The 72,089-nt window shown below is 39.0% G+C and overlaps 1 protein-coding gene across 1 annotated transcript; it reads left to right on the forward strand.

Moving 5' to 3' along the window:
• The first annotated feature begins 8,857 nt into the window (after positions 1-8,857).
• Positions 8,858-51,584, forward strand: SORT1 (sortilin 1). The gene is made up of 20 exons (XM_070939668.1): positions 8,858-9,066; positions 25,302-25,361; positions 27,438-27,511; positions 29,729-29,831; positions 31,553-31,717; positions 33,369-33,442; positions 35,046-35,095; positions 36,280-36,410; positions 37,957-38,101; positions 38,614-38,769; positions 39,944-40,050; positions 40,630-40,732; positions 40,971-41,136; positions 42,257-42,447; positions 43,558-43,747; positions 47,645-47,761; positions 49,437-49,545; positions 50,020-50,126; positions 51,067-51,178; positions 51,417-51,584. The coding sequence occupies exons 1-20, from the start codon at positions 8,863-8,865 to the stop codon at positions 51,429-51,431; spliced, it is 2,379 nt and encodes a 792-aa protein (XP_070795769.1). The 5' UTR covers positions 8,858-8,862; the 3' UTR covers positions 51,432-51,584.
• Positions 51,585-72,089: the final 20,505 nt, after the last annotated feature.

Here is a 72,089-nt window from a genome sequence, read left to right on the forward strand (position 1 = left end):
GAATCACACAGAGCTTCAAGGCTGAGGTGTCCAGTGAACATGCTAGTAAATGACAGCTGGTTTCCCAGTTCTGTAATCTATAATTCTCCACTGAATGTGAGGTCACTGTTACTTCAGTATTGAATAAGGATTTTTACAAAGAGAGATATACTGTAATTATATATTAAGCAGATTAATATTGATTTATATTAATATTTATTATGTTCCAATGACATTCTTTCTATTAGTTGATGCATGCCACCTAGATTATTGTCCCACTTTCTCCTTAAATAAAAGAAGCAAAAGGAGAGGAAGACACTATTCTTTTTTATGAAGTGGATAGTTATCTAGTAGATGGTCAATGTCAAAAGTTGGTTAATTTTTATTGGCCTGCCTTTTAAATTAATTTTAATTTAATGCTTTGAACTTCTTAAAAATCAAACAGTCCAAGAGAAGTAGAAGTTGCAGCATGAAACACAAACCTTTAGGCAGGATAAAATATTCCCAAAAGATTCCAAAATATGGTTTGTTTAATTTTTTTTCCAGCCCTTTGAAAGCGTAAGGGCTGCCTCAATTGCTGTTTGCTACCATCTGGTGGCATGTTGGTAAAATAGTCATTGTGGTTATGCTGTATGCCCTCATCTAGAAATACTCAAACCTAGGTATTGTGTTTGGTGTCCATTCAATATGTCTGGGAATTACTTAAGGCCAGCTGTTCACAAAGTGAAAATAGATATACCTGAAGCACAGACCACATGAACGAGACCTTATTCTACCGTGTTTCCCCAAAAATAAGACCCTGTCTTATATTTTTTTGAATCCTGAAATAAGCGCTTGGCTTTATTGCCATGCGCTCAAATGCCCGATTGTGCTTATTATCAGGGGATGTCCTATTTTGGGGGAAACAGGGTAGGGGAAAAATATATATTATTAAAATACATCTGAGCCAGTTTGGTCTAGTGCCGTGATGGCGAACCTATGGCACGCGTGCCACAGGTGGCACATGGAGCCATATCGGTGGGCGCACGAGCTCAGCTCCAACACACATGTGCACGCTGGCCAGCTGATTTTCGGGCCTTCTGCGCCCACTGGAAGTCGGCAAACAGGCCATTTCCGGCCTCTGGAGGGCCTCTGGCGGTGTGTGGGGAAGGCTGTTTTCACCCTCCCCAGGCTCCTAGAAAGGCTCTGGAGCCTGGGGAGGGCAAAAAAATGGCCCACCAGGCCATCGCATGCCAAAAGCGGGAGAAGCGCAGGGGGGTAACGCACACATGCGCGGGGGTGGGGCACATAAAATTATGGGTGTGGGCATACCTGCGCATGACCCCCCGTGCTTCCCCCACTTTTGGCACGCGATGGCAAAAAGGTTAGCCATCACTGGTCTAGTGTCTAAGGAATCAGCCTAGAACCTAGAAGGCTGTGAGTTCTAATCTAGCCTTAGGCATAAAGCCCACTGGGTGACCTTGGGCCAGCCTCCAGTCACTTTCACAGCTCTGAGAAGGAGGTAATGACAAGCTACTTCCAAAATCTTGCCAGGAAAACTGCAGTGACCAGTCCAGACATCACCAGGAGTAAACACTAATTTCAAGGCATTAAAAAAATTAAAAAGTAAGTTTGTCTTTTAGTCTCTTAACTCCTTAACACATTTTCCAGCCATTTGCCTCAATTCTAGGTACAGTAATTAGAAGCAAGGAGGTTTTGATGACCAACTGGAACATAATTGAAACTGTTTTAGGTGTACAGTTATGCTTTAGAAAGTGCTCTTAAACTCTGAATAAAAATGGGCAACCTTTTGCCAGTCCAACATTATACTACAAGGAGGATGAGACAATGATGTAATGCCACCCAAGTGATAACAGTTTTAGAGAGTTGGGTGGGGGGAGAGAAGATACTCTTGAATTATGCATAGAAGGAACTAGGATGCTTATACATTTTTACATAAAATTTGTAGGCTATTTAATGCCACTTCTTAATATAGTGAAAAATCCAAAATCCATGACTGATGTATTATTGCTGACCTTTGGCAGCATGTTCCAAAATCTGGTGTTCTGGGATTATTTCTAGAAGTTAGTAGCTTTAATGAACAATAAATAGAAAAGTTGCTTGAGCATTGAACATTCTTGGAATTCTGGGAGTTGAAGTTCATATCCACCTATTGGGGAATATTAATATAAAGCATAAGTTAAATAAAGAACCTGGATAAAAAGGGACCTACTCTCCATTCTACAATGGGACTGTGTGTTTGGAAAATGCAGTAAAAGGAAGGGACTGGTTCTTCCAGAACACAAAATGTTTCCTTTTTTTGTAACTAGTTTCCTCCCCACCCCCCCTTCTTAGTTTGCACAAAAAGAATCCTCCTGGCACTTAAGACAAAGGGTTTTTTATATTTTGCTTTAAGCACAGTTGTTAGTACCAGCCACAATGTGACTGTCTCATGATTTCTCTAAAGGCCTTCTTCCATAGTTTAATCTATGAAGAAGTCGCACATAACTTTCGTTGATGGAAGCCACCCAAAAAGTAAGATCTTTAGTCTTAGTCCAGGAGACACCAGAAATTAAATAAATATCTCTGTTATCTTAGCTTTAGGACTCAATCTTCTTCATTTCAAATACATTTTGTGCGAGTTTATGGTACTTCTTATGTTCTTACACCTGTTCACCATTTCAGGAAGATTGGACTTGGTGATACTTCATGTGGATCAAATTATATATCCCATCATAATGCTTTGTGAGTCAATGAAATTGTTCTTTGTTTTTCTAACCCAATTACTGATTACTTAGCTATTTCATTTATTATTCAGTAATAGGTATATTACTTCCTCTACCTGCTGGATCCATATTGTGCTAATATGTCCTAATAGAATAGAGATGTTTTTTTAAAAAAAGGATATGGGGCTTCTTTTTCACAATTTATTTAATGAGCTGAATATTGGTCGTCAAAGTAGATGCTGAGACAATAGTTAGGATTTTACATTGCATGTAGCCATTGTCCATTTAACTTTGTTCATTGAACAATTTGCTGGCTTTGCACATAAATATAAACTATGGCTTATGAGCCTCAGATCATGGTTTAATTAATAAAGAAGGTTTATAAACTTAGCATAACATATAATATGCTAAGGTCAAAATAAATGAACGAAGTTCAAATATATAATTATCTGCCAATCTTTTCAATAATTTATTAGCTGTAGAAATTTAAAGAGAGTTTAATTATGTAAAAACAAATTAATATCTCTCATTTCTATTTAGACATGAACATTTCATGATTCAAAAGTTTTTTGGTTTTTTTTTTGCTGATTTCTGCTTTGTACAAATAATTTCAATTTCTATCTAGCAGATGATCACTGCTTTAGCCAATGTTCAGCTGGAACATGGCATGGAAAAATTAAGAGTTTTGTTTACCAATTAATAGCCAGTATTGCTGCATATGGGATGCGGTGGCTCAGTGGATAAGACACTGAGCTTGTCAATCGAAAGGTCGACAGTTCAGCAATTCGAATCCCTAGTGCCGTAATAGTGAATTCCCATTACTTGTCCCAGCTTCTGCCAACCTAGCAGTTCGAAAGCACGTAAAAAATGTAAGTAGAAAAATAGGGACCACCTTTGGTGGGAAGGTAACAGCGTTCCGTGCGCCTTTGGCGTTTAGTCATGCTGGCCACATGACCATGGAGATGTCTTCGGACAGCGCTAGCTCTTTAGCTTTGAAACGGAGATGAGCACCGTCCCCTAGAGTCAGGAATGACTAGCACATATGTGCAAGGGGAACCTTTACCTTTACTTTTTATTGCTGCATATATTATGAAATGCATGAGCAAGGTTTGTTATATCAAATTATCCTGGTTAATTAGTTTTGTCTTAAATCAAATATACAATTTGCAGTTGCGATACAAGAATCCAAGTTAATGTGCCTGGTGCAGCATTCTGTAATTTAGTGACCATTAGATATGTTGGAGTTTCATACTGTAACTTTCAAAATGCCCACCCAGTAGTCAAATAATAATCCCAACACCTCTACAGAATGCCAATTGGAAAAAAATTCTTAAGGTTTATTGACTGCTACAAATCTTAATATTTGTAGGTTCACCATTTGCAAAGCTGATTTTTAAGGTATCTGGTGGCTTGAAGTTCATTTGGCTTGATGGCCCAAGTGGAACTCTACAGTGGATTGGAGTTATGGAAGTTGAAGTCCAAACTATTTAGAGGACACTAAGTTGCAGACATTTGCAACAAAACAATCAAGCTCAAAGAGCAGCAAGTACTTCACAGGTCAAACCTGAGCTACAATATTCTCTTCTATTAGTAACACTAAGTTGTGTTTTTGTTTATTATTCTTGTTTATTAGAAAAAAAATTCCTTGCTCTTAACCATGTTTGAATATGTTGCTTTTCTCTCTGCATGATACCTACGGTATACATGATTGCAAAAACTTGTGGTTCTTGTTGCATGACATTGTCTTTTTTTTCCATGCTTCCTTGCCAAGTTTCATGTTGCAATTTCTCTATATGCCAATTTAGTTTCCTGTTCACTTTTTCATGCACCTGCACATTACAGCATTGTTCAAAGTATAAATAATCATACTCATAAACTCATTTCTAACACACTAAACTGGCTATGTAATCATGGTCCTCTGTTATAATTAAAGAACTTGGCCACTTATGATTTGTGGGCTGTCCTTATTTCCATTTTTGTCTGTTTGATTTTCTATCTTGCTAATTCATCAGGATCCTCAAGTTTGGTCTGAAAAAATACACTAACATTTGGGCTGCATCTACATTTCACACATATAGCATTGATATAGGATGCAATATTCCCTTTTCCTTAAAAATGTTAATAAAGAATGATAGGCCCAATACTCTTCAATATCTTCATAAACTAATTAGATGATAGTTTAGAGAAACTCATCAAATTTTCAGATGACATCAAGCTGGCAAGAATAGCCAACACTTCAGATCAGTGGTCCCTACCTTTCTGGCACCAGGGACCAGTTTCATGGAAATCAATTTTTTCACAGACGTGGGGAGGGGGGAAGGTTTTGCATGCAACCTAGATCCTGCACAGGCACAGATGAAGCTTTACTTGTTTGCCTGCTGCTTTCGTGGTCCAGTTCCTAACAGGCCATGATGGATATGGCACAAGATGAAGAAGTTGTTAAATTATCAGCAGGATCATGGATGGTTGCATCTGATATGTAAAGTTCTTAAAAGACACAGGAAGTAATATGTCCCAGACTGTCATTTCATATTCAAAATTAATGAAAACCTTTTGAGTTCTCTGCAATTCATGCGAGATCAAACAAAGAAGGAAGTGAGACCGGAAGAGAAAGAAAGGTGGCAACATGTGAAATTACATGTAAATTGTTTGTAGAGACAAATTACAGAGGTCTTTGCATTAATCTGTAACAATTGCTGCACATTTTAGGTCACTCCCAACAAGGGCCTAATCCTTTTTCTTGGTAAAAAAAAACACCTGGAATTAATCATTTTGTTAATCTGAACTGAACTGGGACATGTACCAATCAAACTGAATTTAAAGTACTCCAAACAGTTTTATATATAACTGTATAAATCAACTGTGTTGATGTAAACTAGATTGTGTTTTAGCTTATTTTTAAATTATTTTTATATATTAGTGTTCATTTTCTCTTATTTCCATAACTATTCATTACTCCCAAAGTGCATTATATGATGTGTACATGATGAGTTGATCTAACGTGAGTTGAATATAACTCCTGATGAATTCATGGGCATGCCCACATACAAAAGTGGTTTATCACTGCCTTCTTCAGGGTTCCACCCAACCACACTAATTATTTCCATAGTTTACAGTAAATGTTTCTCAACCTCAGCAATTTCAAACTGCATGGATTTCAATATTCAGCATGCTAGCTGGAGAATGATATAGGGTCTCCTGCTTTTGAGCCAGGGGCTGGACTAGAAGATCCAAGGTCCCTTCCAATTCTATCATTCTGTTATTCTTATTCTGAATTATGGAAGTGGAAGTCCACAAACTTAAAGTCGCTGAGATTGAGAAACACTAGTTTAGTGACTAACACTGCTTTGGTCACACTGATGGATGATCTCTGGCGAGGCCGAGATGGGGGTAATTCCTCCATCTTAGTGCTACTTGACCTCTCAGCGGCTTTCGATACCATTGACCATGGTATCCTTCTGGGACGACTAAGGGAGCTGGGAGTGGGAGGCACCGTGTTACGGTGGTTCTCCTCCTACCTCTCTGGTCAGTCACAGTTGGTGTTGGTAGGACGACAGAGGTCGACCCCTAGGTTCCTCATCTGCGGGGTGCCTCAGGGCTCGGTCCTCTCTCCCCTCCTATTTAACATCTACATGAAGCCGCTGGGTGAGATCATCCAATGATACGGGGTGAGGTATCAGCAATACGCTGATGATACCCAGCTGTATATCTCTACCCTGCGTCAATTCAGTGATGCGGTGGATGTGATGTGCTGGTGCCTGGAGGCTGTGAGGATCTGGATGGGAGTCAACAGGCTCAGACTTAACCCAGACAAGACCGAATGGCTGTGGGTATTGCCTCCTAAAGACTATGTTGACTGTCCATCCTTGGTTCTGGGGGCGGGGAGAAATTGTCCCCCTCAGAACGGGCTCGCAATTTGGGTGTCCTCCTAGACTCACAGCTAAGATTAGAGCAACATCTGATAGCTGTGGCTAGGGGGACCTTTGCACAGGTTCGCCTAGGTGCACCAATTGCGACCCTACTTGGATCGGGAGGCTCTCCTCACAGTCACTCATGCCCTTGTCACCTCATGGTTAGATTATTGCAACGTGCTCTACATGGGGCTACCCTTGAAAAGTGTTCGGAGACTACAGTTGGTCCAGAACGCAGCCGCGCGAGCTGTCGTGGGTGCACCTAGGTACACCCACATTACACCAATTCTCCACGAGCTGCACTGGCTCCCTATTGGTCTCTGGTCACAATTCAATGTGTTGGTTATTACCTTTAAAGTCCTACATGGCTCAGGGCCAGGTTATCTTCGAGACCGCCTTCTACTGCATAGCGCCCAGCGACCGGTAAGATCCCACAGAGTTGGTCTCCTCTGGGTCCCATCAGCTAAACAATGCCAGCTGGCGGGCCCACGGGGGAGGGCCTTCTCTGTGGCTGCCCCAGCTCTCTGGAACTAGTTACCTCCTGAGGTCCGGACCATCCCCACCCTATTGGCCTTCTGAAAAGCGGTGAAGACCTGGCTTTTCCAGCAGGCCTGGGCCGTTGATCTCACTCTTGCAATCCGGCGAGATCCGGCCATGAATGGTATGAATGAGTTTTAATGTTTTTAATGTTTTTAATTTTTAAATATTTTTATTAGGATTTTAAATGTATTGTGAGCCGCCCTGAGTCTTCGGAGGGGGGCGGCATATAAATTGAATTAAATTGAAATTGAAAATTGAATAGAGATTCTTGGAGGTGTCCCATCCACTACTTACCAGGACTATCCTGCTTAATTTCTGTCATAATGTACCATAGTTACCCTTTAATACAAGCCTTACGACCACAATTGAGTCCAAATTTTTTTTTGTTAAGTGAGACATTTGTTAAAACCATTTAGCTGTGTTAAAAATGCCCCATTTTAAAACCTTCCTTGCCAGTTGTTAAGTGTATCACTGCAATTGTTAAGTTAGTAACACGGTTGTTAAGTGAATCTGGCTTCCCTATTGACATAGTTTGTCAGAAGGTCACAAAAGGTGATCACACGTTCCCAGTACACTGAAACAGTCATAAATATGAGTCGATTGCCAAGGTCTGAATTTTGATCGCATGACCATAGGGATGCTGCAATGGTCATAAATGTGAAAAACGGTCATAAGTCACTTTTTCAATGCTGTTGTAGCTTTGAAGAATCACTAAACGAACTGTTGTAAATCAAGGATTATCTATAATCTTGTCATATATTAAATGATTCTCTAAATTTATATTAATTTATATTGATATTGTTTCTTGATTGCTTATTTGTACCCTATGATTATCATTAAGTGTTGCACCTTATGATTCTTGGTGAATGTATCTTTTCTTTTATGTACACTGAGAGCATATGCACCAAGACAAATTCCTTGTGTGTCCAATCACACTTGGCCAATAAAAAATTCTATTCTATTCTATTCTATTCTATTCTATTCTATTCTATTCTATTCTATTCTATTCTATTCTATTCTATTCTATTCTATTCTAAAGATCTGCAGAAAAGACTGAGGAACTAGGCTGGACTAGAAGACCTCCAAGGTCCCTTCCAGCTTTATTCTGATTCTGATTCCTATCTTGGCCAGCTTTAAACCTCTACTTCGCCAATGAGAAAACGCTTGATAGGAGAGAGCGCCCCGTCCTACTATTCGTTCCGACCGCACACAATGGATGAAAGCCGGCTTTACCCTTTATTTTAAAAAAAGGACAAAAACAAAACTTGTCGGCTTCGTCTCCTAGCAACAGGAGTAAAGCCTTCTCGTGAAGCCTTAAATTACACGGAAAATGTGAAAGAAGAAAACACTTGCAGGAAATCAACCAATGAGCAAAGCGCTTTTCAAAGTGGGGTGATATTGACCAGCCGGATCATTTAAAGAGAGGAGGCTGTTAATAGGAGTAGCCAATGGCCGCTGGCCGGTGGGATAAAGTGTCCACTGTGCCGAGATTGGCAGTTCAGCGAGCCGCTTAAAAAACAGAAGCGGGGATAGCTGAGCGAATGGGAAAAAAGCTCCAGGAGAGGTTGGCCGGCGGTTGAAAGTCGGGCAGATTGACGTGCGCGGCAGCCAATGGCTTTCGCATACCTGTATTGGCGCATCCCAATGAGGCGTTCGTGGCTCGGGCGGCAGGTGAGCCAGTTCCCCGAGCGCGGAGCGGAGTTTGGTGGTTGGGACCGCGGAGAGAGATGTTGTTGTCGCCGTCCTTGGTGCGCGCAGGGCTGCTGCCGCTGCTGGTCCTGGCGGCTCCGCTCTACGGCCGAGAGATCCGGTTCGGGGCGAAGGCTCTGCGGGTCCGGCGGGGGTTACGCGGCGGGGCTGAGCTGGAGACGGGATGCGGCCCGCAGGACGAGGGTTTCGGCAAGGAGGTGCTTGGCAACAACACTCACAAGGTGAGAGCAGGGAGTGGCCTTCCTGGCCGGGGCGAGAGACCAGGCTTGGGGCACTGATGGGTACAGCTAGCGCCGCCTAGGCTCGTGATGCAGAGCGGAGGGCTTTGGCTTTGGAAAACCGAACTTCCCGCTGGAGCGAGCGAGCGAGCGAGAGAATCAAGGCAGGGTCCGGCGCGATCTCTCTGCAACACGCGAGGGTCGCTTTGGTGCCTTTAAAGTGGCTCCTCTGAACATGGGCAGAGTGCTTTTTTTTTTTTTTCCTTTTGAGAACCAACACAACAGCCGTATAACCTTCTTGGTTTTCGCCCTGTTTATCTTGGACTGTAGCATGACACTCGAGCAGATCGTTTTCTTTTGTCATTGGGCAACATGACACCTAGTGTGTGTTTGGGTGTAGGGGATGTGGATGGTGATGCATACGTGGTAAAACAGCCACACCTTTTTAGATGACAAGAGAGCTGAAAGATCCGGTAGGTAGGTTAGAAGGAGTTAGGCATAAAAGTGATTTTATCTCTTTTCCCCTTTCTCCTGAGCTAAAGGCTAGGCTGGTATTCGCTGCCGTGATTAGAGAAATAGTGTGAGAAAAAGATGCACTTGACAGAATGAGACCCGTTTGGAGCTTCTGAAAATAGGGAACAATTTAGCTGGGATGCAAACATTGATGACATTCATAAAATGTAAAGGTTACCTTTAGAACATACTAAATTCTTAACCAGTCTCTGCTTTGGGTGTTAAAAAGTAATGCATACTGATTCTGAGATTAGCATTTGTATGATGGGGGCATCCTACAATAGCAGGGCTAGAAATTACTAGCTTGATTAAAATAAAAAAGTCAATTCCTATGGAGCGAGGAGTCATCAGTTATGCGATTAAATCTTAAATTATTGTATTCAGGTCCTTAATCCTATCACTACACCAGTCTTCCTCAATGCCCTATTGTTCTGATGCTATCTGGAAATGTGAAGGTTCAATGCATTTGGTGGGTACCCTCTTAGGGGGGAAAAATGTTCTATCAAGATAATATGACAGTTGGACACGGGAATGGCCCTTGACAGAAAGTAAACTGTTGAAAGCCTGAGAATAGGACTTGGTTATCCTGTTCCTGAATGCAAAAGGTATAAGACTATTCTATTTTTTATATATATCAAGCAGCGCTGCTAGGCATTTGTAACATATGATTGAAATGGAATGAAATAGTCACGTGTATCAAATACTGAACACTCAAATGTGCAAACATTGGTCTCAAGTAAGGAAAATCCGAAAACCTCAAGGGAGTTTTCTAGTTACGTTTTCCTCATTTTTTTAACCCTATCCAGTTAAATATATTCGGTTTTCATTATTTTTATTTAGTATGGTTTTGTTACATGTTTCCTCTTTTTAAAAACAATTTCTAGATGCATTCTCATTTTTAAAAAAACTTACGGTAAATATTTGCTTCCTATTTTTTTCTACTTTTCTTTGCTAAGCCTATTTTTCTTCCTTTCAAGCAGATTGCTAATTCAATTCGTCATTTATTCCCAGTATTTTTTTACTTTGATACTTGTGATATGTATAATATGATCTAACTTGATGACTTTCTTGGTGTATTTTAATGTTAGGTAACTTGAATCTATGCATTCACATGTCTGCATTGCCTCTCCCCATTTCCTTGTTTGTGTTTGTTTTGCTTAAAACAGAAAATCCCAAAGTACGCCTACATTTTATTTCTAATTTATGGAAGGCACTTAGTGATAATAACCTTATATTATTTCTAAATGTACATAACAAAGTCCAAAAATAGTTCTTAAGAAAAGAAAGAAAACCAGTTTGCATGCTAAACTTCTTCTCCATCTGTCAGTATTCTGCAAAAGCTCTTTCCTGTGGTAATAGTTTTAATTTCTGTTGTGTTATTTTTGGAATTACATTGTTGCTCACTTTTAAAATAAAATTCAGAAATGAAAAGAATAGTGAAAATCCTCTGAATTGAGCTTTATGAGTTTCATAAATATATATCTACCTTTAACAAATTACTGTTCCCATTCCTGATTACTGTTACATTTATTCTTTATTGTCCATATGGCTGATGCTGGGTTTTTTTTATTATTGTTACGGTGTATATGACAAAATAGAAAGAGCAGTTGTTTTTTCTGCCAGAGATTACTACAAGTTCTCATATGGTATTTTACTAAATTTAAGACTGAAAGCTCTGTTAAATGCAGATTGGCTCAGTTGGAATCTGGTTCAAAAATGACAGTTCAACATGAAACTATATTCAGAACTAAGTCAGAGAATCGGAACAGAAAAGAATGAAACAGGCACGTATAATAACCTCATCAACTCTGGTTCACTAATGGGGGCTCAGATGATCCACAGTTATTTACTAGGAGTTTTAGACTGTCACACATATGCAATATTCTGATTTACCAGGAAAAAAACCCTCCAACGTACAATTCAATAATCAATACCATTGACTATGGATACAGAGAGGAATATGTTGATTAGAATCATACTCATTTGCATAAGAAAATTTTCAACCCCCCCTCACATTTCTGCTTCTTATAATAATTATTTTTCCTATAAAAGTGTTTAAATATTAATATGTACATCACTTTCAAAATCCGCTAAGGTACAATATTGGCTCTAAAGCAGTTATGACAAAGCACATTGAGGCAAATTATAGTCAGATAAATCAATACCAATATTATCTATCATATATTTAATGGTAATAATACACCAGATATTACACAAAATACAAAAGCAGCACAATTTCTACTGAGAAAGAACACAATAAACAGCATGTCAGAAGAACATTATTTTCTTTCCACGATCTGCAGCTGTGTTTAATATGTATAATGATCATATCAAGTGGAAAGTTTATCATAGTTTACTAAGGGAAACCTATGTATTTTCTTCTTGTTGTGGTCTGTTCATTTTAATTAAACTAGTTTACAGTATGTATTTCTAGCTTAGTTTCTCAATTGAAATCCTGAGAGGAAAAGTTGTGATCTTAAGCTCATACTCTTTTTAGTTAGGACAAGTATCAACTGTGTTAGGTAACAGTTGGTATGCATTTGTATATGTACTTCTAATAACATTATTGTACATGGTTGAGTTAAAGAAACAATATATTGCAACAGAAATAATTCTAATGAGTTAATGAAATATTTTTAAAATATTAAGAAAATGCTATATATAGTAAACCTAAAATCTTATCTATCTTAATTATCTTCTGCAATGTTTAAATTTAAAATTAAATTTTGCAGTTTATGTATTGCAGAACTTTCAGTTTTTGAATACTTATTAATCCATCTGCAGCTAAACACTTACCTGAAAAAAATATTTATAATTCAGAAAAATCATATAATTATGTCCAATGGATAAAAAATATATATTTTGGGATATGTGAAAAAAGAGTATCCAGTATCAGGGAATCTGTGTCCTTATGTATAATTTGATGACAATTTACTTTTTCACTTTTCCTCCCCCTCTTGTCCATGAATTGTATTTTTTAAAAATTTGTGTTTTGTAACAAATCAATGTTTATATATCTATTAAGAGTATCATATCTCAATTTGTATCTTTGTGTATTCATTTGTATGAATTATAAAGGGGTTGCCTCCCTTCCCCCAAGGTCTGACTTTTCTAGTTATTTTTTTAGGAGCTCGAAGTAGGAAGTCAGGTGAAATATTCATTTCATACTCTTGCTGGCCAAGGCGGAGATCTGGCCTTAATAGAAAGGGAAAACCTGACCAACTGGTAAGACAATGGGCCTGCAGTTAGTATGTTTTCTTTAGGCTATTTGTGGCATAGGTTTCACAGTATGGGAATTATGTTAAGGTTAATTTGCCAACTTGTTTAAAGTTTCTTTTCCCTTTTTTCCTGCTTTAGGGGGCTTTATTCAAAATATCTAACTATCCATTAAAATGTGTGTCACTGGTACTATAGATATTTTTCTTAATATGAAGATAATTTAAAGCAAGATTTGGCTGATCTTAGAAAAACTTAGCTGGATCAGACCTGGTGAATATTTAACAAGAGTCTATTAAGAAATCTTAAGAGTTATAAGCTTTGTCTGAGAAGTTGGAAAACATTCTGAAAGAAAACAGCTGCAAACCACATCCACATATTGCCAAGAAAGCTTTGTTGAGTGGTCACCAGTAATAGAGATTGAGTTGAAGTAGTCTCTATCCGATCTGCCTGTATTAGATTGCAATTCCCATTGTCTTTTACCATTATCCATACTGGGAAATCTGAGTTTGATATTTGGAGACCTACATCTGCCTTCTTTTATCTTCTCCTTTCATCTATTCCTGCTTTTCCCCTGTTTGCCCTAAAATGTCATTGTTATTAAAGTGCCAGCTTTAAGTAGAGCTTTGGAAGTTGGAAATCATTTCTTGTTATGTGATGTATCTCAGATATTCAGCTTTCAGTTATGATAAGCTTCTAAAAGCTATTTATTTATTTTTGCTGGAATGGAAAGGAATTGAGATCTGGTTTAATTCCATCTGCTGCTGAACTGTGAAATACTTGGATACTTCGCTCGCCAGCCCTTTGCCTTCAGCTTACACAAGGTTATTTTTCATCTGTTTCAATGCAAAGCTTCTATGATAAAAGAACCTCACAAGAGCTTGGACGTCTCAGCACGTGAAAGAATGTGGAATTGTTTGCTTGTAGTGTCTGTTCGGTTGTTATCTGTAATAGAATAGACAGTGCCTGTTGGAGACTAGAAAGCTAACAATGGCTTTCACAATGTTCTTACAGACTTTTTGCACATTTAAAAAGAAATAGTTAAAATTATATCTGAACCTCATGCTGCTGTCTCACACCCATTGTATCAGCTAACTAGGACTCTTCTTCCAAATATAAATAGTTATTTAAAATTTAAAAGTGCAGCCAAAAATTGTCTTTTAAAAAATATGTATTTTGTGAGTGTTGTGGCTTCTGGAACTCTCTCAGGAGATGCCATTCTTTGTTTCTCATTAATCATCCTCTAAAAATTGAGGATTCTTTTTAGCAGTGCCACCTTTACTATTTTATTATTTTACATATTTTTATTACTGCTGTTGTGTTTTATGTTTTTGTTATGGCTTGTTGTGAGATGTCAGAGGGTAGTTGGAAATCATTTCTGCACCAATGATTTATAACATTACATGTGGTGATATTGTTTGCAATAAATATACTCTTGAGAAGAATGAATTACAATGCTAATACTGTAGTTATATGTAGGAGTTCTTTATATTTAGACGTGTAGGCAACCCTGAAAAAAAAAATCAAAGCTGTTTTGTGTGTCTATCTCAAGCCGTACTTTAATCTTAGGTCATCATGATATCACTTTTAGTAAGGAGGGCAGTGTATAATTTCTGGCTCAGTAAACTGGTGAGACCAGTTTTTCAGGGTTTGAATAAGTTTCTAAGAGTGCTAAACTTTCCCTGCCTTTTTTCTTGGACAAGAAAGGTTTGAATGGTTAGATACTGTGTTTTTATTTAGGTACTTCGCTATGGAAGATGGTAAGAAGAACTACATATTTCAGAAAGTATATATTACATTGAAAAGGGATGAAGCCTTGATAGGGGATGAAGTTTCAGGGATTTAATACATAATAAGTATGTAATCCTTACAACCTTTCCTCTCTGCAAAATACACATTGCGTTGCACTACCACAGTTTGGTAACTAGTATCATTGGTTCTTGAGGCTTCAGAAATACTCCTGGAATAAGTGATGCTGAAGAGGTTGTTTCCCTATTTTTCTGTTAGGTTATTTCTTGAGTGCCACAGTGTTGGAATTAAATTACTAATAATTTCTCCTCTGATATGTGTTCCTTGCTGTTTCCATTCTGGCCCTAATGAGAAGCTATCTTGGAAGAATTCTGGTAAGTCATCAATAGTGAGTCTTACTTACAGCAAAGTCAGTGTTTATTGCACCCAGTTGTGAAAAGGCAGAACATCTTTTTCTTGTAGTCAGAGCACCCATGTTCTAGATTTCTCTTGTTTTGGCAATAGGTTAGATACCTAGTTGCTTTTCTTAGACCAGGAGAGAACTAACTCTCACAATTATTTTCAGTCTTCCTGAAGTGAAATTGCAGAAAGCATAATTAATGCTGATATGCCCAATTTCTCATCCCCTTCAGGTTCTGAATTATAAATTGCGAATACTGCTCGCTATTACTAGTGTTAGGACCATATTCAGCATACGCCTTTTGAGATGAGTCACCTCACTTGAGATATTGGCAGTTCTACCAGTATCATTTGTTAGGATGGAAGACTTGAGGAAAAGGTTGGTCTAGCAATCTTGCAGATTTATTTTAATGCTTTGGGCACTGGGGAAACTATATCCTGCCTCACAGTAATCTCACATATGATGGTTATGACATTGCCATAAGTGCTTTCCTTTCACTGCACTATCCCTCCTGCATAATTGTGGATGTTAAACATCATCAGAATTTATAAATTACAGTTCTCCAGATGACAGATATGCTCTGGAAGTGCCATCTGAATGATTCAATGGTAATTGAACTGCCTTAAGTCAAGATCTAGGCAAATGCTGTGATCCTGCTATTTACTGTAGTCTTCCAGAAAGATTGTGACACTGAAGTGCTAATGACACTAATTTGTGAACTTTATAGTAATTCTGGCAAAATAAAGTGCTAAGCTATGCTTTTCGCTCTTGTTGAATGCTAAATGAGTTATTAATAGTGAGGAATCTCAAGTAAACAATCTGGATTTTGAATGTCTGTTTTATTGAAGATCTGAATTTCCCCAGCTGTTCCCCAGCTAACATATCATTACTGCTGCATTTCAGCTTGGCAGCCTCTCATGTAACCCTTCATATTATTGCTAAGGTAGTAGTGATGCAGGTGCAGTGTTTTCATAGCTATAAGATGCAGATGTAGATGATATATGCAGTTTGGTGCTAGTATTTGTGCTGCTGTGTACCATATTGCATAATTTATTTTAATGTTGAGTCAATTATTTTAAAGCATTATTGTTTGATTAATTTTGGAAGAAATGAGAAACGGGGGTATTAAACTATGACCCCTATGTAGTAGTAGAGAATCTTTCAGAGTTGCATAAGGAAGGATTGCTATCTTTGCAGCTGTATGATGATAACATGATTTAAAAGCAATTTAATTCCAAGCAAATATGAACCTCTTAAATCAGCTTTGGCTAGATATTATTGGATCTGCTATGCATTGGATCTACTATGCATATAACTATGTCAAGGCATGTATGGTCAAATAACACAAATGCAGTACCAGATTTAGGGACAGAAGAAGATCTCATCATACATGCTGTGCATAGAAGCAGTGAAGAAATTAGTTCAAGGAGACTTAAGCATAAAGAGTAAACATTATTAATGTTCCACATATATTTATAGAAAGAAAAAAATGACTAATACATCTTTTAACTTGAACAGTGAACTGACAGTATAATCAAATGATTATTAATACTAATGACAGAATAAAACAAAATGGCGATGCGAAATTCAATTTGTTGAATAAGATGCGGAAAAATGGCTAGACTAAAGGTAGGGTATTGATTGAAGATCTAACTGTACTAGTTAGATGACAAGTCAGCTTCTGTTTGAATACTTCTGGAGAAGGAGAATCTACCCACCTCCCAAGCTAGTAGTTTCTATTGTTGAACAGCTCTTATCTTAAAGGAGCCTTGGTAGTACAAGGGTTTGAGGCACCCTGTTATTAAGCTGCTTAAGACCAGCTGCCTGCAATTACTGCAGGGTTCGAATCTCGCCAAGGCTCAAGGTTGACTCAGCCTTCCATCCTTTCTAAGGTAGGTAAATTGAGGACCCAGTTGTGGGGGCAATAAGCTGACTTTGTATAAATATACAAAAAGGATGAAGGCTATTGCTTAATGCATTGTAAGCTGCCCTGAGTCTCCGGAGAAGGGCGGCATATAAATCAAATTATCATTATGGTGTTCAATTGAACTCTATATTCTTCAATGTAAACTGACTGTCATATGTTCTAGACTACAGCAATGCTGCTCAAGTCTATCTTGTTTTCTACATGAGGATTCTTCACGTTTATTTTTGCCAGGCTAAACAAACCCAACACTTCCAACTGTTCCTCCTGGGTTTTTATTTTTTTTTATTTTTGTTTTTCAAAACACACAAAACAAAATATTGACAAAACGCTCAAGTACACTTACAAAAATTTAAACAAATATCTTGTTTTCATTCCATGAATATATTTGTCAATGTCCTTCCTAAACTGCAGCGCCAAGAACTTGGCGATGTATTCTAGATGTAATCTGAACAATGCAAAATAGAGAGGAGGAAAGTGGGGGTGGTTCTGTTGATCTTAACCCATTCCTTCTGGGGAATGCAGTTTTGAGTTTTTCTGTGTATGCATCATATTCTTGGCTCATGCCCAGCTTGTGCTTCATCAAGCTATCCCAATAATTTTCTCATGTACTGCTGTGTGGTATCCCCCATTCTGTATACATATCTTTAATTTTTCCTACTCAAATTATTATGTTTGTTGTACTGAAATTAATTTGGCTAGCTTATGCCTATTGCCGCAATACTGTTCTACAAGATGTTTACTATCCTTCCTTATTTTGTGTTGTCAAGAAGTTTGATAAACCCAATTTTAACCCCTTCTCTTAATTTAGAAATATATTGAATAGCACAGGCTTGAGGAGAGCTCTGCAATACACAGCTCAAGACCTCTTTCAACTTTGATGAAGGGCTATTTACATAAACTTGTTGGATATGATTATTTAACTATTTTATAGCTGAAGCCATCTGTTTTTCATTTTCTCTTTGTGTTCCTTTTAACTCTTCCTGTTCCTTGTGCATTTATAGAGGACCCAGATTGTTGGGGGCAATATGCTGTCTCTGTAAACTGCTTAGAGAGGGCTGAAAAATACTTTGAAGCAGTATATAAAACTTAAGTGCTAGTGCTATAATGATTTTGCAAACTGCCCTCCTTTTTCTTCTTCCAGAGAATGGTATGCAATCGTACTTCCACCATCTTAATTTTGAGAACTCCTCAATCCTCTAACTTAAAGCACCTTTATGGATATTAAAAGGTGCTTTAAAAGTTATGCTGCAGTACCTTCAATAAGGTACCACAAGAACCAGCAAAACTAAATCCACAACCATCATCAATTCTAGAATGGCAGAAATGTTAAAGCCTATAATCTCAGTGCAAGTCTGTAACATATATCCAGTTTTAATAAATGAATATAAACTTAGAATACTCTCGTGTCTGCAAACTAACAAGGCAGGGGGATTTCCCTAATAGATTCAGTTAAAATCAGTATTTTAATTGGATTGTGAAATACATCAGCAAACTGCAGCTGTTGCAGTATGGGAACCAAATATCTGAAGAAATTTGAAGAATTAGGCACTTGAGATTCAACATGATTAGGAGTTTTCCAACTTTCTCTAAAAAGTATTTGTCATGTAATTTACTCATTCTGCAATCCATAACTGTTAGTATGCAAATGTTTTATAGCTTGATGTATAGCTTGATTTAATTGATGTAAAATTGCTGAGAATTTAAGCAGCAAACTCTCCATATATTTATGAATGTGGGGTTTATAAATGTTATTTAGTACCTTAATATGGGATACGGTCTATCTACATATATATAGGTAGACTGTACATGAGTGTAAATGGACTCCAGAGGATGATAGAGGACAGGAAGGCGTGGAGGAACGTTGTCCATGGGGTCGTGATGGGTCGGACGCAACTTCGCCATTAATAACAACAACAAGACTGTACATAAATATACTTTTTATAAATATAATTTATAAGAAGGCCCTGAGAAATAAAGAAATCAAGAAAATTGATGGAAGCAATATCCATAATAATTATGTCAGGAATGCTTGTGAGCAACAGAAAAAAATCCTTATTAAAAACCAACTAATATATTAGGACAGTGTTTCCCAAAGTGTGGTACGCGTACCCCCAGGGGTACGGGAAGAGTTTGGTGGGGGTACGCGTTGCACCGGAGTTTGGTGGGGATCACGTGGGAATATCCACTGCACCGTGCTTAGCTGCGCCCACAGAACAAGGAAAGAAATAGGCGCATATCGCAGTTTTTACATGGGAACTGGGGCCATTGTACATCATATTGCAACTCATTATGGCGGGAACTTCTGCGCATCCTTCGCACAGCTCGGGTTCGGCCATTTTTAAACTGCGGGAACATTAACAGACTATTGGACGTGGAACCGCATCTCAGATTAAAATTAACAACCAGGGAACCAAATTATGATGATCTGTCATCTCAACATAAACAATTTTATCCATCTCATTGAATCAAATAAATGTTCTTTATAATATAACTTTTGTTTATTTTGTGTATGTACCAAAAAAAGAAAAAATATATTTTGATTTTTATTAAAGCATATGTTTTTTATGAGGGGTACTCAGCGTTACGAAAATTATAGAAGGGGTACACATATGTCAAAAGTTTGGGAAACACTGTATTAGGAAATGCACGCACTATTAATATTGTACAAGAAAGGCAGTAAAAGCTATTAAAAACTAACAAAATAACTTCAGATGCCTAGTATACAGCTTTGTCTTGGAGTAAGAAGTCTCAAAATTAATAACATAATGCTGCAATCTCTAACAAAAGATTAAGGTGCTGTGAAAATGAGGGCTAATGTGGAAGAAATTGCAAAGTGATTCAGAGCGCAGCTGTTCTGAGGAAAGTAGGAGGAATCAAATTAATCGTCCTACAGGATTCCAGTGTACTTCTTAGACTGCTGTATCAAGAACTGACCAATGCTGATTAAAATTTCTGAATTTTATGAAGAGAATACTGTCAAAGTGAAATTATCATTGTGAGGCCAAAAAGGAACCATGGTCTTTTTATTAATAAAGTACAAGGAAATAACTTTCTGATCCTGTTGACATAAAAGAGTTGAGTGTAACCTTGGAAAAAGGAATAGGTGGCTATAGAATTAGAACCATAGTATAAAAATTGGGAGAAAAACATATAACCAAATTATTCAGTACTTACCGGTAGTTTTTTATATTCAAAGGCAAAAAAGGTGTTTTGGAGCATTCTGTGAAGCCAAAATGGCTTTAAAGACAAAATGTTACACAGTTCTATGGAGAAGTCAGTAATTCTTGAAGGGGAAAGTCTGTGGAGATTCTCAGTCATCCAGATCCTGGTTGTCCCAAAGATGCTTTTTCGGAAGGCAACTGGACTTTCTTGTTTATTTTTTTTCCTTTGAAGACGTTTCGCTTCTCATCCAAGAAGCTTCTTCAGCTCTGACTGGATGGTGAAGAACAGAAAGATTTATATTCCTTGCAGACAGCTGGTCATTTGCATTCTTTTAGGGGGTTTATCTGTAACCTCAGGGTCAGCTGAGTGGTGCAAATGGGTATGGAGACTTCTTGGCTGCGTGATGTTTTCTGCCCTGTGTCCCTTCACTCTTGGAGACAGGCCCAGGCTGTTGGGGATGAGTCTATGCTTATGATGAGTCTTCTTGCAGGGGAGTTGGCTATCACAAGGGTTCCTTGTGGGAACCCAGATTCAAATCTCTCTTCAGCCATGGAAACTTTGTCAGGTGACTTTGGGTCTATCAATTTCAGATTAGTGCAGGTAGTCCTCGACTTAACAACAGTTTGTTTAGTGACCGTTCAAAGTTACAATGGCACTGAAAAAAGTGACTCATGACCAGTTTTCACACTTACGACCGTTGTAGCATCCCCATGATCATGTGATCAAAATTTGCATGCTTGGCAACTGGTATGTAAATTGCAGTGTCCCTGGGTCACGTAATCCCCTTTTGCAACCTTTTTTGCCAGCAAAGTCAATGAAGCCAGATTTACTTAACAACAGTTTGACTAATTTAACAGTTACCATGATTCACTTAACAACAATGGCAAGAAAGTTCGTAAAACGGACAAACTCGCTTAATAAATGTTTCACTTAGCAACAGAAATTTGGGGCTCAATTGTGGTCGTCAGTCGAGGACTATCTGTATATATCATAGGGTTGGGTGATTTTTTTTTTTTTTTTAAAAAAGTAAATTGCTTTGAGCTCCTGGAGGAAATGTAGAATTAAATGGTTGGGATTCTTTTAAATATATTGTTAAGTAATATGGACAATACAGTTCATTGGGTCTCCAGTGGAGCCAGGCTCTATAAAACGCTCTATTTCAAATCAGAAGTAATAACTCTTGGTTTTCTCTTCATTTTTCTGTCTTCCTTGCTCCTGTTTTACTTGTTCTTCCACCAAATGCTTTCATCCAGTTTTACTGCTGCTTCTAAATTTTAACTGGCTGATATTTAGCAACAAAGCTAAGGATATATTTGAATCAGATACCAGCTTTTAGAATAGTTCAGGAGAAGCATTCATATTACTCCTTCTGTGCCTTTATTGAAGAAGCTGTCTGTTACACAAATAGCTCTTAGCAACCTCTTCCTCCTTCAGACTGGTTGCTAATAACAGCTATGTTTCCATAGCCAAGGGTAATTTAACCCTCATAATATCAGTTTTCTCTATTTTATACAGCTGTATAGCTATATATATTTGCTTCTTCCTTAAACTGTTGTTCATATGAAACAAAATGCTAGTTGCAATTATAATATGATTCTTATTTGTGCTGCATTAAATATATTGTGTTCAGGAAAGCAATATCAAAATGAGACTGTGTTTTGCAGCATTTCTTGTGCCATCTCCTTTCCTCTGGGAACCAACAATTGCACCTGGATTCCTGAGGATGAAGTGCTTTGTTTGGCTTTCTGAACTGTAATTGTTATGCCAATGTCTCATTGTTTAGTGTGCTTTTATTTTTCTTATTTTGAAGTGATATATACGCCTTGGAAGCTTTCATCTCATATACTTGGTGACTCAGAGGTTGTGTATTTCATATTGATTCTTACACTGATCTTGGTTGATCAGTAGTCTGTTTTCTACTTTACAACAGTGTTTGAATTGTGATATTTCTGGGCTCAGGTGCTTACGGAGCTGTTAAAGGAAGCTTTACAGCCTTTGTAGAAGAATTAGTGATTTTAATTTTGCATGTATATTTGTTTTTCTTTCTGAAATAACATTAACATATATCTTTAGGCAAACAACAATACGGTTGGCTTGTATCTTTGGAACATTAGGGGTGTCATGCCTTATGCAACACACAAGTTTATTGTGATGGCTGTGATCCTATTGAGCAAGTGTTGGCACAGACATCAGGAAATATAAATAAGAGAAGTTTGGACCATTATTCTATATTACACAGATTCTCTAATGTGGTATTCTGATTATGTATTGGAGTGGTTTTTAAAGACCAGATGCATACTGGAACGATGGATGATTGGCCTACTTAATTTATTTTTAGCTTACAGTTGCTCTGCCCAAATCATTTTTTAAGCCATCTTAGAAGAGAATGGGAAATGTGAAGAGCCTTTTTTATTTTATTTCCACTTGGGTTAAAAAAATGTTTGAGCAATCTGATCTTGTACTTGTGTCATTGAAGGAGACTACCTTAATTCTAATTAAAAAAAAGAGAGAAAAAAGACCACGGAGAAAAGAATTACAGTATTTGCATCAAGTTGGAGAGAGCTATTTAGGGTAATACCAGTAATAGTGTTAAATGGTACTTTATGAATATATGTTAATTCTGGGGAATCTATTAGTCTCAGTAATCTTTTCCCAATTTAGGGTAATTTTGAATTATTTGTAGAGCTGGATTTTGTACCAAGAATATTTAACTAAATCTGCAAAGTAAAACAGAAGGAAGTATGAGAGGAAGTACTGTAGTAATATTCTGTTCTAGAGCAAGAATGGCTTTTGCAACTGTGTTTTGCCATTACCGCCACCTGTGTATAGCTAACTAAAATGCTGACTAACAACAGAGTGATATGCTAGAACAGTGATGGCGAACCTTTTAGACACCGAGTGCCCAGACTGCGCACGTGCACATGCCCAAACTGAAAGGGGTGTGTGCGCGCAAACGTGCATACGTGGACATGCACAAACAAGTGCATGCATGGACATGTGCGAACATGCACATGCACAGACATGTGCATGCACAGACATGCACACAGATATGCGGTGACATGCACAGACATGCACGCAGAAATGCGCAGCAGAGACCCGAAGACCAGCTAGCCGCCGGGAGGTGGGGCATCCCAACACCAGCAGCGCAGCAAGAGGTAAGATCTTTTTCTTTCATGAGCTTCTGTTTCCCTGCAAACGACGAAACAGAAGCTCACAAAAGAAACGTCACGGAGATCTGACCTGTGGCGACAGCGCACATGCCAGCAGAGAGGGCTCTGCGAGCCACCTCTCGCACTCATGCCATAGGTTCGCCATCGCGGTGCTAGAATGTTATTTTAGCATTTAAATAAACATAGAAGCTTATCTAAGAGAACCTATGACATTTAACCTTGTTAACTTCAAGGCTCTTTTTTCCGCTATGTATTCTAAATGGTCTGTGATTAATGTGTATGTGTGTGTGTAGTTTTGAGAGTGGGCATCAGAATTTCATTTTTTAATGTGTGCCAGTGTATTCACAGAAAAAAGTGACAATAAATGTTATCTTATTCTTAACTTGCTCAGACTTTACTTGTAGGAAAGATGTATTTATTTGCTTCAATGAACTGACATACTTAGAAGAAGGCTTTTGAGGTTTTACATCAGCAGATTCTTATCTAAAAGAGATGTGGTATTTGATTCTGGTCAGACTTCATTTGCAGGAAGGATACATTGATAGTGCCTTAAGAGATGATTATACTGTTATCAAACCAGCTTATAGATGAAGGTATACAGAATTAATTCTGGTGAGCATATGGAAATAGAACTGCCTAGGAATTCCAGAAAAGTTTCCTGGAACAATAAAGTCACTAAGAATCAAACTCACCTCAATGGCAACTTGATCTTTATACTAAGAAAAGAGAATTATTGGTCACACTAGATGCATTTCCGGCAACGTACCTCCTTTGCATAGTTTGACAGACTTTAGTAGTTCTAGTTATAAGTAAATTTACATGAAATCTCTCCTAATTTTCCTACTTCTGTTAGTCAATAAAAATGTAGTAATATTTCAAGATTAAAAAGGGAGATGAAAATAAATGTGTTAAAATACTAAGCGGCAGACTTCTTTAAACATCCAAAATAGTCTTATCTCTGCTTTTCTCTTAAGTGTGATGCAGTCCCTCCTTCAAATCCAAGCCAAAGCATCTAGATCAGGGGTGTCAAACTCAATCTGGCCCGTGGGTTCTTAAATCCGGCTCGTGGGGCTGGCCTGGAAATATCAAAGTGGTGCCTCTGGTGGCTAAAACAGCTGCATGCGCCCCCCCCTTGCCTTGTTTTCACCCTCCATGGCCTCCTGCAGCACTCTGCTGGCCGAAAATGGCCGGCAAAGTGCTGCAGGAGGCCATGGAGGGTGAAAATGAGGCACGGGGGGGAGCACATGGACCCCCCCCCCGCCCCATTTTGGCCGGCAGGGTGCTGCAGGAGACATCCATCCTGCCACTCCCAGCCCGGAGGAGAACTACAATGCTGATCTGGCCCTCAAAGATATCCAGTTTGACACCCCTGGTCTAGAGCATGGGTGCCCAAGCTCTTGGCTTGCCTGGGCCACATTGAGTGAAGAGGAATTATCCTGGGCCACATTTAAAATATATAATATAGTTAGTGTATATAAATCACAAAATAATATTAAATGATTACAATCTTGTGGGGTTTCATTGCTAGCTATCCAGGCTGCATGTGACAGCGGGCTGGGCACGCATGCTCTAGAGCAGGGGTCTTAAACTCAATTTCATTAAGGGCCGCATCAGGGTTGTGTTTGACCTGGGGGAGGGGGCTGGGGAGGGTGTGGCCACACTCGGCGTCCCCGAGCTCCGTTTTAGCTGGCAGAGGGCTACAGGAGCCCGTCATGGTCAAAAACGGAGCCCGGATGAGCCGTGCACGGTCCTCTCAAGCTCCGTTTTTGCTGGCAGAGACACCTCGGCCAGGTCCTTTGCTGTTTCCAGGGCAGCCCCGCTGGCCAGATCAAAGCACCCTGTGGGCCAGATCTGGCCAACTGGCCTTGAGTTTGACACCCCTGCTCTAGAGAATCAACTCCATAAGGGTTATATTATCTCCATAAGTGGTATTGGGAAATTATAACTATTAAATTTAACGGGCAATAAGATTGTGAGGAATATGGTGTCCAGAAATAAGTTTCTAGGAAGAAAATTTCTTGGAAGAAAGGGAAGGGGTATTTGCTGAATAATGTCACCTACAGGAGCAGGGACTAAAATGTATTTGCAATTGTCTTTACAGCGTGTCTTCAATGACCTCAGTGGCTCAGTGTCCCTTTCCTGGATTGGAGACAGCACTGGAGTAAGTAATAAAATTGGTTGAGCAGATGTTTTAAGTATTCAGAAGGAGAAAAAGTATAATATATGAAATAGTTCCATACAGTGCTGGTTTCGTGCTTTCAAATAGAGATGCTTTTGCCTTAACCTTCCCACATAAAAAAGAATTACAGTATTTTTGCCTGGTGGGTGATAAGAAGTTATTCTCTACAGCTGCAAGCTATTCTGGTTCTTCTTTTAAATATTGCCATCTTACTCATGAACAAAGAACTATTGTGGGTGTTTTGTTGTGTAAATGAAGTGACACACAGGTTTGGTAAGTAACATATATCTACCCATTCAGGGTTGCGGGGATAATTGCTTCAGTGATGAAGCCTTATTGGTGTGGAGAAAAAAATCCCTCATATTTCTTAATGTCCTCCACAGAGCTGTTGCTTGTTCACCTCACGCTTAAAGAGAATTTTGCAATTCAAAAGCATTTTTTATTTGCATAATTTTGACAATCCTTAGACACAATTAAGATTATCCAGTGTACAGTGAAGGGCAGGTGACAATAGTAGGAAGGGCCATATAAATTATCAGCTGAGAGTTGGATTTAATTAAGCATATTGGGAGAAGATTTAGGAAGAATCATATATGTTTTTCCGGTTCTTCCTTTTAAACAAAAGGAACAAAAAGAGACACCGAGGAGCTGCCCAGTAGTATCTGATGTGGTTTTGCCAACTTCCTTTTCTTTCTTTCAAAGATAATGGAATCTTAATCTAGTTATTTCTGTCTGCTTCTCATACTCCTTTATTTAAACTACTAGGAATATCAATAACTAGGCCAACTTTTATATCAAAAAAGGTGAGTAGAGTCAGACCTGATCAATATTTAGATGAGAGACTTCTCCCACCCCCTTCAATCAATAATTCTGGAAGAATACAGTGGCAAATCACCTCTGTGCCAATAAAATGTATGATCATGTTCATGTAGTCACTGGGAGCTGAACTCAGTCCATTGGAGATGACTAATAAACAAACAAACAAATACTAACCTGATGGAATCTTTCTTTTAACTTTCAATAAATCCAATCTAATGCTCATTCAGAAATTTCACTGATGCTCGGCATAAGAGCACCATTTCTAGTGCTACTAAAAAGCAGACACTTTCAGTTCATGATGTGTTAAGATTGGAAATATGTTTTTTTTGGGGGGGAGGGGACAAAATACCAAATTCTAAACATATTTATTAATGTTTTGATCTCATCAGTATACAATCTAGGTATTTACACAGTTTCAATAATCAAAAGACAAGTGGACATTCCAGAAAAAAACTACACATTTAAAAAAAGATTGTGATTCAAATCTTTTATACTTAGCCAAGTGAATTATCATATATTAGCTCTATCATGCATCGCTCTATCAAAGCTATATAAATATTTTTTAAACTAACAGTCTACTGACAGTTTAAGTTCCTCTTTTGATTAAAGACTTGTATTTCTAGTGAATAGCTAGAAATAAGAGAGAAAATTGGTTCCTATTGTGATATTGTACACTGAATAACTTAATATACTATAGCACAATTTGGAATCTAATGATAGCTACATTTGATACTATTCTGTAAAGTTCTTTCCAGAGAATTCATTTAGGTGACATCTTATCAGGGCTTAAATAAATTACCATTCCTTCAGCAAAGAAAAGGGAGACAAATAGGCTGATGGTTGAGGATAGGAACTTAAGCATTAGATAACTGAAATAACCAGGAGAGGATATTTTTTCATAAAATGATCTAATTCTAATATAATAGAAAATTGTAATATATAACACCTAATTTTTGAAATGAACATGAAATTATTTCTAGGGAATTATTCAGCTGGCTGTATAAATTCTATTTGCTTGATCTGCCTTTTGAATAGTCAGACTGTATGAGTATGCTGAAAGGTGGCTGAAACCTGTTCAGCCTGGTAGAAACCAATTGTTAGCCAGAACCCTTTTGTTACCTTTGCTATGTAGCATCTATTATAGTAATTAAACTCTATTAAAATAGTTAAATAACATTAAGACAAGCTTGTTTTCTTGGACTATCTGAGCTAAATAACTTTTCCACTTTCTGTTTCCAGGTTATTCTTGTGTTGACTACTTTTCAGCTTCCCTTAGTGATCATGAGCTTTGGGCAGTCTAAATTATACCGAAGGTAAAGATGTTATAGTTGTCTATAGTTCTATGTAAATAGATATTTATTATATCTGCCCACAACAGCCTTCTCTGGTTCCATCCATCAAGTGCTGGGTGACCTGTTTCTTTCAAAAGCTGTTTTCCTGTAAATACGTATAGTTTTCCATGATTAACTTTCAAACAATGGCAGTATAAACCTGTTTTCGTTGAAATAGGAGCATGTTGACCCAGGATAATTTTTATCTGAATAGTTTGTCAAATATAATCCATCTCCTTCCTCTACCTGTTGGAAATCCTTCAGAAGCAGCCCCCCTTTTGACTACTAGTATAGGTAATAAAACTTTGAGATAAGGTGAAAGCTTCACCTGCCTATTAACATTCCATATGTTTCATGCTGGGATTACAGCCATATTTTCTCTGGTGGAAACCAGAAATATTGCTTTAGACTTTTTCCTCCAATATTTGCTTTGGTGTGGTTGACTGTTCCTGCTTTTCCATTTTTCAGTTGTTATGTAGAACAAGTTGCACCAGAGAGGTGAAGGTAGTCCTTTTAGAAAAGAGTTGCTCCTGCCAAGGGTAGGCATACTGTAGAGTGGTAGTTTGCTCCCAATTTCAAGGATCCAAGAGGCAGAAGAGGGATTTACTGGCATGTGGTCATAGGTTAGTTAAGATTCGCTGTGGAATGGGAAAAGAAAGAACCTATTGCTCCAGAGCAGTGTTTCTCAGTCTCTGCAATTTTAAGGTATGGACTTCAATTCCCAACATTCCCCAGCCAGTGCTGGGAGTTGATGTCCACACCTCTTAAAATTGTGGAGACTGAGAAACACTACTCTAGCACAGGGGTCACCAACCTTTTGGACCTCAGGGACCACTAAATTCATAATTTTAAATCCCGTGGACCACTAATATGATCCGTCTAATGACCGGCTGGGTGGGCATGGCTAGGTGGTCATGTGACTGGGTGGGTGTGGCTAACTCAATGTCACACACCAGCCTCGCTGGCCTCTACTTGCCCTGCCCTCCCAGCCACTCCTCGCCTCCTTGCCTGGGCTCCTTAGGGCCCCAACAGGAAGCAGTTGTTGGAGCTAAGCAGCTACCACAAGAAACAGTTGGCAAAACAACTCAGTTCAAATTGGATCTGACCAAAAAGGAGGCTCAGTAGAAGCACCTCACTGAGGACTATGAGCATAGGCTTTCCAAGCAGAGGGAAGACCTGCGGGAGTGCAAGGTCAGCTACAGGTGCCTGGAGGCTCAGTGGGCTGAGATGGTCAGCCAGTTCCAGGCCATGATGCAGTCCCACTGGAACAAGAGCCTCTAGCTCTTCGCCACCAGCACCACTTCCCTCCAGCCTTCGCCCAAAGCCCCACACCAGGAGGCTTAAGCAGATCCCAAGTCAGAATTTCTGCCCCGCTCCAACCCACACAAAAAGACCCCAAAGGGGAGACTCTGCAGCAACACAAACATTCATTGCTCATATCTGTCTCAGGGGCCGTAGTTTGAGGACCCCTGATTTAATGCAATATAAAAAATGCAAATAAATTTTCTGCGGACCACCAAAATTTTCTCGTGGACCACTGACCACCAGTTGGTGACTGCTGCTTTAGCACTGCTCTAACCTAATACAGAATCTTGCACGAAATAGTTACTGTCTAGATCCTACTAGCTATGTGAGAGCACGAGTTGTGAAAACTCTTCTTTGACAGAATCATCAATGCTGCTAATATTATTTTTCAAATATCAAGCCAAATAAATTTTGTTCCTTAGGCTTAGAGGTTTAGTAGAACATGCCATTTATGATTATGGTCCCTACTTTTGGTGTAGATTTATGGATTTATGGATTCTTCATAGCATATTTTTATAGTTTAATTGACTACTTATTTTAATTTTTAATTGTGTTAACTATTTTGGCGATTACCTGAAAGTGAGAGGAATTTTAAAACATGGGAGCTATTTTATATGATAAAGTGTAGTAGCTGTATCTCTGTAAAGGATAATTTTCACTGCAATATGTTTTTTTTAATATATATTTGTGCACATTTTATTATTGTGTACATATTTCATCATTGAACTAAATCATGCCATAGAAAAATCTTAAGTGATTTTTACATTGTTAACTTCTATATTTTTTCAGTTCTTTTTTATATTGATTTTACTGCATCAATAAGACAAATGATTACTTCAAGGTGTTTGGGTAATTTTTGTCCTTACTTTGTCTTTTTTCCCCCTTTTATCTTAGTGAAGATTATGGGAAAACTTTCACAGACATTACAGACCTCATTAACAACACTTTCATCAGAACAGAGTTTGGAATGGCTATTGGGCCAGAGAATTCAGGGAAGGTAGGAATAATAATAATAATAACAAATAGTACAATCTAGCCTGTTTGTTAGCCCTATTCTTTGTGATAAAAATGGAAGTCTTGAGATGAAGGATCTAAAATGGCTGCATTTTAATAATTTAGCTTAGTATTGGAGAATAGATTTAAGATGGTACTTGAGCTGTTAACATGGCTGGAATCTAGGTTGATTTAAGTTTATTACTAGTTTTCCAGTGGTTGCTACTTGCCAAGGCATTCTAGAGCAGTAGTGCAAAAAACTGACTGGGCCCATCCCTGGCCTAGCATCATCTGAATAGCAATAGCAATAGCACTTAGATTTATATACAACATCACAGTGTTTTACAGCCCTCTCTATGCAGTTTACAGAGTCAGCATATTTTCTCCAACAATCTGGGCCCTCATTTTACTGATCTTGGAAGGATGGAAGGCTGAGTCAACCTTGAGCAAGTCAGGATCAAAGGAACCAAACTCCTGGCAGTGAGCAGAGTTAACCTGCAATACTGCATTCTAACCACTGCGCCACCACATCCTCATGAACCTAATGAATAGGGCCAAAAATATTGACTTTTCCTTGGATTTTAAAAGGTCAAGGGAAGGTTTGAGCAAACTGTGTTTCTTAAGCTTTTTTGGATTCCTATCACTTTCCACATTTGGATTGTGTTTCTTGATGTGCTGTTCAAAATCTGGGCAGCCCTTGACGTGAAGAAAATTGGACAGCTCTGCAATGCAACCTCAGAAACTTACTTGTTAGAGCTGGCTAGTATCATCTAATTCTTCTTTCCCCTTCTTGCTGCACATTGTGTTAAATAAACTGTATAGGACTTGTTGGTCATTAGTGGGGAGATAGGGTTATGGTTGTGGTTTCTCTAACTTGTACTGAATTTTAAATTACTGTCATTAGTTTGCTTCAAGAACTAAATAAACATTTTTGCTCCCAACGCAGTTTCATCCTACATTATTGAGGCTGTCCATGGATATATTACGGATAAGATATTTCTTTCCATGACATTTCTATTAGAGGGATAAGCAGGAATAGTTTAATTCTTTAGAGATTTCCTGGATGGGTTTCATAAAATCCTTTTGTGGCATAGCAAAGCAGTTCATTTTGTCATCACAAAAGCCATAAACCCAGTGTCTTGCATTACCTTAGAATTTCTAATACTACTAATACTAATACTGATACACTGAGCGGTGGCTCAGTGGCTAAGATGCTGAGCTTGTCGATCGAAAGGTCGGCAGTTCAGTGGTTTGAATCCCTAGTGCCGCATAACGGGGTGAGCTCCCATTACTTTTGCCAACCTAGCAGTTCGAAAGCATATAAAAAATGCAAGTAGAAAAATAGGGACCACCTTTGGTGGGAAGGTAACAGCGTTCCATGCGCCTTTGGCATTTAGTCATGCCGGTCACATGACCATGGAGACGTCTTTGGACAGCGCTGGCTCTTCGGCTTTGAAACAGAGATGAGCACCGCTCCCTAAAGTCGGAAACGACTAGCACGTATATGCGAGGGGAACCTTTACCTTTACCTTACTTATGCTTATTTTTGGTTTTTTCAGAGACTTATTTTGTCCTTTTAAAACTATTCCAAATATGGATTCAGACATATTTTAATCCATAACATATTTTAACATAGTTTCAACACATGATAAACTGGAAGTGTGGATGAGTTCCTATGTGAATGTTTGGAAGATGAGTCTCATCTTTACTTTTCTATCCGTCTAGGTGATACTGACTGGGGACAGATCTGGACCATACCATAGTGGAAGAATCTTCCGATCATCTGATTTTGCAAAGAATTTTGTACTAACAGATCTTCCTTTCCATCCTTTAACTCAAATAATTTATCACTCTCAGAATTCTGATTTGTTATTGACCCTCAGTACTGAGGTAAGATTTGGAGAAAGGGGATGGAGGTATCTTCATTGGTGTGACAATTGAAATTGTGATCTTGTGATCTAAAATTAAGTATATAGGTGGGGGAATGATTTTGAATGACTACTTATGGTCACAATTTTTATCTAGAAAAATATGTGTTTTCTAGATTTACTGATGATTATTCAGGACAGCACTGAATTAGGACAGCACTGAATAAATTGTGATTATGACCTGTTCTCAGAGTTCTGGCCATCTTTGCATTCATATGATTGCAATTTGACCATTTGCTAACTGGTTTGCACTTAGGACTGGTTGCAGCACCCTATGATCACATGATCGCAATTTGCAACCTTTCCTGATGATTTCTTCTGAAGGTCAGTGGGGAAACCAGCAGGGGAAGTTACAAATCACTGGGTAAATCTGCAGGGATTGCTGTCACTAAGTGATGTGATCATGTTTTACATCTGAAATCGAAATTCAGGTACCAACTGCTGTTTTAAGTCAAGGGCTACTACCTTTTATTTATATTCTGCTTTTTGTTATGGAACTCAATGAAGGTTTTTCTTCATTTTACCTTTATAACAATAATTCCATGAGGAAGGTGAGGCTAAGAAATAGGGATTGGTCTAGATCAATCTTGGACATTTTGTGGTCCTTGGGCCACATCTGGCCCATAGCCAGTCTCAGTCCAGTTTATGTTATCAGCAGTGTTGGTGGCAGGGTCTGGGGGTTTTATCAGAAACCAAGTTTCTCATGTGTCTCCTTTGGAAAATTAATTGCCCACCCCTAGCCTAGATGAACAAGTCCTTTTCTTTGAGGATTATAAAACATTATACATTTGATTAAAGTATGATTAAGCTTCTTTGGCCAATTTAAATTGATAGACTTGTATTACATAAGCATCAATTGGTCTAGAACAGAGGTTCTCAAATTTGGCAGCTTTAAGACTTGTGGACTTCAACTCCCAGAATTCTCCAGCCAGCATAGCTGCTGGAGAATTCTGGGAGTTGAAGTCCACAAGTCTTAAAGCTGCCAAGTTTGAGGGCCTCTGGTCTAGAATGATAGGACCATATCTGGGAAGGGTTGATTTTCAGGAGTATGCAAATTCTTTTCTAGAGTTTAACTAGTTTCTGCTCTGTTTCTGGGCACATTTCAAAGTGCTTGTTCTGGACTTCAACGATATAAGCATTTAGGTCCAGGATGTTAAAAGAACATTTTTAAAAGATCCATCAAGCTATTCTTTATGTTCATCAAATTTGACCTTTACTGAGGCCATGTTCTTTGGAATGCCTGCTAAGAGAGATCTGTCTATCCCCTTCTCCTACTGAAATTCAGTTACTATTGCAGATATGGTTCCTCTTCTCAATCTTACTAATGACTTAATATATTTTTCTTATTATAAAATGATTTTTAAGTGTTTTTTTGCTTTCTGTTAATCTTCATTTACTTCATTGATTGTTTTTGCTTTCTGTTAATCTTCATTTACTTCATTGATTGTTTTACATCAGCAATTTTTAATAAATTGCTCAGATTAGGTTATAGATTAATCCATACACTATAAACATAAAAATGTGTAACTTTACTATGGACTTTTTGTTTTGTTAAGTGCCAGTCACTTGAATATGATGAATCAATAATAAGCAACTCTTTCTAAATGTTCCAGGGTAGCTTGTGGATATCAAAGACATTTGGTGAGAAATGGAAAGAAATCCACAAAGATGTTTGCTTGGCCAAATGGTAAATTTCTTAATGAATGCTATCCAGGGAGAACTGATGGTTTAATATATATTAAAGTAGCTTAAATGTATATTGAAGGTTTAATGTATATTAACATAATTTAAGTGTCTATTAAAGGTGCTATATCTGGTAGTTTGTAAAAATATGAAGAAACCTGTTGAGAAAATGTTTAATATTATTTTCTCAGTTGCAACAAAGTAATTAAAAACTTTATTTAGGACCACAGTTATAGCATATGGTTTCAGAAAAATAACTCTTGTCTGTATGAGTATTTTACATTATTTCCACATTTTGTGTACATAGCAAGTACTCTATATAAAGAGCCGATTTTGTAGCCGTTAAATTCAAATGCATTGCTTTTGCTAATTTTCATCTTGAATATACCAGGGTAATTTAACAAGTAGATATAAAACAGCCTGGGAGATGATCACAGGCCAACATAGGAGAGCCAGATTCGGAACTAACATTTCCAAATAAAAGTATATTACATAAATGAGAAAAAAAAACTTTTGCACAAGATCTTGGGAATTTGTTACTTATTAGCATAGTGATAAACCAATGGTCTAACTTATATAGAAGTGAACTCCTTATTAGAGTGTGACTGTTACTTTCAGTGAGGCTTATTGATGGATTTCATACAATCCTAATGCTGCTTCTGCCACTTGATGCATTTTTAACTTTCAAAAATCTTAGCTTGGCTTACTAACTAGAATTTGTGACAACTCATCTCTGTAGACATGAAGTTGCCTAAACTGATATCCTCCAGATATGTTGAACTAAATCCCTCATAATTCTCTAGCCAATTTGTTGAAAATTCAGAGAACTGAAAGGTCCATATTTTGGGGTTACATTACAGCATTCCTGAAATTGAATTTCAAAACAACTGGAAAACTTGCTCTGTACTGAAATTAAGATAATATTTTCACACCATTCTAATCTGATTTTGATTTAGTGGTTTCTATGTATTTAACTACACAAAGTATTATCACCTAGCTCAGTGTAGTAACAGAATCTGGTTTATTGTAGGTCCGTGATGGCGAACCTATGGCATGGGTGCCACAGGTGGCACGCGGAGTGGTATCTGTGGCACGTGAGCATTGCCCTACTCAGCTCCAGTGCGCACATGCGTGCTGGCCAGCTAATTTTCGGACCTTCCGGGCCTACCTGAAGTCGGGAAATGGGCTGTTTCTGGCCTACAAAGGACCTCCTGGGTGGGGGAGGGAAGGCCGTTTTTGCCCTCCCCAGGCTCCAAGAAAGCCTCTGGAGCCTGGGGAGGGCGGAAAACGGGCCTACTGGGCCCACCATGCCATCACGTGCCAAAAGTGGGGGTCGCGCGGGGGGGTCACGCATACATGTGGGAGGGGGCACATTGAATTATGGGTATGGGCACATGCATGCGTGACCCCCCCCCCACATGATCCCCACTTTTGGCACGCGACAGCAAAAAGGTTAGCCATCACTGTTGTAGGTTATTTAAAAAATCATAGTGAAGTCATAATTTAACATAATATATGAAGTCATTCCACAAATTGAAGTCCCAATTGTTTAGTTAGCCTACATGCTTCTATCATTACACTAATTATATTCTCTTGGCCTTTCCTAGGGGTTCTGGTGGAACCATCTTCTTTACTACCTACTTGAATGGCTCTTGCAGTAAGTAATCCTTAGTATAATAAACAGAGCTACTTCAGTTTACAGCTTTTTTTGCAGATTTTTTTGGATTCTTTTCTTTGAGTCCACAACCTCAAGAAGTCTTGACCATAGCTTATTCACCTGCAGTTATTTTAATATGGGAAAATCATATTCTGGCTATATCTACAGTATATATTTATTTATCAATGTTTGGAATCTTTTCCCTGGGATCCTCTCATAGAAAGTTGTAGTTATAAAAAGTCACTGTCTTGTGAAACAAGAGTTTGTCATTTAAAAACACTAAACATTGTGGGAAGTGTCAAAACTTTAGCTGGTTTGCTAGTGCTTAGGAGTTACAGTAGTTCTGTTTTTTTACTCCTTTCTCTCTTTTTTAATTAACCTTTTCTGCTGCTGATGCATTTCCAATTTACAGAACTTTTGTCTAGTAAATAGGTATTTATTGCCTTCAAATGGCATAAAATTAACTTCTGATTATGATATTGAAGGAAGTTTTACAGGAGAGGGATTTGACATATGACCCTGGGTTTTCACGTTTCTACTTTTCCAAACTACTTATGAATAAATAAAGTTTATAAATATGAGAATAAGAACAAATATAAATCTGACTAGTCATATTGAAAAAAATCACACCACTATTGTGTCACTGAAACCATAATCAAGACAACAATAACTAATTTTTCCTACTTTCCCATGGCATATTGCAATGATTATTGCATGAAATGTAACAGAGGAAATTTAAGTAGCTAATTCTTTTTGAACTAAAAAATGTAGACTTGAACCTGTTCATGATTGATAGTGAGCAATAAAAGAATCTTATTATTACAATCGGATATAAAATGCTGTCTTATGTGAATGAACAGTTGAAAAACCTGTATATAACATAATCATAAATATGAATCAACTGCATTTTTGATATAAAGAGATCTTCAAGTATTGACACACCCCCCCCCCCGTAGCACTCTGTTTTTGAGTTAGTTTGGTTTTCCATCCTGATGTTTACATGTGGACGTCTGCAAAATGGAAGTCTATGTATATGAATTCTTTCTTCAGATGCTCTTGTTCAGTATGCAGGCTGGGTTCCTACACAAGGTTAGGATGAGGTTAACTGTTTCTTTAGCATGTCATGGAGGGAATTATCTGTAGTCTAAATGGAGCGATCTTAATGCATCTATTCTCTTCTGAAGAAACTGATATCGGATTATTGGAGTTAAAGAAAACTAAAGACTTTGGAAAGACATTCAAGACCATAGGAAACAACATCTACTCCTTTGGCCTAGGTGGTCGTTTTCTTTTTGCATCTGTGATGATAGAAAAAGTAAGAAAACTATTCTTGGGCTTCTTTTGTTTTTCTATAGACTTGGTGCCTTTGTTTGCATCATGCCCTTTTTTTTCTTTCCTCTAACGCAATGTCCCTAAACTGTGAGCTGTTGAGGTATTGCGAGAAGTCCACAACAAATATAGTAAACAACAAACCAAAAAAACCATTCATAGTTTTTCCACTGGTGCAGATGCTGATGGAAAAATACTGCACTGGTTGATGTGAGTGGAAAGGAGACAAATACTTGACTAGCCTAGGAGAAAGATTGGAGAAATAGCAACCTGGCCTGCAACAGTATTTTTGTTCCTTCCAAGATATACAACATCATATGTATGAGTTTTCTCACTACAGCCCAAGTATCATGCTTGGCTATGAAATCCGTAGATGTTGCCAGATGTTTTCACCTTATAACCAGTATCACTGTTCTTTATTGTTTGTAGCCTGCTCTCCCTCACACAGCCAGCCTGTTATCTACCAGATCATCCTACCAGGTATCCCATCTGTTGCAGGTTCTTTTATATACTGTATTTTTTGGAGTATAAGACACATCTTATTCCCCCAAAAAAGAGGGTGAAAATCTGGGTGCATCTTATACTCCGAATGTAGCCCCGCCCAGCCTCTCGAACGGAGATTTCAGAGGTTGAAAAAAGCCTCAGAAATTAAGCTTCAGAAAAAAGCCTCCAAACAGAGCTTCAGAAAAAAAAGCCTCAGAAACAAAGCTTCAGGGAAAAAAAGCCTCCAAACAAAGTTTCAGAGGCTTTTTTTCTGAAGCTCTGTTTCAGAGACTTTCAGAGGCAGAAAAAAAAGTTTTTTTCTGAAACGGAGTTTCATAGGCTGAAAAAAAAAGCAAGGCACAGAGCTCACAACCAACGAACCTGTTGCTAAAATTTACCTCTGGGAACAGCTGATTGGGGGTATTCCTGGAGACGGATCCACCCACCAATCAGCTTTTTTCTTATTTTCCTCCCAAAAAACTAAGGTGCGTCTTATACTCCGGTGCGTCTTATACTTCGAAAAATACGGTATATATATTCCTCCATCCATACATTTTGGCACCCTTCAGGCTCAAGGTCCAAGGCCCTAGCAATGGCTGCTCCCACCCTTTCAAATTCAAGAAGCAAAGTCTATTCTACAGAAGTTGAAAAGATACTCTCAGTGCATATGGATCATTTCCATCACCATAAATCCAGCATCCCCGTTGCCAAAAGTTCCTTTGTTCATCTAGTGGCCACCATTAAGCACACATCGGTGCTTACTTGTCTGAATTGACCAGACCTGAGACCCAACTGAGCCCCAGAGGACTTTAGCTTCACTTTGCGTGCTCCACCCTTGTTTACTATATTTTCTCAAAGGCAAGCCTGCTCTAATTTGCAAGTTCTTTGAAATGTTGTCATTGCTTAATAAACAGGAATATTTTTTTAAAAAATGTTATAAAAACAATATATCATCATAAACGTTTTCTAGTTGTTTCATATTATGAACAACTTCCTCAAAAATGAATATGGATGTTTTTAGAGAAAAGAAATATTTTTGCTTTATCTAGACCAATACAAGGAGAATCCATGTGTCACTAGATGAAGGTGAAACATGGAACATGGCTCAACTTCCTTCGGTTGGACAAGAACAATTTTACTCTATTTTGGCAGCGAATGATGACATGGTGTTCATGCATGTAGATGAACCTGGAGGTGAGAGGGAATACAAAGTGGGTGATGTATCATTCAGTATATCCAAATTTTGTCTGATTATGGTTACAGAATTGCATTTTAAAAGAAAAATGGTTCTCTAAATTGTTGTTATTATATAGGCATAAAGATTTTACCTAAGACAAAAATGTTTGAATTGCATATTTAGTAAACAAGATTTCCAGCAGATTTACAAATTATTGTTTTGAGAATCTGTTCCCAGTGTCAGTGTAGTATATATAAACATGTGGGCTTCCTGACAACTTTCTTTTCCATGCCAGTTTAAACAAATACATTGTATGAACATGTGTTTTTACTTAGGTAGACTTCACGTAGTTCTTCATTTAGTGTACTATTACTGCAATAGGTTTTAGGCTGATCTAAAATAAAATACAGATTGTGTGCAGGAGCTTTCTACCGTAGTAATTTACAGTTTGTTGGTGAATTATGATACAACTTAAAACCACCATCTGTAAAATGCTTTCTCTCCTTTCAATTTGCTATTTCTTTCCCAGATACTGGACATGGAACAATTTATACCTCTGATGATCAAGGCATCATATACTCCAAGTCCCTGGAAAGGCATCTCTATACTACCACTGGGGGAGAGACAGATTTCACCAATATAACCTCCCTACGAGGCACCTATATTACCAGCGTGCTTTCAGAGGGTGGGTTTTCATTTTTAAATTTCTTTGATTGTCACTGAAAGTTTATAGAATTGCTGAACTCTGCTAAGAAAATGGTTAAAATATTTGGATACAATTTCATTTAGAATGAAAGAAATACTCCTATCACTTTAAGTAATAGTTAAAGTGTCTCTAGACCAGTGTTTCTCAACTGTGGTAACTTGAAGATGGGTGGACTTCAACTCCCAGAATCCCCCAGCCAGCACTGGCTAGGGGATTCTGGGAGTTGAAGTCCACCCATCTTCAAGCTTCCAAGGTTGAGAAACACTGATCTAGACTATGTTTTTGTGGAGCACTTTTATAAAACTCTTAACCATAATTAATTAGCTCTTTGGCTGTGATTGTTTACACGATATTGACTAGAACTATTTAGTTTCTGCCCAAAGTTAAAACTTTTTACATTACTTGTGTAAAGTAAGAAGATAAATGAATATGTCCCAAACTGTGATGTAAGGCAAGCAATTTCTGTAGATGGTGATCAGAAGTTTTATTCAGAATAGAAATGTCAAGCTGCAATGTAAAACTTTGAAATTCTATATGGAAATTATGTTTTATTCAAACCAAAAAGATAACACTTCTGCATAGGAACTGGTGTTTGAAACTTTGAGATCAAACTACATATATTGGTCAAATTGCTTCTAAGCATAGAGGTGATTATTATATCATAAGTAACACAGACAGTACAAGCTGTGTTCCTATCTTGTTTCCTTCCCCATTTGCTGAAAAATTAATGATTAGGTGCCAATTTAAATCAGTGTATATAAAGTGCTCTTTTGTACTCTAGAATCTATAGTGTGTTGCCATTATAAACTTGTAAAAAAAAAATACTGAAGGAAGATGGATGGTTTGCCTGTTGATTGTTTTCCCTATCTACTTATTTTCCTGAATAAATTTCAGATATTTTCTGCTTTTAGTTTAATTAAAGTGTAATCTGTCTTTGAAAAATAAGACCCGACTGGTTGCTAGAGAAAAAGCTTTTTAGTATTTTTTGCAAAAGTTCATGGTTCTTCAATGCTTGGGATGATAGCTGTTGTAGAACTTGGAAACAAACAAATAAATAAAAAAACCCATTAAATTTTAGGTTTTCTAAGGATATTGTAAGGATTATACTGTATTAGACAAAGTTATGGATTTTTCTTTTTCTTCCTTCAATCAGATAATTCCATTCAATCTGTGATTACCTTTGATGAAGGAGGGGAATGGGTACACTTGAGGAAACCAGAAAATGCTAAGTGTGACTCAACAGCCAAAAATAAAGAAAAGGTTTGTTTTTTAACGTGTTAGCAAAAATGAGGTGTAAACCTAACAAATGTTGAGAAGCAAAAGAAGTAGGTAGGTCCAGACTAACCTTTACTGCGATCAAGGCATCATTTTAAGATGTTACACGAAGAAAATTGATATATTAAGCAGCCTTTGGAATTGCTCAGTTGGATGTTGACTTGTGTGGTTGTTTTAATTCATATGCAAGACAGATTAATGCCTAGAATTTGGGATAACGTTAAAGTTAAAAATATTATTAAGAATATTTTGCAAGGAAAGTAGAATGCTGAAAAAATGTATGCTGAGTTGAGTTTAATTTAGCCAAAAGAAGAAAATAGAAGACAGTTGATCCTATAAAATTAGAAAGTTGCTTGGACCATATAGGTTCTGAATGAATTGCCTCACTTTTGAGATTTTGATTCTTAAATTTAGTCTGCCTTGGATTTGCATTAATAAAGGTTTTTTATATTGGCAGATGCATTGAGACGAGTAATGATGGTAGCTTTGCGTTTAATGAAATTGGATCCATGATGCACTTGTATTTTGTCTCTCATTCTTGTTTGGATTATTTTATATTTACAGTGCAACCTTCACATTCATGCCTCCTATAGCATCTCCCAGAAGCTGAATGTACCTATGGCACCTCTGACTGAACCAAATGCTGTTGGGATTATTATTTCTCATGGTAATGAATTAATCTTATGCACACATAATATATAATGAAATAATGTGCAAGAGCAGAGACTTTTCTTGTGATCCTTCACTATCTTCAGATTGCTTTTTCTCCCTGCTTGATTAGGAGAGAGACACTGTAAAAGGATGTGAGAGACTAAAAGGATGTGTGGGTTTGTCAAAGAAATACATGTGGCAGGTCTTCGTGAGAAAATTGGTATAATTGCCATTTATGGTGCTTTATGTTGCAGGGAGTGTTGGAGATGCTATCTCAATAACAAACCCAGATGTTTACATTTCGGATGATGGTGGCTACACCTGGTCACGGACACTTGAAGGTCCCCATCACTATGCAATCTTGGACTCTGGGGGCATCATTGTGGCTGTTGAACAAACTCATTATGTCAACGAGATTAAGTATGCAAGAGTTTTGCTAATATTCATTTACTGGGAGGATATAAGTTCTCTCTTTGCGTCTCACCTCCACATTACTGGTTACAGTAGTTCAAAGAAATTGTTTTCCTGGTATAATTATTATTATTATTAGTTCAATTTATATGCCACCTTTCTCCAGAGACTCAGAGCGGCTAATGTCAAATTGGATCACTCTGAATTAGAACATATGAAATATATGAAAATGGATAAGAGCCAGTTTTAGATAAAAAGAATTGCAAGATAATTTATAATCTTATTTCAAAACTAAACTCTCCAGAAAAATGGGCTTAATTTGAAGTTAATATACATTGAATTATATCCAAGAAAAAAGCTTAGGAAAAAGGGTGCAAAGAAGAAAGGAAGTGGCAGTGAGCATATAATTTGGGGTAATACAGGTAATCCTCGATTTACGACTAGTTGAGTTCAGAATTACAGCCGTAAATCATGCTGATCATTAATTGGGATCACTGACCCGATTTTATGACATTTTTTGCAGCAGTTGTTAAGCAAATGTGGCAGTCGTTAAGTGAACATCACTATCACTAAGTAACCACTGTGGTCATTAGATAAACTCATTGTTTGCAATGACCACTTTTGTTGGAAACCTAAAGTAAACATTGGTTTATGGCAAAAACCGTAAATTGCAGTTATGTGACCTTAGGATGCTGCAAACTGCTGTAAACGCAGGACAGTGGCCGAGCACTCCAAATGTGATCACATGACAGTAGGGAGGGAGGAAAGTGTTGGAACTTTGAATCAGGATCATAAGAAACTTTTTACAACTTTGACCAGTTGCTCAGTGACTGATCACCTGTAATCTTTTGTGAAGAAATGAGTTCTTGAGGGAAAAAGGAGCTTTGTTTCCTGAGAGGAAATCTACTTTTTTACCATCTCCTTCCCCCCCCCCCCAAAAAAAAAGAGGTGGGGAGAAGGTTGTTTTATGTATATGCTTAGGTTTCTTTTTCCTGAATGATTCCAAATTTTGGGGGCCTAATAAGATGAGTCATCTTGTTAGGGACAGTTGTTAAATTATCTGCCTGATTACTTTAAATAGACTGGGGCCAGGATTTGAAACCAAATTTCTAATCATTATTTATTTTAGGTTCTCAACAGATGAAGGACAGTGCTGGCACAGCTATCTTTTCAGTAAGGAACCCATCTTTTTCACTGGTTTGGCATCAGAACCTGGAGCAAAATCAATGAATGTTAGCATCTGGGGATTTCAAGAGAGCTTCTTATCTCGCCAGTGGATCTCATATACCATTGATTTCCAAGATCTCCTCAGCAGAGACTGTGAGTGACCTTATTACTTACAGAAATATCAGCAGCCACACACTATTATGGCTTTAGAGATCAGAAGAGCAGCTGAGGCAGAACATCTTGCATAAACTGATGTTATTCAGAGGTGATTCCGTACTTTTCAGAATTAGAATACAGCATAGTCCTTGCTTACCAACCAGTTGTTTAGTGAGTATTCAGAGTAAATGAGTGGTACTTACAACTGGTCCTCAAAGTTCCGGCCCTTCCAATACTCCCACAGTTATGTAATCATGATTCGGCACTTGGCAATCAGCTTGAATTTAATGACAGTTGTAACGTCTCACAGTCACATATTCGCCATCTGGAATCTTCCCTGTTGGCTTCCCACATGCAAAGTCAATGAGGAAGCTGGGAAGGAAAACCACATGTTGCTCTGATAAGTCTCTCCGCCTTCCTGACCATTGTGCCAAATACTTCCCTCGGCCTCCCGGAGCTCCCACCCACACCATGCCTTCCTCTACTCGGCCTCCATGCACTCCTACCATGCTCTCCTTTCCTCAGTTTCCCTGCACTTGCACTGTGTCTCCATCCCTCAGCCTTCATGCCACGGTAGCCGCCTCACCCAACTTGCATGTGAACTGCACCTCCCCCTCTTCACTGGCAGAAGACTGCAGGAGGCAGTCACAGCCGAAAATGGAGCTTGGGAGCCCATTTTTACTTGCAAAGCACTCAGGCTACCCGACACGAGTGACATCGAGCTGCCCACACCACCCCAGCCCCCCAAAGTCAAACACAATCCTGATTTGGCCCTCAATGAAATCGAGTTTGACACCCCTGTTCTAGACTATTTATGTAATTCTACAAAACATTTCCTGCATCTTTGTGCCCTTAAATTGATTGTACAGGGGAGCAGGGATTTCTCCCTTCATTCCTTCTTGTTGATTGATGTGTATTGCAAATGCAGGGCCCATGAGATATAGCTTTGCAAACTCTCAACTGGAAAAACTACACAATTCCTTTAGGGTCCAGTAATACCTGATTGTAACACTTCCTGTAGAATTGAAAATTGTCAGGAAAAACACTTACTAGTCTTTTTAGTTTCTTTTAGCAATCTTAGAAATCTGGCCATTATTCTTTCCTCAGGTGAAGAAAAGGACTATACAAAGTGGTTGGCTCATTCCAACAATCCCAGTAACCCCACAGATGGATGCATACTGGGCTACAAGGAGGAATATAGACGCCTTCGCAAATCTTCTGTCTGTAAAAATGGCCGGGACTACATTGTGACCAAGCAGCCATCTGTCTGCATTTGCACATTAGATGACTTTCTTTGGTACGCTAAAAATCAAGAGTCTTGTAGCACCTTTTCCAGTTAACAAATTTTACTACAAGGCATAAGCTTTCATGAGTTGCTTTTGGAAACTTCATTAGATGCTTAGAGTGGCTTTTTCCTTTCTTGGTCTTTTTTAAATGTTATGAAATGGTCAGAGCCATTGCTTTTTCTCTCTTTAGTTTTCCACTAGAACTTACCTTTAGTCAGTAATAATGGCACAGTATCTGCTCAAGATTTGCAGTTATATCTTGGGGTTGAACTGTACCAGAGACACTGTCTGGCTTCTTAGTCCCCCCCTTCCCTCCCCCCAAGGTCAGGCCCCATTTTTCTGCTTCCTCTGTTCTGCTCCACTGACAAAACTGTCCGTTTTCTTACTGCCATCTTCAAGTATCTTCTATTTTCTCAGACTGTGACAGCAGATTGTCCAGCCCCATTGTCATCAGGGAAGTTGATCTGTGTCATTGGTGACCTATTAAACGTCAGGCATCAGACAATGTCTTGATTCACATATAGCAGTAAAGTATGCTTTGTTTTAAGGACTGAACAAATCATAGTGGCCTAGTTCTGATCTAATTGCAAAGTTATACATGTTTTATAAAATCCAGTGGCTGGATTAAAAAACCATAGTACTTTAAAACCACCCTAACCACGTTAATAACCACATTCAAATAAATTAAAAAATAAAATAATGAAGCGTGAACACTGCCACCTTCTGTGTATGACATGGCATAACATGGTTATAGTCCAAACTAGAAAACCTGTTGCAATGAGTCACCACTAGTGAACAAGACAAAGCAATGTGACTTAGTATGTCACAAAGATTACTAGCGATTACTACAGCAAGCAGTAAGAGCTGTGCTAGAAGCTGATTATGATTACCAGGTTTTATTAATAGGTTTGTTTGAGATGGCACTATTTTGTGCTTCTGCACAAAATACCTGATCTTATGCTCTCAGTTATGGCTGCACTTGCTAATATTTCTTTAAAAAGCCATTTTTCACTGCAATAGGATTCAGCAAACAGTACTATAATTGTTCTAAAATTCTTATGTGTATCATGCCTTTCATTTTGGCACAAGACCTATTTTTTCATGTATTTTTCATTCATGAAATACGTGAATCAATATAATACATTCAATTATATACATGTGTGCTTAAATATTTAATGTATTACAAATTAGATGCTTATTCTGGAAAATGAGTAGGCAGTTGGAATCTCAATGCAAAAAAAATGTCCTCTGGAAATATGGGAATCTTCACTAACCAGCTCATCAGCTGGATGTTTGCAAAACAGGTTATACAACCCCAGTGGTAGTGAGAAATTGGCAGGCTGTTAAGCACTAACTAATTGGCTGGTTGTTTCATACAGTGTCCCATTTTTGTTTCTTGAAGATTAGTGGATCAGTAAACTGGTAGGACTAGATTTCTTATTGATATTACTAATGAAAGTAGAAACCAGTGATCTTAGGTAAGTTTGTCGTGGGAGGACCAAGATAAGGCTTCCTCTCAGCAAACTTACTGTTTACCTGTTAACATTAAGGGAATCTTGAAGATCATTCAAGAACTAAGATACTATACAGTACTGTTGTTGAATATTGTACCCCCAAAACAACAGCAGTATATGGCCTGAATATGTGCTTTAACCTAGATTTAACAGAATTTGTTCAAGCTTTCTTCTAACACTTCAAACATCCTGGAAAATTAGCAAACTTGTGTGACAGTATTTTTATCATTGCATTGCATGAACTGTCTGTGTTACTTCCTTTTTCAAGCAGTTGACTGGAACTTCAGTAGACTCATGAGCTGTTAAAACAGGAACATGCTTCTCTCAAGGCAAACAGGAAACCATTCAGAGCCATCTCTGTACATTTCTTAGTAAATCTTTCAAAGTTTATAGGCTCATATTTGTCTAAAGTAGGACTAGACAACCTAATGCCCCAAGTCAGCCTGACCAACAGTAAGACACTTTGAGAGTTATAATCCAAAATATAGAAGGCAACAAGTAATCTACACCAAACTAAAACTTGCCACCACCTAATGATCTGTCCATGAAAAAATGGAACCCAATGATGTCCAGAACAATACCATTCAGAGCATGTCCTGCTGCATGACCAAATACAGGTAGTCCTTGACTTATGACCACAATTGAGCCCAAAGTTTGCTAAGTGAAACATTTGTTAAGTGAGTTTTGCCTTGTTTTATGATCTTTCTTGCCAGAGTTGTTAAGTGAATCATATCAGTTGTTCAGTTAGTAACACAGTTGTTAAGTGAATCTGGCTACCCCATTGACTTTGCTTGCCAGAAAGTTATCAAAAGTGATCACATGACCCTAGGACACTGCAACCATCATAAATATGAGTCAGTTGCCAAATGTCTGAATTTTGATCACGTGGCCATGGGGATGCTGCAATGGTCGTACGTCACTTTTTTCAGTGCCGTTGTAACTTTGACTAAATCGCTAAAAAAGAGCTGTGGTGAAGCAGTGGTTAAAATGCAATATTGCAGGCTAACTCACTGCTCACTGGTAGGAGTTTGATTCTGACTGGCTCGAGATTTATTCAGCCTTCCATCCTTCCCTGGTCAGTAAAATGAGGACCTAGATTGTTGGGGGCAATATGCTGACTCTGTAAATCGCTTAGGACTGTAAAGCACTATGAAGTGGTATATAAGTTTAAGTGCTTTGCTATTGCTAAATGAGCTTTTGTAAGTTGAGGACTACCTGTATAATTCAGGATAGCCTAGTGTTTGAAATCCTGAATAACTCCCAAGAAAGTAAGATATGGAGGTTTCTAGACTGGTGTATTATCCCACTTCATTACTAATGAAGTGGGATGATAGTGGGATGATATCACCAGTCTGGAAACCTCCAATACAGTAAGCTCAAGTAGAAAAACTGTCTGTGGAGTTAACAATACATGTAGTTACTGTATTCTTGTGAGCCACTCGTGCACTTTTTCCCTGCCCATCGACAGCCATCACTGGCCCTGCAGCACTCATGCCATCCTTATCTGCTTACTAGCCTGTTTGCAAAACTCCTGGGACTCGCTCAATGAACAATTCTCATTTAATGACAGCATTGGAGAGTGCTGGGATTGCTGTTGCTAAGCAATGTGATCACATGACATTGTCCTTTACGCCCACATTGCTTAGCGCTGAAAATTCCAGTCCCAATTACCAATGTTAACCAAGGACTCTCTGTAGTTCAGGTGAATCTTCCTTTTGTTCTGGTCATTTCTGCTCAAAGAGAAACATTCAAAACCCCCAGGTTATTAAGCAGGGCACTTTGTTGGGAATGAAGTCATTATAAACTGAAGCAACTATGACTTTTTGTCCCCAGACCAGTATGGCAAAGGGAACAGGGACAATTTCACCTCATCTTTTCCACCAACCTGATCTCTGTAATACACGTTAGGTAAGGTCAATAGTGCACAGCCAGATCCTGAATGTTACCATAATTTTCTTGTTTTCTAATCTGGCATTCAGGAATACCATCTTCATACTGAATTGGGAAGGCACCATCAAGTAGAAGACTATAGCTGAGAGACTAACAGAAATCAGGAACACCTGTCATTTCTGTATCATCCTCTGCTTGCTATGCTTGCAATGCCTGCCACAGAAAAACCTTTCAGTACTTATTTTGAAAGGGTATGCATGCACGTGTGTGTATATGTGCGTGTGTATGTATGCATTACATTCATGATAAAACATCTTAATAATCACCTTTCCCCTCTGCAGATATTTATATAACCACAAGTATCATGATAACAGTCAAAATCTTTATGGTCTTCTTTCCACATAAGCTAAATATCAGTAAATATTTGGGTAAACATGCATATATGTTTCAGATGAAGTCAATGGCTTTTCTTTCTATGTATCTGTTTGTTTTTTTGTCCTCCAGTGATTTTGGCTATTTCCGCCCAGAAAACCAGTCTGAATGTGTGGAGCAGCCAGAGCTGAAGGGTCATGACTTGGAGTTCTGCTTGTATGGGAAGCAAGAGCTGTTAAAGACCAGCGGGTAATTTTCTTGTAAGATCCTAATGCATTAGCAGTAGCATGCAAATTGATGTCCTTAGCCAGCAAGAGAAATTGGAAGATGGACTTAGCGTTATGGATCCTTTTGTAAAATAAATATGTTTAAACTGTTGGGTCTTTTACGGTCCCATAGTGCTCTGTTCAACAGCATTCCCCTCTACAAAGTATAACCTGGCCCAATAAGAGAATCCCATGGGATCAGGGGATGCCTGCGGTAGGAAACGATTTGGCCAAAGTCTGGAAAGGAATGCCTTGCAGACCTTTCCTTCCCTGTTGCCTTTAAATGATCCAACCTGTTTTGGAGATAAAGTTTGTATATGAATGAAGGCAAATATAAGTGTCCCAGGATAATGTTGTAAGATCCAATCTGGGTCGATCACCGGGACTAGAAGTTTAGTCTTCTGAGCTTTCCGACTCATGCTGGAGCCCATCCTCAAGGAACTTTTCTCTCACCAGACTGTGTCTCACTCTGGTAAGAGAGAAGTTCTCTGAGAATGGGTTCCAGCTCTAGTTCAAAAGCTTGGAAGACTAAACCTCCAGTCCCAGTGACCGACCCAGATGCAACATTATCCTGGGACACTTAATTTTGCCTTCATTTGTATGCAAGCTCTAACTCCAAAAACATTAAACCTCTGGTCCTGGTGACCGACCCAGATTGGATCCTGCAAAGTTTGTATAGCTAAAAGAGAGAATGTACAGCCTAATTCTCTGTGGGTATGAGAAAAGATAGAAATGTGAGTCAGAGATGAAGGAGTTTCAGTTGCCATTTGAAGCTCACTGAACTGAGAAAGTAAAAGGAACATTGGTTGTTAGCACATGAGTTGGAAAAGATGGGAGTTAAGCAGATTGAAGCAACAGACAGCTAGGTGTGCCGATGTTCCAACAGTTGGAGAAGATCCAGCTAAAACAGCTTAAAACCAGGAAGACCTAGTGCGAGATAACCTGTGCTAATCAGGTTAGTTCAGCAGCATCAAGCTTTAAAAAAGCTTGCCAGCAGGCTTGGGACTGGAGATGGTCCAGGGAGGCAGGTCTAATAAGAGACCCTGGAGCTCTACAGGATAATGACTCAGGCCACTAAGAAAGTCAGTGAGACTCAGGCCACTGAGAAAGATAGACTGGATGACCTACTAAGACACTCCTGATGAAAGGCCTTCCAGAGAAACCACAGCCACAAAGGACACAAAACAGGTCCAACAGTGGGAATATGACTGCCAGTTGGAGACAGGCTGACTTCACTGGGGAGACTTCCTGAGGCAGGGTGATAATAAAGATTTTTAATCCTAGCCCATTTGTAGGATATGAGGTTAGAGAAGATTCTTTTTGTGAGTGAAACTCTCCTGACTCATATGTTATATTGACTGAAAAGTTCTATTGCCAAAATGTTTTGAGAGCAAAAAGCTTGATAAAAATATTCACTGATTATATGCCATCTTGTTAATTGTTTAAATACCGTTTTGAAGGGCCAGTCCTAAAATAATGTTGACTGTAGGGGACTTTTGTAGAGTTTGAGATAATTCAAGGTTAATCAGGCAAATAAATACTGTTCAACTGGCATTGACATAGGTAACTAATCTTCACTGGCTTGGGATGCTGTCACTCATTAAGAGAAAATCACCTATTGAAGAAAATTATCTGTTGAAACTGTTTTTGCTTTTCAGATATCGGAAGATTCCAGGGGACAAATGTGTAGGTGGGAAGAACCCCAAACGTAAAGAGACAGATCTGAAACAAAAATGTACAAGCAACTACTTGAGGTCAAGTCCATTGGTACGTTACACAAAAAAGAAAAGAAAAAAAATCCGCTGAAATAATTGTGGTGGATAAGAGAAAACATTCTAACATAGTCTAAAAAGAGGTAGGGGGGACGCTGCCAGTTAATAATTAATGCCTAAGAAGTATTTTTCATAAAATTTCCTGATACTATTAAACTCAGTATTCTGCAGTCATTGTGATAAATGAGCTTTGGAGATCAGCTGCTGAGACCAGCTGCTTTGCAGTCTAGCTGCTGATTAGCATTTTGAGTGAGGGAAATCTAATTGCAAAGGGCTTCACCTTTTTCCAATTTCTTTTTGCTTTTCCAAATCTGTGCTGCATTCAAGACAGGAGTGCAGGCCCTTTTGGTAAGGAGCAATTGAGAAATGCTAGAAAGATAATTATAGAAGCACTTTGTAACTACCGTGGTCCTGTGTCTAATAATGTGTTACTTAAAGCTTTAGACTGCTTTCTACTTGCTTTCTACAGAATACCTCTTCTAACTCTACTCCAGTCATCCTGGCTGTAATTGCTTTGATGCTCATCACTGCTGTCGCTGGAGTAGTCATCATTAAGAAATACGTCTGTGGGGGAAGGTGAGCCTCGGAGTGGAGAACGACAAAAATAGAGCTGGGGGGGGGGAATGGAACAGAGATATTATGCTGTCTTTGTTACATAGATGTGGAAGCAAAAGAACTAGACTGAAACACATAGGTAACAATGTCATCCTTATATGAGGAGAAACAAGACACATGTTCCTATGAACTGAGTGTTAGTGATGCTGCTAAACTCTTTCTTTCTTTCTTTTTTTGTTTCCAAAGCAAGTCATTGATTTTGTTTGTTTCCAGAATTGGGTTTTGTGTTTGATTGAATGAAAGCAGTGGGGAAAAGGTGGCCTCTGGGCCCTTTGAGACACCTGATTGTTCCAGATATGAGGCAATGCTGCTGTGAATAATCTAGAAAAATCTAGATTATTTAGATTTAGATCAATGAGAGGGGGTGGAATTGAGCATCATGAGCAGCTGGGGGTGGATGGGGAAGAGATATTTTTTTAAGCTGACAGGTTTGCATAGGCAAAATCAGAGCAGTGACAACATTCATTTCTGTTTGCCTGGGCACAAGAGGTTTACCCAGAGCAAGAATAAAGCTCAGATCAGATTTGGCCATTTGTTAGAATCATCCACCAATCACTGAAATGTTTGTTGTGTAGTTGTATATGGGGTGGGGGATATGTAGAGAGAACTTGGTATCACAGAGTTGAAGAACCACTGATATAATGAGAATCACTGATTATTTCTAGGCTTAGTAACTTCTCTTGACCACTGTTCCTGTTTCTATCATTTTGAAGGCTTTATTCCTTCCATTTTTTATAGTTTATTGTTACTGTAAAATAGTTTTCTGAAGAAATTGAGATCAGTAATAGCAGCCAATATATTAAAACCTTCAAAAGTTCTCTACTTTAACTTCTTAAAGGAGTCTGAATTGATATAACCGAATGTACAACAGTTCTTTCATCAGTGTTTTTCACATTCCTAGATTTCTGGTTCACCGGTATTCTGTCCTGCAGCAACATGCAGAAGCGAATGGCTTTGAAGGACTTGACGTACCTGGTGCCAATAAAACTGGTTACCATGATGATTCTGATGAGGCAAGTGACATGCATCTTTCTAGGTAGTATTGGTTAGCTGAGAACCTGACAACTGTGAATTGTCTTTCTATATTGTTTAGCATATGTCAATTTAAAAAGACGATCTGTTTTCTGAGATAATGGGGATAAGAACTGTTTTAAGAAACTGGCTGGCTTCATATTTACCACAGCCAGATTTGAGAAGAACTCTTAATTCAAAATACTAATTAATGTATAATACTTTTTTCTTTCTGTTCAGGATTTATTGGAGTAGTGATGTTCTCACTAGGATTGCACACTTCATGGGTTTGGCTGCTGCTACAGAAGGGCATGAATGCCAACAGTCCATTTTACTTCCGATATGGACGCCTTTCCCGTATCTGAGAGAGTCTATATTCCTTTTGCTTCTATCAAATGTCTAAAACCAACAGAGCTGCAAGAACTGCATTAGATTTTTTTTAAGGGTGAGGGCAAGGTTCTCTAACTCTGCAGAATGAAGAAGGAAAGCTGTTTGATTTAAACATAATTTTATTTTAATCAGATTTTTCCAGCTCTAAAAGGAGAACTAATAGGACTGTGAAATAAGGATTTCACTAAATATTAGCATTACTAGGTACGATGTACTATGCTGCTGGAAGAAACTCCCAAATCCCAAAATGGGAAACCCATACTGCGCTCCAACACTGTGATAAAATTGCATTCAAGCTCTTTAGCACGGCAACACTCCTAGCAAACAGAGCAATGAGATGCTGGTCAGAGATTGTGGGTATTAACCAGCATCACAATGGGCTGTGTGCCAAAATGCATTTTATTTTTGTTTCATCTAAAATGTAATCAAATGGGTAGATGTGTACCGTGTAACGTAAGGATGACTCCAAGGCTTGAAATAAGTTTGCGGCCCAACATCCTATAATTCCAAGGAACTGAACTGTGAAATTAGCATGTGTACTGCCATAAATTCAAAAACAAACCACACAGCTCTGGATGGGAAAGAGATTTTTTTTTTTAATCTAAAAATAAGTGGTACAGATCTGTTAGAAGTAAGAGTTATTTAAATTGTTATCTCTTTAGGTATTACATTAGATACATTAGATCAGTTTCTTGAAGGAAAGCTTTGTTACTTGCGGCAGCACTATGAAGGTTTCAGTATTTTCCTTTTCACATGTTTTCTTGAAAGCAATAGATTGGTGCTTGCCACTTCATCACCATTTTACTATTGTGGATTTATGAGTCCCTCTCTATCAGTACAGTTAAACTGCTATAATACCCTTGTGAAATCATATGCTTGATTTTCCTAAAGTAATAGAAATCGAATCTTCACAATATTTAATTCAAACTGTCTTGAAATCTAGTGAGAAACTGATCTACTAGAAAACTAGTTGACCAGTTGAAAGCACTCCAGACACCAATAGACACCTTTGAATTTTATGTGGGTAGACTTTTGCTTTCCCAATGGGGTGACTCCAGTGCTCCCTCCTGCAGTTTCCATCTGTGCTCCAGGAGGTTCTTTGATCCTCCAAAATATATTTGGGGTACAGGTTGGGATGGAAGGAGAGGAATATTTTCCAATACATTCAGCAACTGAGTGAATGTTTTGATCAGTTGCTGAAGCACAATTGGGTAAATCCAACTGTAACAATGGTGAGGTTTTTCCACTGATGGTGGAGAGAAGAGCTGTAATACATGGTTATTGAAGTTGAAATTTGAGGTTCCCCCCCTTAAATTTGGGGAAAACACTGAGGGAGGATTCTTCATTTAAAAAATATTTTAAGACTATTTTAGGGATTCCATTACAGATACCATGTGCTTGCTTCAGAATATTAGAAAACCATTTCCAGGTTCAACTGTTGAATCCACAGTGTTAACTAAGCTGCAAAACACTGAGCAATGTTGCGCCACCTCATTTATAAAACAAACGGAATCCTTTTATTTGCACTCCAAAGGAATGTTCATAAACATTAACCTTGGTTTTTGATGGTTTTTATTCATCCTTTCATTAAAGGATTACACCCACAAGAAGATACACTTGTTTCAGATATATAAATTTGGTCTCTTTCAAAATAAAGAATTGTGACTGACTTTTCCTCATTTGTGAGTTGGGCTTGGCAAATAGAACTTTTAAAAAAAAAAAATGGAAAAGAACCTTTTTTTTAGGTCAGTTCTAAATCTGGATCTCAGGGTGTTTTGCATGATGATGTTCATCCATCTATTCCCTTCTTTCAGTCTTACCTGGAAAAGGATCAAATCAGCAAAAAATACCCATTCAAGGTCTCTGCAGGAGACTTCTCTTCTTCTCTACTGCCATGCTACCAATCTGGCACTTGAGATATACTTCTAAAGATTATGCTGATCTTGAGATGCTGCTATCACAGCATTGTAAATCATAGCTGTTGGGTGGGGGAGTACGCAGAGACTCTGGACTGACTAAAAATGGAGGAAATTGAGCTTATATTGCATTAAATTGGGTAATTACAAATATCACCAATTTTATATGTTACACAATCTCATCCTGATCTAGCATACACATTCCTATTTGCAAATTACCACCTTCTGCATTCTTTGGTGATTAATTGTTTAATATTTGTCTCATCATTCATCTTCATTTTCCTTTCCTTTCATCTTGATGCAGTCCCTAAAAATAAGCTTGATCTGTTGGCGAGGCAGTTAGCGTGTCACTGGTGATTTGCATCAGATCAATTAGGATTTGTTAGCTGTTCAAAAGCTACTTGGTACTTCAAGAAAGAGCAGGCTACTAAAGTTATAATGCTTTCCAACTCTCCTTTGATAGCAATAAAATGAGAGTGAGAAGCCTGAAAGCAAGCGGCTGTCTTGAATTTGTCCCCTATTCTTCTCAATTCTTGTGGCCTTACTTGGTTTCTGATCCTTTTTCTTCCTTTGTACCATTGCATAATATAATTGAGCCCAGGGTACAGCAGTAATCTTTCCAGATTGTTGATCCCTGATGAAAAAAGGATAAATGCACCAGCAGGAATACTCATAAGACAAGAGAAATGGCAGGAAGAAATGTCTGTTCCTGGAAGACCTGTTCTACATAACAATCCCACAAGTTATTTTTTGCTTATAGTATTGGATAATACACAAGCATACCTGATATATCAGTAACGTGTACAGTGCAATGATGTTGCTTAAAGCTCATGGTTACCAGTTCTTGAACTAAAAGAGATAGTTAGTCCTTTATTACACTCTAAAACTATTCAAACATACTTGTGCAGAACCTCCCCTGTATAGAATCAAATTGCTCCACTAAATTGGATGTGACGACTGAAATCTGGTATTGGAAATGTAGGAGAAAATCTGTCATAGATCTTCCTCAGCACAATGTGTATGTAATAAGTGATTACTTCCTCTTTCTAGTATATCTCAACTTTCCCTGTGTATTAAGGCATCTCTGAGAGGCTTAGAAATCTTGTTATTGGGTATTTATCTCTCTCAGGCCTGGGACCTCTTCCTTTGCCTCATTTCTATTGGCCTTTTCTTCTCAAGTACATTGACTGACATGGTGAGAACATTCCAGTAAACTGAAAACTGCCCAGTAAATCAGGGGCTTATGACAGCTACACATCTGCGCTGGGCAGTGGTAGTCTTCCTCCCATAGTGTTGAATATGTAGATAATGTGACATATTTCTCACTGTTTTGTAAGTGTTGCCCAAGCAACATAGCAACCATGGCAGTGTTGCCATTGCATGCGCTTTGAAGCATAACTGTCTTCCTAATGTGCCTGCAAGGCAGATTATTCTCGTTCCATACCATCTGTGGGATGGCTACGGAATGCTGTGTAGCCAAAAGCCATTGTTAATAGCACTCCTCTATACAGAAATTTCCTAAGATGTACAGTCTGAGGCAACATGCAAAAGATAACACAAAGGAGCCATGTATAGAGTTTTGTAAATATGCCTGGCTATATTATAAATTTGTACTGGTATTTTTCTGTATATTTGCAATATTTGGGTTAGAATTAATAAATTGGCTTTTATTTGGAGTTTATGTTGTCTACCTTTACTCTTTGAGTATCAAAGCTCTTATAGGATTATGTTTACAATTAAGCATTACTTAGCTCATGTTTTCAGGCTTCCTGCACAATGTTCTGGTTTTGTATAAATGAAGAGAGATCTAGTTTCTATCTCTGGTTTGCCTTCACAATTGACTGATTCTTACTCTCTCAACCATTGTGCTCTTCTATACAATAACTTGACCAATTCTTTGATTTCCCCTGTGAATAGGTTGCAAGACCTCTCTATTAGAAAGGTTAGGTCTCTTTCTTTTGTTTCATGGAAGAAGCTCAAGGCCTCAAGACATTTTTCTTTTTGAAAAACTATGCTTCAAGTTAAACAGGTCATGAATAAGAATGAATGGAAGAGCACCGGGGCATTTGTCCTGATGCTCTTGAGTTCCACAAAGTTTGTATTGTTATCAATCAAGAAATTGCCAATTCTTTAATGCAGTATTTTTCAACCTCAGCAATGTTAAGATGTATGGACTTCAGTTCCCCAGCCTGGAAAGGGACAATTTGCTGTGGGACAACTAACCCCAGGACAATTCAACAAATACAAAAGTTAAATTAATTTTGACGGAACTGTGGCCAGTAATAATAAAATCAGTCCAGAAATACAAGAGTTACAGTAATTTCAACAAAAATGTAGTCACCAGTAATAAAAGTACCTGCATGAAATGATTAATACAGCATTGAATTGTCCTGCTGTGGGTTGTCTTGTGGCGAGTTGGGACAATGAATTGTCCCTTTCCAGGCTTCCATTCTGGGAGCGGAAAGTTGAAGTTGAGCAACAGTTTCACTTTTCATGCTGTTCAGCAGAGATAGGTTTCAGCAGGTTCTGACCAGTTCTGGAGAACCGGTAGCAGAAATTTTGAGTAGTTCGGAGAACCAGTAGTAAAAATTCTGACTGACCCCACCCCCATCTATTCTCTGCCTCCCAAATCCCAGCTGATCAGGAGGAAATGGGATTTTTGCAGTAAACTTTTTTTTTTATTGCAATTTATATGCCACCCTTCTCCCGAAGGACTCAGGGTGGCTTACAAGATAAAAATTCAACAATATGAATTAAATATAAATTAAAATCCAATTAAAATTAATTAAAATTATTACAATGTAAAACCCCCCCTCAATGGGTCAGTCCATTTGATGAAAAAGCCTCATCTTCAGTTTGCGCGGAAGGAGAGGAGGTTGGAGGCTGTCCTAAGTCCGGTGAGCAAACCGTTCCAGAGGGTCGGCGCTCCCACAGAGAATGCTCTCCCCCTGGGGGCCGCCAGCCGACATTGTCTGATGGCACCCTGAGGAAGCCCACTCTGTGAGAGCGCACAGGACGATGGGAGAATGGCAGAAGATGGTCCTGCAAGTACCCCGGGCCTAAGCCATGTAGGGCTTTATAGGTGAGCACCAGCACCTTGAAACGAACCCAGAGGACCACTGGCAGCTCGCGCAGGAGAGGTGTTACACGGGAGTAACGAGAGGCTCCCATAACAACCCGCACGGCCACATTCTGAACTAGCTGGAGCCTCCGGGTGCATCCCAAGGGCAGCCCCATGTAGAGGGTGTTACAGTAATCCAACCAAGAAGTAACAAGGGCATGAGTGACTGTGGCGAGGGCATCTCGGTCTAGGAAAGGGCGCAACTGGTGCACCAGGCATACCTGTGCGAAAGCCCCCCTGGTTATGGCTGTCAAGTGATCTAAAGACAGCCGTGAATCCAGGAGGACACCCAGATTGCGAACCCTTTCAGAGGGAGTAAGTACCTCCCCTCCTATTACAAGTGACAGAACCACTAGATCCCGAGATGCCGGCATCCACAGCCACTCGGTCTTGGATGGGTTGAGTCTGAGCCTGTTTCTTCCCATCCAGGCCCGCACCACTTCCAGGCAGCGGGACATCACGGAAAGGGCATCCCCAGGGTGGTCTGGGGTGGAGATATAAAGCTGAGTATCATCACCATATTGATGATACCTCACCCCAAAACCACAAATGATCTCACCCAGTGGCTTCATATAGATGTTAAAGAGCAGGGGGGAGAGAACCGACCCCTGAGCCACTCCACATGTGAGGGGCCTCGGGGAGGATCTCTGTCCCCCCACCCATACAAACTGTGAGCGACCCAAGAGGTAGGAGGAGAAACACCGTAAAACAGTGCCTCCTATTTCCAGCCCCCTGAGTCACTGCAGCAGGATACCATGGTCGATGGTATCAAAAGCCACTGAGAGGTCAAGTAGGACCAGGATGGAAACAGCCCCCATCCCGGGCCCGCCAGAGATCATCAGGGCGACCAATGCCATTTCCGTGCTGTGACCGCACCTGAAACCTGATTGGTACGGGTCAAGGTAGTCCATTTCCTCCAGGAATTGAGGGAGTTGCTGTGCCACCACGGACTCGACAACCTTCGCTATAAAGCGAAGGTTGGAGACTGGACGATAGTTGTTAAGGGAGTCTGGATCCAGGCTAGGCTTCTTAAGGAGGGGTCGAACCACTGCCTCTTTAAGTGCGGCGGGGAAGACCCCTTCCTTTAAAGAAGCATTGACAACAGCCTGGATCCAGCCTCCAGTCACCTCTCTGGCTGCAGAAACAAGCCAGGAGGGACAAGGGTCCAATAAACATGTGGAGGCACCAAGCCGACCCACAATCCTGTCCACTTCATCCACCAAAACAGGCTCAAACCCAACCCAGATGTTACCTTCAAGACAAGCCCTTGTCTCCTCGATAGACTCTGCCCAGTCAGAGTCCAACCCAGTCCAGATCTGAGCGATTTTATCTTGCAGAAACTGTACAAAATCCTCAGCTCTGCCCTGCAAGGGGCCCTCCCTCACTCCATGATTGAAAAGGGAGCAGGTCACTCTAAACAGGGCTGCTGGGCGGTTTTCTGCAGATGCAATGAGAGCGGTCAAATAATGGCGTTTTGCCGCTTCCATCGCCACAAGATAAGATCTAATATGGGTTCTTAACTGTGTTCGGTCAGATTCCGACCCGGAGGATCTCCAACCGCCCTCCAGGCGTCTTTTCTGACGCTTCATTTCCCTAAGCTCCACGGATTGGGGACGGAATGGTGATTTTACAGTATCTTTCCCCTGCCATGCCTACCAAGCCACTCCCACCAAGCCATGCCACGGCCACCAAGCCACGCCCACAGAACCGGTAGTAAAAATTTTTGAAACCCAACACTGCTGTTCAGATCTTAATACTGTAGGCCTAAAGTTAATCCGAAATTGATTAAATGCAGAATCATTTTAAGAGCAAGTGACCTGGTTTCAGATTCTTAGAAATAAGAGAGTAGAGTGATATTTTCAGACTTCCCCACCCCCCAAATGGTTTTCAGGATGTATGTATATAGGTATATGTAGCTTAGGCAAGTAATGGAAACGTTCTTACAACACTGATTAACAGGCTAGAAATGGAGTAAGCAATCATTAAAATCTGATGGTTTGGATGGAATAATAAATTTTAATTTTCTTTGAATATTTTAAAGCATATGGTCCCGTCCAGCATCTTTGGATTGAAATTTCTCTTCTTCCCAATAAAAAGCTGCAGCTTTATCAGAGCTTCCCTTTCACATCCTTGTTTGCTCATCTTGCTCACATGGCAGATAGGACTTTTATTTCAAATACATTTTAAAGGATAAAGATTTATCCTTTATTTTGCCCCTCTAGACCAGGGCTCTGCAACCTTAAACACTCAAAGAGCCATTTGGACCTGTTTCCCACAGAAAAAAAAACACCAGGAGCCACAAAACCCTTCCCATGCCTGACTATTTCTTGAGTGGCCACAAAACTAACATATGTAGTTGAATTAAATGTTCTGTTTTCTTCTGAAACTTTTCTTTTCTTTTCTTTGATTTATCCATGGTTGGCCTACCGGGGGTTGAAAAGCTCAATCGCGTGCCGGGGCGGGTGTCGCACATTGGCAGTTGTGACACATATTTTGAGTGAAAGGGAGCCATAGCAGAGGGGTGAAAGAGCCACATGTGGCTCCAGAACCACAAGTTGCTGACCCCTGCTCTAGACTAAATTGGGGGCACCACAAAAGGCCTGGAGTTTGTAAGCGCCTTCTAGTTCAAATACATTCAGATTAAAACCCTGCAAAATGGTATTACTGTTAGTTGGCGATGGTTCTAGCTCTATTTTATCTCTGATCTTAGCACTTGAGAATATTGCATCCTTAAGGATTTGGGATTTGTCTTGGATTCATGGCTTCTGCTAGAGCAGCAGGTGGAGATCACAAAAATTGTGCCAATTATGGGCCACCATGGACCAGAATGTCAGGACAACAATGATTCCTATTCACATACACACTGCTGTAACATCCTCTGCACAGGGTTGTTTTGAAGATGACTTGGAAACTTCCAATGGGTCCAAAGTACATGTGGTGGTTTTAGTTACTTATGGATAACTGATTTAACAACGTTGCAAGCACTGCATTGATTATTGGTTTTCATCTGGATCTAAATAGTGTCAAAGCATTGTGTGGCTTGCATCCAGATATGCACAAGTCCATTTCTGCTGCACATTCAGATGTCCCTCTGCAATCTTTAAGAAAAAAAATACCCACCCCATAGGTGATAAAGGTAGTTGGCAACGTACCTCTGTGACTTCCCTTGCCCTTTAAAACACATGGCTATTCAAGGTAAAAGCACTTTTGGACTTTTTAGGAAGCCTTGAAACATTCCATCAAGAGTACTCGGGCTTCTTAATTCTTTCTGATTACTATGTTGTTTTTATTGATTATTCTTGTAGCAAGTCACCTAGAGTCACGTATGTGAGATGGGCAGCTATATGAATGAAATAAAAATGAATCAAAACCACCTCAAAACTTTGTGAAGTTGGCAGTCTCTACATTACTGTACACATAAACTATTTCACCTTAAGTATACAAATAAATCATCAATGCTTGGGAACCCAAATACAAATACGTTCAATATTTGCTTTTGGGTGATATATAGTCACAGATTTTTTTAGATTACAAAATCTCTATATTGATTGATTGGACTATGTTGATCCAAGTGACTAACTGAACCGAACAAATGACGGTGGAATTTTGGAACAAATGGCAGCATTTGGTATTTCATCTTTTCTTGACATAAGCTGTCTGCCTTAGATCAGATCTAAGTGGAATAAAGGAATAGCACTTTCTCAGTGAAATTGTGCAATTATCTTTCCCCCACTCCTCTAAAAAGCTTTGCTGTAGTTGCCATTTCAGTTAAAATAAATTCAAGCAGTTCCAGCGCATTTATTCAACTCTCCTTCAAATGTGTTGTCTTTTATTATCACTAAATGGTGAAATTATTCCTGCTTCTCTCAGTAAAATGGTACTAGCCTTTGGGAAGTGCTGTAATGAGTTTTTGGGGCCTACTGAGGAAGACTTGAGGATATATTTCCACAATGCCTTTTTTGGTTGTTAAAATGTCAAAACTCAAAAAAAAAAAAAAATCAAGTCCTCATCAGTACTTCTCATTAGCATAAAGTGACAATTCTGTAAAATGTTTGTGGAAAAATCTGAAGCCTGGAGTCATTAGAAACAGAATGGAGGAGATGGATCTTTTGAATTTAGGAACATTATTCTTCTCCCCTCTAAACACCAGCATCTTTGGCTGTTTCCTAGTTAGCACAAATACTCTTGATATTGTTTACAGGATGCTAAATTGCATGGTAGACAATTATATTGCTGCTTCAAGTCTTTTTGCCATTCTTAACAGAAAACCTACAGCAATAGTGCTCCCATAGTGATGTACTTCCTAAAAATCAATATTAATGCTCGGAGCTCAGCCTCTTACCCAATGAGAGTACTACCGAGGCTTTGTTTCATGTTTTTTTTCTGAACAGCTTTAAGGCCCTAGGAAAGATCTCTAAATTTCATACCTTCTCCTCAGTGCTTGTAGTCCATCAAGATACAACTTTTTTTTGGTCCCACAATTGCCTTTCTGCAGTTATTTTCCACCTGACAGTTTTAATTGCAGCACTTAACTTGTCCTGAATGCTGCTTCCTTTGTCCTTCTCTGCAACCCTTTTGTTCAGCAGTGCATTTGTGAAAGAGATTATTCCATCTTTTTTTCCTGAAACTGGTGCACGAATCTTATCTCTCTCATACACAATGGAAATCAAGCAGGAAGGCAGGCTGGATCAGGAAAGATCAGTTTAATGTGTTTAGATTTGCCCAGAACATGCAGCCTGCACAAGAAAAATACAAAGCAGTAAAGACGATATGAGAGAAAAATTGGAGATTCAGTGTCATATACATTATTGATAACATGAAATGTTTAAGAAGATACGGGGAGAAATGGAGTGAACTATGAAGATCAGATACTAAGGTACCCTACATCTATATGATATTATAAGTAACATGCCTGGAATTAGAAGGAAAGCAAGATAAATAGCAAGAATAGCTTCTTATTTCTCAGCATAATTCAACAATATGACAAAAGGCATGGAATATTCAAGGATGTAACGTTCTTGAGGTAAACATTTCAATCTGACAATGGCTGTCCATATTAAAGGAATGAAATGGCTAACTTTTTATTTAGAGTTCAGATTGTATGTCTACATCTGTATTCTCCAATTACATCCCTTTTGGTTTCCAGACATCTGTTTCTAGAAAAGAAATGCATTTTCCTGATTTTATTTTAAAAATCAGAATTAGACAAAAGGAAGAATACAGAGCTTGATGTGGATTTCAGTGAAGATCATTTATTTCACTTATGCTAAGGCAATTTTTGATACAAGCAAAATAAAGAAGAGGGTCCCAAAGTGATATCCTACGTAATTAGAGTTATATTTAATAACAGTTGAAAACAGCAGATTATTAAATGTCAGATGCAAACTTGTCAAATGATTCTTATTGCCTACACAGGACTTTTACCGTATTGATGAGATATGTGATTTTACAAGCTAAAATCTACCCTCTCGTGGAAATTGCATTTTAATGGAATACACAATTGTTAAAATTTTTATATTAACCTTTGGGTCATGAAATAACAAATATGAGAGAGAATACATACCACGAGACTACTTACACAGAGGTGAGCTAAGTACCTCATCCCTTTCCTGGAAGTCATTAAATAGCACCAAGTTGTCTTTGGAGTCTTTGTCAAGCAAGATCCTTTGAAGTAGGACCCACACTATTATTGGAGACAGTGATGCCAATAGCAAACTAACACAACTCTTTTGAAGTTCGAACAATCAAGGACTATCAGCTTTGAAAAAATGACATTACAAACCAATTCCAATTTCCAGATGATGAACTGCATCGGTGAATCTATAAATGAGCTGCCTGCTTGTGTAAATGATGGGTGCTGCTGATAGGCAGGTTTTCCTTGGTAATAACTGTCAGCAGCAACAAGTCAGCATTACCATCTGGCAGTGTGCATGTGGGTGTGTACCTTTTGTGGTTTGAAAATAATATAAATAGAGGTACTGAAAAGTGAAGGCCACTCGTGAAGAAATTGCTCCTGAACAATGCAGCATAACTTGCCCATCACTTGACTTTCTTCTAGTGGTACCTAGTCCAGGCACCAGCAGTGAGGTAGGAGCTCTTGCTTGAAAAGACCAGGAAACAGAGTTACTCATTTTCGGGTTAATACCAATGGGATGGGTAAGCAAGGTTCTTTAGCACAGCATAGTTTTTGCTAAAAATGTGATCCAATAGAACTAAAAGGTGGTAAAAGTTGTAGAAACAAGTTTAGGATAGATGTCATGTTGTCCATATGTACCTCATATTAAAAACAATGCATTTCTCGATAAAAAAAAGAAGTATAGATACCACACACGATGGTCTATTGTGTGCTATAATTAAATACATTTTATGCTCCACATACATTTGCTGGACTCGGGGCTCTGAATATAGTATGGCGGGATTTAGTTGATGGCAGTTATAAAAATGACACAAGATGCAATTTAAGAATGATGCAAGAATCAAATTTAAGTTCCATTAATTCTATGTTTATCTAATTTTGTGCTTATGTTTGACTAAAATCTAATTCTTTAGGGATATAATTACACATAGGCTCCTATGAATGCTTGAAGTTTGATTTGATGAAAACCATGAACTGAGAACCCTATTTCTAGGCCCCAGAGCACATTCCCAATTCTGTTTTCTTGCATGAGCACCTGTCAAAGCTTATTTTTATTGGAGCCAAACAGGTGGGTGAAATTAACATTAACAGTAACAGAGTTGGAGGGGACCTTGGAGGTCATCTAGTCCAACTCCCTGCTTATGCAGGAGCCCTATACTAGGGATTTGAACCGCTGAACTGCCGACCTTTCCGATCGATAAGCTCAGTACCTTAGCCATTGAGCCACCTAGCCAGGCTATTATGAGATCCACCCTAATAGTTTGATTGGAGGCACTGAAGTGATAGTTATTTTTCCATGTTGCATTTACCACAGAGTTGGAATGGCTGCCTGTAAAGCCACATGACTTCAAAACACCCGAGCTGTAGTTATAGAAGGAAGGGAAAAACAAGGAATGGTTGGACCCACTAGATAAGTTTTAGCATGAAGTATCTGAAGAGCTATCATGCAGAAGACAGAACAGAATTGTTCAATATTGTTTCAGTACAAGAACGTGGGTTTAAATAACATAGAGGTATATTTTGGTAGGATATTGGAAAAAGAATCCTAACGGTAAGAGCTTTTCAATAGAAGAACAGATTGCCTTGTGAAGTTATAGAATCTGCTTCTTTAGAGATATTTTAACAAAAGCTGGAGTGCCAGTGGTCAGAGATGCTGTAGCGATAGATTCCTGCACTAGGCAAAGAGTTGGATTATATTTCTAAGACCAATCCAATCCATTCTATGATGCTACATTCTATTTATGAAATTAGATTTTTCTTCTTCTTTAAGTTCTTTATTAAGTTTTCAGTGACCCATAAACACAAAATGTTCAGGGAGTGCATGCAAGCCAAATTGGAATATACAACAGATCTTAAAATGAAAAATAGCCTATATATCATAATTAAAAATAACTGAACAAGTATTGTAGAGTAGAGCAAGAGACAGAAATGAAACAGATAAAAGAACTCTTGGAAAATTTGGTACGTTGAAGTACAGTTTCACTACTGAAATTATCCCAAATTCTGCTGTTCTGAGTTCAGTTCATTGTCACATGTTTTGTTTTCAGGAAAAGAAGGAAAGCTAAATTATTGCTAAGCCGTGTAGCAGATCAGACCTCCTGCAACTATGGCTTCAAATTCAAGTTCAAGGAACCACACCAGCTCTAGCTTGAGTGAACATTTCCTGTCCCACAGCAAGACAGTGTTTGTTGTTTTTTATACTGTCTTCTTCCTCTTGGGCATTCCAGGGAACATCTTGTTGCTCTCTGTACTCATCAGAGGTCTCCAAAGAAAAAGTGGCAGCCACATCTCACGCTTGACTGATCTTCTCTACATCAACATAGTAGCTCTTGATCTCTTTTTCTTCTTCTACAGCCTTCTGGTGATGTTTGGCAATTCCATTTTCAAGAACTGGCATTTGAATCACCTGTTGTGTGTCACTAATCACAGCTTGTCCTTATGGATCTCTTTTGCCAGCTTCTACAGCATGTTGGCTATTTCTCTCCTCCGCTATACTGCTATAATCCATCCAATGCGAGTAGTATCCATTTCCCTAAAGCAAATAATTGGTGTTTGTGTGTTAATTTGTATTGTTGGCCTTTTGTTCACCACTCCTGTTTGGATTCATTATAAAATTATTCACCTGGAAGGGGAAATATTTTGTGTGAACCAAGTGGAAAACAAAGAAATGACCCTTTATTTAAGACTCCTGGGAGGAATAGGATTCTTACCTCCCATGTTGTTGATGATGATCTGCTACTTCAGGATCATATTCACCCTAAGGATGAGGAGAGTAATATCCATTCAGACAGCTGCTACCTTGCATATTAATTGGCGAGCTACAGTGATGATTTTGGTCAACTTGGTAGTACTTGTGATCATGTGGCTTCCATACTGGCTAGTTATTTTCTTCATCAGGTATGAAGAGTTGTTAAACACAGCTTGTAAGTATATAGCGTATCACCTGGCATTCTTCCTCGCCTTTGCAAATCGCTGCATTAATCCATTTATCTGTTTTTGTCTCTCCTTCCAATTCCGAGCTAGATTGAAGAATCTCTTTCAGAGGACAAGGAAGAGACAGAATCAGCTAAGCACCATCCACCTGGGTAGGATAGATATTTTGGGCAGCTCATCATAAGACTTATGTTACGTAGGATGCGATTACCAAAAACATGGGGTTACAATATTATTGCCAAGCTGAAAGATTCCTACGAAGCATTCACAAGAGCCAACATAATTTGTACCAATTTTAAAATACCCTGTTTCTTCCAAAATAAGACATCCCCTGATAATAAGCCCAATCGGGCTTTTGAGCGCACGGCAATAAGGCCAAGCACTTATTTCAGGGTTCAAAAAAATATAAGACAGGGTCTTATTTTTGGGGAAACACGGTAGTTACTTGGGTTCTTCATCTGAGAAAAGACGATAGTTCTGGGATATCTTTAGTTTGTTGCAGTTCTGGTTGCTTCATTCCCTAAAAGTTCTGAAGGAACAATTATCTTTTAATTTCATTATTGATCCTAAATATGGCTTCTTTTTGAGCTGTGTTATTCAACCAATGACATATTTTACTGCATCTGGAGAGAGCTGCTCAGTTTGAATGTCTCTAGATAGTTTTCTTCCTGCCTCAACTACAGATTGCTGCTTTTGCTTTGTTTATTTCTGAGTTGTTTGTGTACCTTTAATTGGACATTATTCATTCCCAAGGAATATTACATGTTTGTTCACTTCAAATGGTTCTAGTTGCAACAACAGAAGGAGGCCTCTAGAGGCAACGTTAATTGCACTGAAGCTTCTCCATTGGGAATTAAGAGTCCCTGGAATAACCTTTAATATTTGAGCGAAGAAATCCAGTGCCTTGCCAAATAGGCTAATGAGATCTCAGGAAGAAAGCTTCTCTGCAGTCATCCTTTAAGAGCCATAATTTCAGCCACTATTGTGAAGATGAGGAACCAGCATCCCCTCTAACAAATAAAACCTACAGTTATTCAGGTTACCCCTAAGACTATTCAGCCTTACCTCCACATCTCCATTTTGCATTATTCAAATTGCAAATTCAAAAAGCTCCTGATGAAAAAGATTGCCTAGGTATACTTCTCTTTTGTTGTTACTGTCTCACACGGACACACATACTATTCATAGAAAAGCCATCTTTAAATCCGTCCACTTTGATTCTGGCTGTAACCAGTAATGGAATGAAAATCTAAGAAGAAAGAGTTTCTTCACTCCTGAGAAATATAGCTGCCACCTCCACCTAAAGCTTCTTAATGTGAGTCATGATGCTTAAAAAATATCTGTATCCTTCATAGGATTATATGACTTCTTCCATCTATCCTGATGACAAAGAAGCAGTAGGCCTCTGCCTAATTCAAGGAGAATGGAAAATGGCAATAGCTTGTACAGTGATCAAGACTTCTAATCTGAAGAAGGCTGGAGTGATTCAATTGGTGTTTTTAAAAACAGAAATCTTATTGAAAATTACAGTACGGCAGTAAAAACTGTTACAAATTTTAAAAAGAAAAAAATAGAAGATGCAGAAAAGAAAAAAGAAATGTCAAAAAATCAGAATATAGTAAAGAAAAAGAAATATATTAAGAAGTGACTTCCCTCTTTATCACAACAACTATAAATAGTTTTAGTAATTTATCACTGTAAGGTTAAAGTGAGGATTGGGTGGGGTGTGTTGGGGGTGCATGAGAGGCTTTACAGGGGGCAGGGTGTGTGTGTGAGGGAGTGAAGCACTGATCAGGAACCGCATATGGATGTGCACAGAATATGTGAGAGGTGGGGAGTGGGTTGGGAAAGGATGCATAGGAGTGAGACAAGAAACAGAAGCAAGCCTGGGAGTGTGTGGGGGCACAAGAGGTGCCATGTGGGAAAGGATGGGCATGGAGCAGGTCAGGAAAGGTACATGGGATATAGGAGTGACCAGCACAGTGTGAGTGCAGAAGGTTGTGTAGGTGAGGGAGATTTCACAGAGCAACTTGTGATCTTCCCTGCTGGCTTCCCCATTGCCTATGCTCCCTGCTGACATCTTATGGGAAGCTGGCAGGTAGCGTGGGTAATTATTATGGAGTTTACACTCCCTGCTAATTTCTCCCCAAAAGAAGAGCCAGGTCTCTAGACATTTCCAAAAGTCCACGAGAGTGGAGACCTGCCTCTCCACTGGGAGGAGAATGTTCCAAAGGACAGGTGCAACAGCAGGGAAGGCTTTCTTCCTGAACCCTGCAATCCATTTTTTTTTTAAATTTGATTTATATGCCGCCCTTCTCCGGAGACTCAGGGCGGCTTACAGTGCGTTAAGCAATAGCCTTCATACTTTTGTATATTTTTACAAAGTCAGCTTATTGCCCCCACAAACTGGGTCCTCATTTTACCTACCTTAGAAAGGATGGAAGGCTGAGTCAACCTTGAGCCTGGCAAGATTTGAACTTACTAATTGCAGACAGCTGGAGTTAAATTACAGTGCATTAGTCTACTGAGCTATCCAGGGTCAGACATGGTCTGCAACATACCTTTCCTGCCTGACTGGATAGAATGGACTGATATAATGGGGCAAAGTCAGTTTTGCAGATAATCTGGCCCCATGCCATGTGGGCTTTAAAGATCATGACCAAAACTTTGACCTGGATCCAGAAACAAAATGGCACCAACTGTTGTGGCCCGTCAGCGGCCTGTGCGGATTGTAGCTGACTCTGACAACGAGGAGGCTGGTGTGGTGTTGCGCTAGCAGCCTGTGGAGCTGGCACTCAAGTCGGACAATGAGGCTGGAGAAGATGTGGTGCCAGAGGCGGGGATTCAGCCAGGGCCTTCAGAACCTCCAGAAGCTCCCTTAAGTGAAGAGGACGAAGAGGAGGAGCCTCTTCTTGATGCATGGGTGGCCGAAAGGCAGGAGTGGCTCCTCAGGAGGAGGTCTCCTCGAGAGTAAGGCTTGGGGCTAATTGGCCACTCCCTTAGCCTATTTAAGGAGGAACACCGACTGAAGCAATTTGTAGGGAACAACTTTAGTTCATTCTACTTCACGTCTGGATTCTCTGCAAATTGTTTCTGGGCTTTCTGCCAACTTTAGTAAGATTGTGATTACTTTATCTTTGGTTTCTTGTAGGCTGTTAAGAAAGTTTATTAACAGCCTTTGTTTTGATAAAGACTGAATTATTTTAGTAAATTAAGTTTTGTACAAACTTTGTGTGTGCTGTATTCTTTGGGGTCCGTAGCTGGGGCAGAACACCAATGCAGGTTGCGTAGCAGAGGTTACTTGGGGTGCCCAAAATTGCTCAGGTGACCACATTCTGTACTAGCTGAAGCTTTTGGATGTTTCAAAAGTAGCCCCATGTAAAGCACATTATAAAGTCCAATGACTGGGAAATAACCAGGGCATGAGTGACCAAGTGGAGAGACTCCCTATCCAAGGAAAGGTGGTAACTGGTACACCATACAAAATTGAGCAAAGGCAGGGGTGGGCTGCTGGGGGTTCGCAGGGATTCGGGAGAACCTCTAGCTAAGATTCTGTGCAGTTTGGAGAACCCCCAAATCCCACTCCTGGCTGGCACCACCCACCCCTCCCTCCCCTCCCCGGAGTCCCCACACGGCCTGTTTTGGATGCATGTAAGTTCTGGGCGTGTGCGTAGGCTTGGGGAGGGTGAAAAATGGGCCTACCAGAAGTTCGGGAAGGCCGGAAATGGCCCAGAGGGCCTCCGGAGCCTAAGGAGGCTGTTTTCGCTCTCCCAGAGGCTCGAAAAAAACCTCTGGAGTCCGGGGAGGGCAAAAACGCCTCCCCCCCCATGGTGCAGGAGGCCGACTAGGCCATGCCCACCATGGCCACGCCCAGCAACCGGGCAGAGAACCCCTTGCTAAAATTTTTGAAGCCCACCCTTGAACAAAGGCCCTCCTAAATATCTGCCTCCTAGTCTTCAAGCAAGAGCTGGGAATCCAGAAGAACTCCCAGATTGTGCACTGGATCTGTCTGGGGTAGTGCAATCCCAATCAAGACAATACATTCCAAGATGCAGAGGGGCCTCCAGGCAATGTGAAAGAACATCCGCAGCATTACTCCCTTCGCTGAGCCTGAGCTCAGAAATGGTTTTCCATTGCCTCCTTCCTAGGGCTGAAAGAAAGAGAATGGCCCAAGGTCACCCGACTGGCTTTGTGCCTAAGGCGGGACTAGAAGTCCTGGTTTGTAACCTGATACTTTAACCAATACACCAAGTTGTCCCGAAGATCTTTGCTATTTCTGAATTAATCCAGTTACTGTAATTGAGGAGGGGGCCATTTAGAAATAAACATCCAGATGAACCTTATGTTGCATCCTGGTTGTGTTCATAGCTTTCATCCCACAGATACAGTGATTTCCTTCTCTGCCACCTCCAGCTTTCCACAAACTCCTGTGTGTTTTGTGATTTCCCATTTATCAGCTCTGTTTCTGCAATTTTTTTTCTGCACAAAGTGATAGCCTTTTTAGGAAAAAAAAAACTTTAAGCCACACGATAGAAGAAAAAGCTGAGACTTGGTTTTGTACTCAATGCACGATGTGATCATGACGCAACATTTTAATATTACCCATTAATTTGTTATAAATCTAGACATATACATGTCCACATATTATTTCCACAGTGTGAAAGATACAAGGCAGACCATATATTTAGGAAAACAGAATCAGAAGTATGATCCAGGGGAACAAGCAAGGAAACCAATTGTCAGATAACATTGTTTGCAACATAGTTTATAAATCTTGCCCACTGGGCAGAGTGGCCTATAATTAATTTATTCTGTTGATGATGTTCTGCCAATACATTAATAGACATTCTGTCCTGCTGCTCATAATTGGAACTGTGCTCCAGCCCAGCTGTGATTGTGCAGTTGAAGCCCTGCCCCTTATTTACATGCGTTGCATAGCTGACACACATAGAAAGGTAGTGAGGTTTAAATGATATGATTGCGACTGCCATCTTGACTTTTTAAAGCACCCTCCTCCCCTTTCACATTTCCTTTCAAGAAAGGCTATTGGAGAGAAGAATTGGAGAGACAAGATAACTGTCCTCTGGTATTTGTGGAGCTGTCACAAAAACCTGAGATTGACTTATTTTCTAGGGCAGGACAAGAAGTGATGGGTGGAGAAAGATCTATAACTAGAAGTAAGGAGAAATTTTCTGATAGTAAGCACAATTAATCAATGGAATAGCTTGCCTCCTGGGTTGTGGGTGCTCCATCACTGGAGGTTTTCAAAAACAGACTGGACAATCATTTGACTGGGATGGGGCGGGGGTTGGACTAGAAGACCTCTGATGTCCCTTCCAATGCTATGATTCTATGATTCTAAGGCTAATCTGGATAGCCTGGATAGCTCTGCAGACTAAGCACTGTAATTTAACACCAGCTGTCTGCAATTAAAGTAAGTTCAAATCTTGCCAGGCTCAAGGTTGACTCAGCTTCCATCCTTTCTAAGTTAGGTAAAATGAGGACCCAGTTTGTGGGGGCAATAAGCTGACTTTGTATAAAATATACAAAAGTATGAATGCTATTGCTTAACGCACTGTAAGCCGCCCTGAGTCTCCGGAGAAGGGCGACATATAAATAACAACAACAACAACAACAACAACAACAACAATAATAATAATAATAATAATAATAATAATAATAATAATAATAATAATAATAATATAATCTACCCAAGCTATCAGGAGTTTGGGGTGCAAAAAGAAAAGAAAATTGTTTGTTGAGCTGGCCCCTAGATGTCGCTGCTGCATTTTAGAAAAGTTTCTTAATAAAATAGGAATGCAAGCTGGAGTTCTGAGCAGAAAGCAGCACTTCAATCTTCATGTTAAATTATTGTTCTCTGAACATAAAATAGCCAATGCTTGAAAGTATTAACAGTGACCTCTCTGCAAGGAGTTCTGATGGCATTGAGCTTTCAGTGGTTATCTCAATAGCCAAAGAATGAAAAAAAAAATTAATCAAATGCAAATATAAACCAATTTCTTCAGCAAGATGGAAGTTTCTGATAAATGAATAATACATCTGAATATTACCAAACTGGTACAAAAGTTGGACATCACGATTTAAAAAAAAATCTGCTTAGTCAAAGAGATGGCAACATGATTGATTGCCTCCTCCATTGTTTATCTCCTTCTTCCAAAAGAAGTGGGATGCAGAGACAAGCCTATTGGGCATAAAAAGATTATTCCTATCCAAACTCCCTGCCTCTTAAATATTGGTTGTACTCCCTTGATATACTGAGACATAGTTTGTTGAATAAACTACAATTATCTGGGTTCACACAACACATTAAGCTAAAACAAAACAAAACAAAAAGCTACAGACCTTGCTTTAGAAAACATTCTTTTGGGTTCATGCAACGTACTGAGCTACAAGCAAATCTCCTTTGTATAGAAATCTGGCTTGTGTCACTCATTTATTTGCTACAAGATGGGAAGATTGGAATAACGCGAGTGTTACAATCACCTCTGAACTCTGAGCTGGCTAAGAGTTGTGCCTTTCCACCACTTCTTCTGGTAACTGTGGTTCCCCTTTTTCCTATGGAGCAGAGCCCTCTTTATTGTATGAACCTCTGAATGGATTCCAAGAACGTATACATGACCCTCTGTAGCTGCAATATGAATATCCTTACCATAACTTTCTCATTGTTAGTGAAGCTGGGTAGGTTCTTTCTTATCTGAGACAGGGACCGGAAGAGTTGCCTTGTCCCTTCATTCCATCCAAGACCCCTGAGGAGGGTTAAATCTACCTTAAAGATTCTGACCAGAAAGGTGACTCCCTAGACATACGGTATGTCCAAGCCTCTCCATCTGCCTCTCTTCAAAAAAGATCAGGCTGTGGTTCTCCCAAATTGAGTTGGACACTTTGGGAGGAGAACT

This window comes from Pituophis catenifer, unplaced genomic scaffold (assembly GCF_029215685.1).
Source record: "Pituophis catenifer annectens isolate HBS135680 unplaced genomic scaffold, rPitCat1.0.hap2 SCAF_3, whole genome shotgun sequence".
Taxonomy (NCBI): domain Eukaryota; kingdom Metazoa; phylum Chordata; class Lepidosauria; order Squamata; family Colubridae; genus Pituophis; species Pituophis catenifer.

Coding starts and splice junctions, on each gene's coding strand:
- SORT1 (XM_070939668.1), top strand. CDS start 8,863: ATGTTGTTGTCGCCGTCCTTGGTGCGCGCAGGGCTGCTGCCGCTGCTG. Junction 41,137..42,256: donor CATTATGTCAACGAGATTAA/GTATGCAAGAGT, acceptor TATTTATTTTAG/GTTCTCAACAGATGAAGGAC. Junction 49,546..50,019: donor ACTTGAGGTCAAGTCCATTG/GTACGTTACACA, acceptor TGCTTTCTACAG/AATACCTCTTCTAACTCTAC.